At 36.5% G+C, this 72,089-nt stretch overlaps 1 protein-coding gene across 1 annotated transcript; it reads left to right on the forward strand.

The window, feature by feature from the left end:
• Positions 1 to 21,410: 21,410 nt before the first annotated feature.
• On the forward strand, positions 21,411 to 57,940 carry LOC131146566 (pre-rRNA-processing protein esf1). Its single transcript, XM_058096234.1, has 7 exons — positions 21,411 to 22,289; positions 29,859 to 29,933; positions 30,938 to 31,158; positions 36,781 to 36,943; positions 38,258 to 38,386; positions 56,233 to 56,939; positions 57,232 to 57,940. The coding sequence occupies exons 1-7, from the start codon at positions 21,678 to 21,680 to the stop codon at positions 57,581 to 57,583; spliced, it is 2,259 nt and encodes a 752-aa protein (XP_057952217.1). The 5' UTR covers positions 21,411 to 21,677; the 3' UTR covers positions 57,584 to 57,940.
• The last annotated feature ends 14,149 nt before the right edge of the window (positions 57,941 to 72,089 follow it).

The raw sequence follows: 72,089 nt of genomic DNA on the forward strand, positions 1-72,089 counted from the left end.
GACATTCAATTTGCAATCAACAAAAAAAAAATGAATTTTTAAAACAGAAGATACTTGATTGGGCACAGAATAAAAAAATGGGAAGTTTTCTTTTGACATGAAATTTTTTGACAAATGAAGGGGGCGTTGAAAATGTTACTAGGGTTTCATCATCAGGAAAAAAAAACAATTCAAAACCAAATCAAAAAGTCTTTTTTTTTTTGGTAAGGTGACATTTTGAAAAATAAAAAAGTTTGCCCTTTGTGTTTTGAACTCATGGTGCAAGTACCTACTCTCATTCACCCATACAGGCTTATTAAGGGAGAGTACTCACCCTATGCCTAGGGAGGGAAAAGAGGAAGACACCATATAGTGGAATTCTATCCATCATAAGTCAGGGTGAACAACACGTTGGTTAAACATGGAGGGGCCTAAAATCCAAAATGAGCTCCAAAATGTGCATTCAAAGTCAATTAAATTGCAATAAATGATTCTAATAATATGTGATCAAGCATAAATCAAATATAAAAGTTAATCAAATAATTAGCACAAGTCAAACGAATTCTCTCATTCCCTAAAAAGTAAAACTCCCCAATTAATTTCAAACTTTCCTTTCCCTTTTTTTTTTTTGACCAATTTCAATTTGTACCCTTTTTTTTGGATTTTTTAAAGGTTACTAAAATTCTAATGTGGGTGCACCAATGTATGCTCCCTTCCTTCTCTCTCACTTTCAACATGCAATCATCATCTCTCTTTTTTTTGTTAACTCTACATATGCTCTCACTCTTCTCTCTTTAACTCAATTTTTTTTTCACGTATGCTCTCTCAAAAACTAGCTCTCTCTCTCTCTCTCTCTCTCTCTCTCTCTGCATAGCTTCCCCAATTTTTTCAAACATATCTCGCCGCCCCCCCCCCCCCCAAAAAAAACATTTTGTGTCTATATCTCCTCATTCTGTAGCCTCCTAGTTATAGGCAAAGGTTATAGGTAAAAACCATATTTCTTGAAGTATTTCTGGGAGCAAAATGGAATTACCTTCTTGCCCCTAAGTTATTTGGATACTCAAAAGGGTTAAAATAACCTTGAAATCCTAACTATGATAAAACCTTAAAACGCCAATTGAAGCTTCCAGATGTTCCCAAGTGCAATTGAACATGAATATAAACAACAACAAAAAAAGCATTGGAGTCCGTTCTAGCCTGCTAAGTTAAGGAAAAGGCAATCCTGTTCAAAATGGGCATTGACAATAGCCAGAATTTTGTACCCGAAAAATATAAGTTTTGGGTTTACTATTTATTGGTTGTCCTAGAAAAGTTTGTGAGTTTTGCATTTTACAAAAGAAACATTCTTTTCCTAAATCCTATTCTTGAGAGCCAAGAAACTATTAGAGTTGATTCATTCAAGTTTGTATTTTATAGAGGATCCTTTAAATGTTATTTGTAGGTATTTTGTTACTTATATTGATGATTACATTCAACAAGTATATATAAATCTATAGCATGTGATGCATTTATAAGATTTAAATTTTATGTGGAGACAAAAATCGGAACTCAAATAAAATTTGAGAATCCATAGGGGCAAAAAGTATTTTATTTGTGATGATTTTGTGATAAAAAAAAATGATATACAACACCAATTGATAGCTAATACACTCCATTTAAAAATGGAATGGCAAAAGGAAGAAAAAGATAATAATGGATATGGTCAAATATATCATGCACTCAAAAAAAGTTGCCTAAGAGTCCTTTTGGATCAAGGATTTTATGTGGGAAAAGAAAAAGAAAGGAAAATAAGAAGGAAACACATTTTCCTTTATATTTTCATTCTCTATTAAACACTATAAAAAAATAAAAGTTTGTTTTAATATGACTAAAAATTAGAAAAAATAAAATATTAATGATGTGTAAGATAAATTTTTTGTTTATAGATTTAGTATATTTTTTATTTTCTTTCTCAGTTTGCTAGATAATTAAATATGAAATTGAGGATTTCATGATATTTTCCTTTCCTTTCCATAATATTTTTTGAGTTCCAAACTGGACCTAAAGGTTTTCGAGTGAAGTTGTTACTTGTGTTATTTATGTTTTAAACAATTATCCTACTAGATGCAATTATGGAAGGTCATTGCAAGAAGCCTATATTAGTTGAAAGCCAAAAATTGGACATCTTAGTGTGTTTAGAGGAATTGCTTATGCCATGTGCCTAATGCAATTCAAATGCTACAAAAAGAAAAAAAAAATGTGATCTTTACCAACAATTGCAAGATTTTTGAGCGAAAGTTGTTGCTTGTGTTATTTATGTTTTAAACAATTCTCCTACTAGATGCAATTATGGGAAGTCATTGCAAGAAGCCTGGATCGGTTGAAAGCCAAATATTGGACATCTTAGGGTGTTTAGAGGAATTTTTTATGCCATGTGCCTAATGTGATTCAAATGCTACAAAAAAAAAATGGTCTTTACTAATACTCCCATTGCTGGTATAGGACCTAAAAACTATAGGTGTAGCCTTCTTCAATAATTTAGGGAACCGCAACTAAATCCCCTGCTATGAACTATTGGTAATCCCCCTTACTTGTAGTTAGCAAAACCACTGTAGCAGGTACCCTTTTAGGGCATGTTTCCTAAAAAAGTGCCTATAACTGCTAGTGGAAAAAGGCCAAATTACAAATAATGAAACGCTAATAAAGGATACACTAGTAAAATTATAGCTTAACCACTTTTAGCCACAATCAACAACTATATATAAAAACTAACCTAGGTAACATTTAGAATTAATCACGTATTAATTAATTGTGCCTATGGTCCTATTATGAAATTAGTATTGTACCATCAACTTAAATTAGTAGTCTTCATTCGTTTAAAAAATAATAGACTATCACTTGCAACCTTAAGATAAATAGTGCAAATAGTTATTGAATATTTGGTAATTTTCTTGCCGAAATAATCACATCAAGAAGTCAAGTTATTAAAAGGAGGAGGATTACAAGGTTCATCATCGGGTTCTTCACTCATCTTCTCCTTACCCTTTCCTTGGTCTAACTTATCCCCAGCCCTATTATTTACCTCCCTACCACTCTGAAGAATGGTCACAACCTAGGCTTGCTCATGATACGACGAAGGTCCAGCAACCGACTCACATTCTTCCCCATATTGACCCTTAGGATTCACTAAAGGCTGACTTGGCAACTTACCCTCATCTCTCCTACTCAAAGATGTAACTAGTTGACCCATGGTGGCTTCTAGCTTAGCAATAAACTGAGATTGGGAGTGGAGTAGTTGCTAATCAGCTTGGCAATCAGCCTCAATGCCCTTAAGGGCTTTCAACACCATCTTTTGAAAAGATTTATCGTGTTGGGGCTGAGGAGGAGATGGTGGTTGAAATGTTGATTGTCTAGGGGCAGACATAGGAGGATTTTGAGAGTTTTGGTATGGGCAAGGAGGTGGAGCAATGGGTGATTGTTGAGGTCTTTGATCTTGGATACCCAAAGCTTGTAGCCTTCAGGAGAAGTTAGGATGTTTACTCGACCCAGGATTGTACTTCTTAGAGTAGGGATCATTGGTCAGCATGTCATACCAGTTATGGGTGGCCTTAACTTCCTCCTACACAAACTTAGGTGGGGGAGGTGCATGGGGACAATTATAACAAGTGTGCTAAGGATCAGAGCAGATGACACACACCTTTTGCACACGCCATAGGCTGAGGTTGTTGTCCTAGGAACAAGAACTGATATGATTTCTTTACAATGGTGTGTAGTGTGGGCGCAAGGTCATGGCCCGTGGCTAACTCATAGACTCCCTTAGGATGAGAAGAGGAAGGTTGGCACAGTCTACGAGCAGCAACAGTATGCTGCTGAGAATTCTCGACGAGGTTCTCAAAGAGAGCCTAAGCCTCATTCTTGTGCTTCGTGAGGAAAGTACCTCCAAAAGATGCATCTACCATGACTCTATCATGCTCAGCTAATCCTTCATAAAAGGTCTGAACTAATTGCCATCGAGGGACTTGGTGGTGTGGACATGTACGCAAGAGGTCCCTAAAGCGTTCCCATGTCTAGAAAAATTATTCCCTATTTAATTGGGAGAAACTGGTGATTGCCTTCCTCAGCTGGTTAGTATTCCCAATGGGGAAGTACTTTTTCAAGAACTCATGTTGCATGGTGGCCTAGTTGGTCACCGAGTTCGGCTCTAAGGAATTTAGCCAATATTTGTCTTTATCCTTCAAAAAGAATGGGAAGAGCCTCAAATGGTGGGCATCATCACCAAAGTGAGGTATACGGATGGTTAAAAAAATTTCAAGAAACTCATCTAGATATTTGTATGGATTTTCAGTCGAATTCCCAAAGAAATTAGGAAGCATTGAGATGATAGAAGTCTTAATTTCAAATTGTGCTGCCTCGACTTTCGAAAATTGGATGCAAGACTGTAAGGTGTATGCATTGGGTGTGAAGTAATCTCTAGGGGGCCGAAGAGGTTGCTTCTCTGCCATAGGTTGACGGGAGCTTGGGGTTCCAGGTTATGAAAAGTGGGAACTGGTTCAAAAGACTCAGCTAACTCAGGATTAGAGGTAGACTTCCTAATTGACCTACGTGATCTCTCAATCTCAGGGTCTATAGGCACTAACTCAAGATCCAAAGAGCGTAAACCCAACATATACACATGCAACACACAATCAAGACTTCAGAGTATAAAAAAAAATGAAAAACAAAATAAAACAAAGAAAAACAAAGCACGTAGTACTCTAAACTAGAAATTGGCTTACTACCGTAATAGAGTCCCTGGCAATGGCGCCAAAATTTGGTAGGCTCACCAAGGCTTGGGTCCTTAACTACCAAAAAAAATATTTATAACCTAACTAATCCCAAGTTTAGTAGAACAATGAATAAGTCCGGTGTCGATCCTCGGGGACTCAAGTGTAGTTGTTTACCAATCTAGCCTAATTTACTGCTCTTTGTGTAAAAGGAAAAAAGATTAGATTGCTGGTTTTTCTATTAACTATGAAAGCAGGTAAATTTAATTAACACTACTCATACAAAGCAGGTCTCAAATCATGAATCAAGCTTAGGCTGTCATGCGTGATAACTATGTCCAGTCAGCTATCCGTACTAGGCTAAACGGTTAAGTGAACCATTCGAGTGGCATAGGGTAGCGAAGGTGCACCAGTTGTCTGAAGCACGATCAGGAACCAAGGTATACCTTATCCAGCAATCACGAGAACACCCATACATGAATCATAGCCTATTACGTATAAGTGACTAAATCCCTAATTATGTTATCCTTTACCCTAAGGTCTCATCACAATCAAAGAGGTAAAAGTGCATGGAAATTAAAGATAGGAAATTTAAAGTGCAGATATTTAAATGTGTTAGCCATGTTGGCTACACTATCATGGTTTATTTGTTTTGATGATATTAACCTACTCATCGTTCCTAGTGCATTTCATCTTTGCAGATTATGTTTAGTACAGGTTCAAAGGATGAATACTTGAAGTATTGGTCAAAAGGCAAATATCGGACTGAGTTGAAGATCAAAGTAGGAAAGATCAAAAGGTCGCAAACTCGGATGGACCCAAGCACAACCAAAGGGAGCTTAATGTTGGATTTTATGTAATGGGTGTGTGTTTGAGGTAGTTTATGTTGTAACTCTTGCGTTTTGTTTCTTGCATGATTTTTAAGCAAGAGTTGAGTAATTTGCACACGCTAAAGTCAACAAACTCTATATTCATGTTTTTTAAAGTTAACTCAAAGAGTTTATCAAAAGAATCATAAACTCAAATATGTTTTCTAAAGGGACAAGTCTTCAAACATCTTGGTATTTTGAACATATTCATACTGAGTCCCGATTTTATCAAAACGAGTCTTATGTCCTAAGGGTGCAAAGAAAGTAAAGTATATTTTCAATAAAGGACATACTAAGCATAGAAGATATCGAAACGAGTTTTCAAATATGTTTTCATAAAATAAGATATCTTATATTCATGGGGAAACTCACTTGGACAAGTTTTAATCTTCATTAGACTTAATATATTTCATATACTCTTGTCCAAGAATGTTTTAAGTCATTAAAACTCCTTTTGACAAGGAAAAACAAAGCAACCGTCACTAACGTAGTGTAGCCTTCAATCCTGAACACCTTTCGGTATTTGGGGCATAAATTTTTCTATAAAAGTCCAAAAAGGACAATCTTGGTGTCCCTGGAAATGTAAGACAAAATTCCACAACTTTCATGTTGATTACTTTTTCTGATTCAAGGAACTCGTTGATGAACACAAGGGATTTGTCAAAGAGTGGTAGTGTGTGACTAGTCGACAAGAGCAGGGAACTTGTCGACGAGTCCAACAGCAAAACCGCTCTAATGGGCAGAAAATGGCTAGTTTACCAAATAAAATAATTTTTATTCCCCCCAACGGCTAGTTAACGGCTCTCAAGGCTCTTGGGCTATAAATATAAGCTATTAGACTTGTATTAACATGATTTTGAAGGTCTTTTATCATTCTTAGTGAAAAACATCATTTTATACAAAACCTAACACATTGTATATTAGTTCTTCATTACATGTGCTCATTCTCTCTTGCTCACTTATTGTATTTAATTCAATTCTTTAGAGAATATGTGAGGTTTGAGTTGTAAATCATATTTGCTCATTGTAAGGAGCATTCTTTGTGATCTTCCATCTTCTTATGAAAGGTTTTTTGTGAACCAAGTTGTAAGGTTCTTTGTGAACCGAATCGGTAAAGGCTCTTTGTGAGTGGTAGGGATTTGTTCTCAAGTTTGTAAGGCTTGCTTCGATGGGGAAGGAACGATTATAGTGGATTGGGGAATCCTTGGCTTGGTGCTAAGGCGTGGATGTAGGCTAGGTGCCAAACCATGTTAAATCCCGGTGTTAAGCTTCTCTCTCCCTACTCTTTATTGTTTATCTTGTGCATGATTTAAATTCCATATATTGTGATATAATTTCTTAAATCTTGCCAAGTACCTTGTTTTGTAGAGAGAATTTTTAAATACGCGAAATGAGCCATTCACCCCCCTCTGACTCTCTATTGCGTATCCGCTGTAGGGCACACGTACATACTCTCGAGCTATGACGATTAACAAAATGAAAGCAAAGTAAAAGAACATGTATTGAAAAATGGCTTCAATTATAGCTCGAAGGTTTGTCACTAGAAATTAAGAATACAATCAAGAACCAGTTATCTACGTGGCAGCACTCAGAACTCAGAGGTTGTCATAAGCCTTTGAAGAATCCAAGCACAAACCAGTACATGTTATTGAAAGGAAAGCAGTAAATCTACTCTAAGTGACACCCAAAGACTCTCTAGGTTTGTCATTAACCAAAGAGGGGCCAAAGGATAACCCTAAGCACATAGACGAAGCTAGCTTTTATACCCAAAATGGTTTACAAGGATTCAAATTCAAATCAGGAAAGTTTTGTAGAAAATCTCACAAAGCAGCTCACTGGGCTTGCCTCTGTCGACCAGGTCTCCTCCTAGTTGAGTTCCTGGTCAAGACTCTCGGGATCTCTAGCTCAGTCAATCTTAGGTTCATGACCTAGTCGCACCTTAGGGTCTCCTGGTCGAGCTACTAGTTGAACCTTGCATCATCTCACTTTTAGTCTGAACCTTGGAGTCTTCTTTCTGTGACCTGGTCGCCCCCTGTGCTTGCTAGTCACACCACATGGTCGAACCAAGTCTTGTTTGCTTTGATGAATTAAGGCTTTGGGGGTTTGGTTAAGCATCTGATTGAGCCTTTTGCTTCCCAATTACTCCCTTGGTTTCTTGTATTTCTTAACTCCTTGGTTTTAACCTGGTTTTCCTGAAACGTGGACAAACCTTGCATAACTCCGAATTATGATAAGAAAAGGCCAATACAAGATAAACGAGGACAAAGCATATGTAAACGAGGGCTTAAAATAGTGCATTTTAGGGACAAATCAATCCTATTAAAATTGATATATATTGTTAGACAACAACCTAATAACTTAAGCTTTTAGTTAAATGGTAATCTAACATGGTATCAGAGCTAGCTACCAGAAGGTCCTAGGTTCTAGTCTTGTTGTCCATGTTTATTGTGTGTGTTTAAAAAATATTATTGTGTTCCTTATCATGAAAATTATTTATTGTGTGTTTATCTCACCACATGTTGTTGGGCTACACGTGTAGGCAGTGTTAAAGCTTGATATACATTGTCACCCCACAACCTAATGACTTAAGCTTTTAGGTAAAGTGGTAATCTAACAGGTAATCTAACACATCCTATGGGTAAAATCATATTGTCCATAATTATAGGGACTTGGCCCGCAAGTCAATTGTAATAACTGATTTCTTAATAATGAATAATCGGGCATATCCTAGCTTAAAGGCATTAGGGGATGTGACCTTAATGCATCATTTAATGGTGAAAATCCTAAATCCACATAGGCGGGGGAAGTGAAAGGTTATAAACACTAGTGCAAAGTTGTCCTGGAGTTGAAGATCTTGATGCAAGAGATGTTGCTAGCTTATAGATAACATCAATAATGGAAGAATTGGTGGAAGTACTCTCAGGAATTAAGAGAAGGAAAAGTGCATGCATGTTACAACACTTCTTCCAAAGCAACAAAGGCAAACTTGTAGAATTATAAGAGAGTATGTGGACATTTTTGCATAGATTGTTGAGAATATGCCAAGGATTGATCTTTCAATGATTGAGTACTAGTATAGGTTGACCTATAGTACTAGCCAATAAGACAGAAGGAGAAATTTGACCTAGAAAGGATCCAAGCTTTTGATAAGGAGGTAACTTGATTATTATAGGTGGGTTTTATTAGAAAAGTCCATTACTTGGAATGGTTGAGTAATATAGTATTGATAGAGAAAGCAAATAGGAATCACGATCATGTACTAACTTCATTGAATTTACTAAGCTATACCCAATGGACAACTTCCATTTACCTCATATTGATCTAGATTCTGCCACTGGATCGGAGCTTTTGAGTTCCACAAATGCTTATTACAGATATAATCAAATTCATATGCACTAAGCGAATGAGGAGACACTCCATCTATTATAGAGAAAGTTGTATATTGCTATAATATGATGCTCTTTGGCCTTAAGAATGTAGGGGCAACTAATTAGTAGTTGGTTAACAAAATGTTTAAGGACCTTCTAGGAAAATTATGGAAGCATGTATGGATGACATGCTAGTAAAAATATTACAAGCAGTTGACCACGTGGGAGACTTAAGAAGCATGTTAAAGGTTCTATATAAACATGAAGTTGAATCCAACCAAGTGTGCATATTAGTTGGTAAGTTCCTAGGATATATGTTACAAATATAGATATAAAAGCTAATCCATATAAGATATAAGCTCTAATGAAAGTAAGATCTCCACAAACTCAGCAAAAGGCCAAGTTCTCATAGGGAGAGTGACATCATTAAGTATATTTATATGGTGTGCTAGCGATAAGTGTTTACCATTCTTTAAAATTCCTCAAAGAGTAGGGGATTACTAAGATCCTATTCTAAATCTCATCAGATTGTTATTTTGACTAATTAATATTTGAGGCAAGTATTACATAAGCCTAAGGTATTGGGAAGATTAATCAAATGGTCAGTCAAATTAGGGGAATTCAACATAAACTATATGCCTTGCCCAACAATCAAGGATCAGGTGCTCTCAGGCTTTGTGGTTGAGCAAACATTATCCGAAGAGGTTTTAAGGTAGGATAGCTTGTGGACACTCTATGTAGATGGTTCATCAAACACCGCCCATAAGAGGGGCTGGTTTGATCCTTATAGGATTTATATGAGATGAAGGCATAATATGCCTTAAGTTGGAATTACCCTTCACTAATAATGATGTGGAGCATGAAGCTTTCCTGCAATACTTTTGACTTGCTAGCAACATATGGGCTAAGAAGCTAGAGGCCATGAGTGATTCGCCACTAGTGGTTGGTTAGGTGCAAGGGGATTAGGGTATAGGAAGTGAAGATGGCAAAATACTTGCAAAATTCTAAAAGCATGTCTGAGGTTTTTGTGATTTTTGTGTTAGCCATATACCAAGGAACAATAATGCTGAAACCAATGCCTTATCTAATTGTGCCTTTTTGTTTCAAAGCTTGATTAGGCAAATGCTATATATTTAGAGGGGGTGGGTTGACCTTCCTTTGAAGAGGTATTATCAATAGTACAAGTGCGAACATAAAACTAGATGGATCCATTGAGTAATTATTTGTTATAAGAGAAAATTATGACTAGTAAGAATGAAGTGATGAAGTTGAAAATAAAGGCAACACGGTATGAAGGATGATAATATTAAAGGTCCTCGACTCTTTTTTATTTAAGATGTCTAGTTATGGAAGAATTAGAATAAACATTGAAGGAAATTCATAAAAAATAATAATGATTGATCACCTTGGAGGTGTTGGACCAAGCTAAAGGTCCTGGGAGGCCTATCTCTCTGAAAGAAAAAAAAAAAGAATTTGATTTCTATCCATATACCCGATTAAGAAAAATTTGCACCTAGGTTTTTAGGTGAAATACCACACCTCACCCTTATAAGGTGCTTGCTTAAGCCCTAAAGATTCATTGGTGGTCACATCATAGGAGGGTGCAAAACATACAAGTGTTAGTCAATAATTTAGGTGAGTTGGCTCAGGGATAAATTGTAAAATAGAGTGTGTTCACAAATAAGGAATATAGTTGAAAGCGTAGACCTACCTTAAAGAAATTCTTGTAAAGGCATCTCACCTTCTCGAGGATTGTGGTATGCTCCTTAGTGGTTAGCGAACGAAGGTTGATTGAAGAAGGGACAAAATATGTGGTGCATAAGTGGACCAAGTTCTCTAAGTTGAGATAACATGCCTCATTTGCTGCACTTGTAAGGAGGGAGGTGTATATGCTATAGGGTTAATAGTGTTAAACAGAGAAATGTGTGGTGGGGAATATGAAAAATATCTCTAAACCAACACAAAAGTAGATCAGGTAGTGGTGTTAAAAGAAAATGTATATGAGTAGTTCGAAGAACTATTCAATATTTAAAAAAACATACCAAGGGGTGTTCAAATATTTGAAGAACAATAAAAAAAAAATAACATTTGAAAGATTTCCAAAAGACGTTCAAGTGACATTGAAAGAACATCAAAGGAAGTTTAAGAAACATTCACGCTGTGTTTAGGAGCATGAATTTTAGATGTTGGATTTAGATTTAGGTGAATTTGAACAAATTTCAATACAATTTTATATTACATTTTATCCAGATACAATTCTAAATCCAAGATGTATACAAACATAGGGTCAAGGGATATTCAAAAGACTATTAAAGAAAAATCAACAATATTCAAATGGGAAAACTGTATAAAGGAAAAGGAAAAAAGATGCATCTGGGGAAAAGGCCAGCGAGTTAACAACCTTTTTTTAGAGTAGAATAGAAGAAGTGAGGCCAAAAGGGCTCTCCTATAGTGAAGGAGAAGTCTTGGGAATTTTTTGGAAGATTTTGTGGTTCCTTATGATTTTGGGGAATATAAGGAAAAGGTTTCCAATAATCTTAAGACTTGACAGGGCATATCTCGTGGCAATGGTTCTTAGAACATGCAAGCCCTTTGGTTGTTAAAAAAAAAAACTTGATATTTGAGCTTTGCTCCAAATTGGTAGCTAAGTTTTTCTTAAGATTAACAATTAAGATGCGCTAAGAATAAACAATTCATCTTTGCTTATAATTAACAACCAAACTTTGCCCAAAATTGACAACCAAGATCTGCTAAGAATAAACAACTCTGCTTAGAATTGATAGTCGAGCTCTACTTAGAAATAATATTTGAGCTATACTCAATATTGAATGCTGAGATAAACTTGGCTTGGGTTGAATGAAGAGATATACTGAGCTCGACCTGGTTTGCTCAGCCTACTTGACTTAGTGGTTTGTTTAACTTGCTTAACTTGGCCTACCTCGCTTAGTCAACCAAGGTTTGTTAGGCTCGATGAAGAGGCAAGGTTTGTTCAAATTGGGCAAAGAGCATGGATCTAGTGCAACATCGAAGAAAATATATTTGGCTTCTTAGTATAAATACTCTTAAGTGTGGAAATGACTTCCAAGGCTCGAGAGTGGGGGGGATATGACAGGGATAAAAATAAGGAATATATATTTTCTATTCTCAACTTAAGCATCATAATAATTCTTGAAGTATATGTTGGATCCTCCCAAGTTTCTTCATTTTTTATAGGTGATTGAGACTATGAATCGATCCTATGAATTTTGGTGGCAACCTAAAGCAAAAAAAAAAAAAAAAAACAACAACAACAATAACAATAAACACACATGCATATAGAAATACATGTTTGGAAAATACTAAATGAAAACTATGAAATGCAAATAACCTATGTAATAAAAAAATAAATATGCTAAATTACTTGATGGAAAACTAATGAACCAATTATAGAATAAAATTGCTCGAATCCAAGTATAGTCTAGACAATGGAGATTGAATCTTTTCTTTTAAAACCAACAATGAAGAAATGACATGCATGGTGCAATTTGGGGCCATTATGGTGGGGATAGTAATAAAGACTAATTCTCAATTAAGGGAGTGATCGAGATGTGTGGAATGATTCATGTGTTGTAAAGGAATGAGGATTGGTTTTCAAGTAGGCATGATAAAAAATGCACAACTGGGGAAATGGGTTGATATTGAACTCTAGAAGGAAAGATTTCGAGAGATGTGAGTAAGGGGATGAGAGAAGGAGATAGATCGGATACACGCTACTTCATTGAGGAAATGAATAGATTGCAAAAGAAGAGAATGAGAGTATCTAATAGGGCTACAGATTATATATTAAATAGATTGAAAAATAAGGAACAAATTGTCATGTGTACATAGCCAACAGTTGATCAAGTTTGACCGGGTCCTGTAACCTATAACCTGAGATGGGTCCTGGGTCTTGGATTTGACGAACATCCAACCGGCGGACGGAAGTCGTGATCGCATCCGAATTTCAAGGGAGAGGCATCATCGGGGAAGGTCGTCGACCCATGGTGTTGGTGTCACACCAGGGGGTTCGAAGGGCTTGTCGGTGGCTGGCAATAATAATAATAATAATAATAATAATAATAATAATAATAATAATAATAATAATAATAATAATAATAACAACAACAATAACAAATGACATATTTATTTTTAGCACATTGAAATAATACATCAACCAAAATTTTAATATAAAGATTAGAAATTTAGAGACTTCTCATCAATCTCGTGATGATTTACTATAGATAATATATGGATTAAAGCTCTTGACTTGGATAGAATTATTGAATTTATATTTGAATTAACACTATGTTTGAGAGTATGAATTTTAGAATTTTGATTTAAATTTAAGAAAATTTTGATAAATTTTAATATATTTTTATATTACATTTTATTTAAATTTAATATAACTTCAAATTTAACGTCACTCCAGGTAATGGTTAAAGAAAAATTACTAAATTTATCATTTTTTAAAACTAAAAAATGTTATAAAATAATACAGGAATACATAAACGTGGATAATCAGAAAGTAATGAACACAAGCAAAATAAAATAAAAAATAATAATAAATAAAAATGAGTCCGAATTTACGTGATTCGGTTTATACCTACTCCACAGATGGATGAGATCTAAAATCCACTATTTTAAGAGGATTACAAAATATACTTGACTTTTGTACAAATATCTCACTTTCCTTTTTCTCTCGTGCTTCTTTATTCTCTATTTTTTTGCACGCTCAATATTCTGCACTCTGAATTTTGCACTATGCACTCTTCGTTTTTTTTCTCATTATCTCAACCAGGTGATCCCCTTTATATAGCCGTGGGAGGAGCAAGTGGGTTTGTCTGATAATAATAATGGATTCACATGCATGGGAAACATGAGGGAGATGGGGCAGGTATGTTGAAGACATGGATGGTGATATCCACCATTCATTTCACAACACTCCCCCTTGGATGTCACCCATATATGAACTTATCTAACTAAGATCTTTAAGATGTCTCATTCCGATAAGATGAACCAATCTCTTGAATGTTGTAGTTGGCAACACCTTGGGGAATAAATCTGCTAGATTATCACTTGATTGGATCTGTTGTACATCTATATCGCCATTCTTCTGGAGTTCATGTGTATAGAAAAATTTTGAAGAGATATGTTTTGTCCTGTCACCCTTTTGTGTATCCTCCTCTCAGTTGAGCTATACATGCGATGTTGTCTTCATACAAAACTGTTGGAATATCCTTGATTGACTGAAGGCTACAATTTTCTTGGATATAAGAAATCATTGATCTAAGCCACACGCATTCTCTACTAGCTTCTTGAATAGCTAGTATTTCAGAATAATTGGAGGATGTTGCTATAATCGTCTGCTTCATTGATTTCCAAGATATAACAGTTTTTTCCATAAAGAAATACGTATTCAGTTTAAGATTTAGCATTATGAGGATCGAATAAATATCCAGCATCTGCATATTCTACTAGTTGAGATTTGGAAATAAACGAGTAAAATAGACCCAAATCATATGTACCTCTTAAATAACGTAGAATGTATTTAATTCCATTCCAATGTCACCGAGTAGGAGCAGAGCTATATCTTGCTAGTAGATTCACAACAAATGCAATGTCAGGTCTAGTACAATTTACTAGATACATCAAAGAACCGATAGCACTTAAATATGGTACTTCAGGACCAAGTAATTCCTCCCCCTCATCACGAGGTCGAAATGGATCTTTCTTAACATCAAGTGATCGCACCATCATTGAAGATCCTAGAGGATGAACATTATCCATATAGAATTGTTTCAATACCTTTTTAATATATTTAGATTGATGAACAAAAATTCCTCCATTTAAATGTTCAATCTGTAGGCCAAGATAATATTTTGTCTTTCCAAGATCTTTCATCTCGAATTCTACCATTAAATAATTAGCAGCTTTAGTGAGCTCTTTAGGAGTCCCAACTAAATTCAAATCATCAACATAAACAGTAATTATAGAAAATCTGGATTCTGATTTTTAATAAAAACGCATGGACAAATTGGATTGTCTATGAATCCTTCTTTCACTAAGTACTCACTTAATCGATTGTACCACATGCACCCAGATTGCTTTAATCCATATAAGGAACGTTGGAGTTTGACTACATATAAATTACTAGGTTTTGCTTCAGGCAACTCAAAACCTGCAGGAATTTTCATATAAATTTCACTATCCAACAATCCATATAGGTATGTTGTTACTACGTCCATAAAACGCATGCTTAGTCGTTCAGCGACTGCTAGTCCAATTAGGAATCTAAAAGTGATTCCATCCATTACAAGAGAATATGTCTCTTCATAATTAATTCCGAGTTTTTGCGAGAAACCTTGTGCCACAAGCCTTGCTTTATATTGAGTAATTTCATTATTTTCATTTCGCTTGCGCACAAATACCCATTTGTATCCAACGGGTTGGACATCTTCTGGTGTATGGACTACAAGTCCAAAAACTTTTCTTTTTGATAGAGAGTTTATTTTTGATGTGATAGCCTCTTTCCATTTTGGCCAATCAATTCTATATCGACATTCATCCACAGATTTTGGTTCAGGATCCTCATTACTTCTGGTAATGTCAGTAGCTACTGCATATACAAATGTATTATTGACAACAACTTCATTTCTATCCCAAATTTCTCTTATGTAAAGTATTGAGATCTCATTATTATTTTCAGGTACCTGTCATTTTTCAAGGGATGTGTCTTCAAGAGTTTTCTATTCAGGAGATTCCTTTTCAGGAGGAGATTTCTCTTCAGGAGATTCTATAATAGGGATTTCATTTTTAGGAGAAATAGGTTTATGAATGTCGATTGGATTACTTACCTCTGTAATCTCTTCTGGAGCGTTTATAGATTTCAATTTTCTCCTTTTGGAAGTCTTATCTTTTGCACTAATAGGTCTTCCACGTTTAACTTGTGGCTTAGATTTATTAGCTGGCTGTTGTCCTTCAGGGACACAAATACATGTTGGAGTATTTGAAGCAGGTATATGGGATTTTAGTATTGCCTTGGTATCTGCAAAAGAATCAGGTAACTGATTTGCAATCTCTTGCAAATGTATAATCTTTTGAACTTCAAGTTCACATTGATTTGTACAAGAATCTAAATGAGATAAACTCATGGCATTCCATATGATTTCATGTTGTGCTTCAGACACTAATTTTGCTCCCCCTAATGTAGGGAATACCGTTTCATCAAAATGACAATCTTGAAACTGCGCTTTAAACAAATCACCTGTTAAAGGTTCAAGATATCTAATAATAAAAGGAGAATCAAAACCAACATAGATACCAAGTTTACGTTGAGGACCCATTTTAGTTCTTTGAGGAGGGGCAGTAGGAACATATACTATACAACCAAAAGTTCTTAAATAAGAAATATCAGGTTGTTGCCCAGAGACTAATTGTATGGGTGAAAGATTATTATAAGCAGTTGGTCTTATACGAACTAAACACGCAGCATGAAGAATAGCATGTCCCAAACAGATATAAGCAATTTGGTTCTCATAATCATAGGACTAGTAATAAGTTGAAGTCTCTTAATAAAAGATTCAGCTAAACCATTTAGTGTATGGGTATGAGCAACAAGATGTTCAATATCTATTCCAAGTAATATGCAATAATTATCAAAAGTTTGGGATGTAAACTCTCCAACATCATCCATATGAATTGATTTAATTGGATAATCGGGAAAATGAGCTTGTAATCTAATCAGTTGAGAAAGAAGTCTAGCAAAAGCAACATTTCGAGTAGAAAGCAGAGAAACATGTGACCATGTAGTATATGCATCAATTAAAACCATAAAGTATCTAAATGGTCTAGATGGTGGATGTATTGGTCCGCAAATATCACCATAAATTCTTTGTAAGAAATTGAGTGACTCAAAATTTACTTTTGAAACAAATGGTTTGATAATTAATTTCCTTTGAGAGCAGGCAGTACACATGAAATCTCTAGAAAAAAGAATCTTCTGGTTCTTTAGTGGATGACCATATGAGTTTTTAATGATTCTTCACATCATTACATCTCCAGGATGTCCAAGACGATCATAGCAAAGTGTAAATAACTTTGGGTCATTGCACTTCTAGTGCAAGACATTATATGATTTAAATGCTTTAATCTTTGTATAATATAGTCCAGAAGATAAGGTTGCCAACTTTTCTAAAATTTATTTTTTCCCAAAAATAATGGAAGTAATGTAAAGAACTTCTTTACTGCCTTCATTTGTGGTTTCAATATGATACCCATTGAGTCTTAAATCTTCAAAACTTAATAGATTTCTTTTGGATCTGCTAGAGTATAAAGTGTAACGACTCGAAAAATAATGGTATTTAAATAATAAAGAGGGAGAAAAATGGAAACAGAAATAGAAGGAGACAGCAGACTTCATCGACGACGTTACACTTTGGGTGTAATAACCCAAGAAATTAATTCATGGACTCGTCGATGAACACAGGGGATTTGTCGACGAGGATACAAAAGGGTCTCGTGGATGAGAACATGTTTCGTCGATGAGAAGATACCGAGAGGTTGTTTTCTAAGTTCTGAATTTCATCGACGAGAAGGTGGTATTCATCAACGAACATCCTTCGTGACCTCGTCGACGAATTGACGTGGCTCGTCGACGAAGGCCACAGTATAAATAGTGTGAAACGCAGTTTTTTCCGCAGAAAACTCACCAGGAACTCTCTTTCTTCTCTCTCCTACGGCTCCACCTCCATCTCTCTTCGATTTCGACCCCGTCATTCGCTGGATCGATGATTTGAGGCCACCATGATGCTCCTGGGGAAGTTCTCCCTAAGTCTGCTGGAGTGGATCGTAGGTGGGGCGAAGTTGGATTTCATCCCAGATTCAGGGTAAGCCCTTTTTGTTGAAAGTTGGGTTTCCAGCAGTTGTAGGAAATGCAGTAGACGTAAAAATAGTAATATTTTATTCTAGAATATATGGTTTTCAGGGTGTTGAGTGGGAAGCCCTACGGGTGTAGGACTTGTTACAGTAGGAGGTTTTAGCCAAAATCAGGTAAGGGAAATATGTTATGCCAGGCAAACCCGCTTTAATTCAGTATAAATTATACATTTTTCAGAAAATTATTATTCATATTATTTATGCAGTTTCATGGCCTGATAATTTTAATGTTTAATTGTGTGACATGAGTTTATTATTCCCAGTACACGGTAATTTTCAAAATATCATGATTTTTAGTATACGCACAGAAACTCGTATTTTATAGTATTTTTCAGAATATTATGATATAGCCATCTCAAAAACCATAACATTCAGTTTATACAGTTAAACAAAAAATTCAGGTATTCAGTTATGCAGACATATCAGCTATCCAGTTATTACAGTTTATTCAGCTCAGTATTTATTATGTTATGGTTATTTCAACTATTACAAAATCATGGTAAAAACTATATTTTAAAGATATCAGTTATGTATATAGTATCAGACCCTGATGGACTATATTCAGCAGCAGAGCACGGTACCATAGTTATATTCAGTTCGGAGTGCAACCCCTATTCAGATAATAGGTGGTATTCAAAAGTCGGTCGTACCTATGTTGTGGACAGGCTCCTCATCAGATATGGGTTGAGGGGGCACGATCTGACTGTCGAAGTTCAGTTGACTTACCTTGGTCGACCAGCTAGGTTAGGTCCTGTCTTTCGGCCGCACAACCCTATCATGAGGGGTTAATTCGTGACTTCAGTTATCGATCTAAGGAATTTTCTCAGTTATTATATATATATGAGTAGATATATAGAAAATAGACATACTTATAGTTATTAGCAGTAATATGAATAAGATATTCAGAAAACTCAGTTTATGTTAAGCAACATAGGTATGATGTATTTTGCAGTAGGTATACAGGTTTTGTTTAGTTACGTTATTTATGGCATTTTTCTAAATCAGATTTTGCAAGCATGTAGCTCATTTGCCACACACTAGCAATAACATGTTTCTTCTTACTGAGCATTGCCTCATCCCATTTAACTTATATTTTTCAGGTGATCCAGCGAGGCGAGCAGACCAGGCTCGCCGTTAGAGGGGTTTCAATGCTGCCTATTGATAGGGTGAGTATTTTTAGGAAAGGTTTTCTTTGCGTAGTTCTAGTTTGACATGAGAGATTGTGGAGATACAACCTTATATGTATATTCAGGGCAGTATTTTAGCACTCTAGTATTGTACATATTTATATGTAGTGGCGGTTATGTGATCTTAGCTTCCTGCTACTTAGGTGAATGATTAGTTTTATATATGAAGGTATCAGAGCAGTGGAATTTCACAGTATTATTAAAAAAAATCTCAATTAATTTAGTAGGACGTTACATAAAGTTTCATCAATTTGTAATAAAGTACCATTGGGTAACTTTATATTAGCTCTTCCGAAGCTTTCAATCAAAGTTGTAGACCCAAATATTGTATTAACATTTATTGATGATATTTTCAAATAATAGAAATATTTTCTATCTCGGAGAATTGTATGTGTTGTAGCACTATCAGCCAAACAAACTTCTTCCATAGACATCTTAGGCTCGTTCAAAGCTTTAAGATAATTTTCACTACAACAAATATTTTAAAAACTCATTACTATAATAATAGCAACAATTTATCAAAATACAATATTACTTACTATATATATGTCCTAAAATATTACATCATTATTTTCATCTAGATTTACAAGGAAATCAACAACATCAAGATACACAGAGTTGGAGTGTTCAGTATCAAGGTCCATTGGAACAATATTATCGGCAAAATTTATTTCAATTTCTTTACTCTTTTCCTTTTCTTTTATGGATGCTTGGTATAAATCTACCAAGTGTTTGGGTGTACGACAGGTACGCGGCCAATGACCTTTTCCTCCGCATCTGTAACATTTAGTTTCATAGTGTTTGGGTCGCTGATTATGATCATTTGCCCTCTTTTGGGTGTCATCCCTCTTCTGGGGGTTTGTTACCTCACGTCGATGCCAGTAATTATTTTGACCACAACCGTGACCATACCCACGACCATTCTTGCAGCCTCGCCCTCGACCACAAGATGTGTTTACATTCACTTCAGGGAATGGGGTCGAACCAGTTGGACGGGTTTGGTGATTTCTCATCAATAACTCGTTATTTTGCTCAGTGACAAGAATACATGATATAAGTTCGGAAAATTTAGTAAATTTCATTTCCCTATATTGTTGCTGCAGGAGCACATTAGTGGGATGGAAAGTAGTAAAAGTTTTTTCTAACATGTCTTCATTAGTAATATTTTCTCCACATAACTTTAGCTTCGAGCTAATTTTATGTAGAGTTGAATTATATTCGCTAACAGTTTTAAAATCTTGCAACCTTAGGTGCAATCATTCATATCGAACTTTTGGTAAAATCACTGTTTTTTTATGGTCAAACCTATCCTTTAAATTTCTCCATAGGACGAGTGAGTCTTTAACAGTGAGGTATTCCGTTTTTAATTCTTCTTCTAAATGATGTTGGATAAAGATCATGACTTTAGCGCAATCTTGCTGGGATGCGGTATTTCCATCTAATAATCCATGAGAGATAGTTGTTGCCTTTGATGTTAAGGGGAACAAATTCAACTTTGCTGATGCTCGACATCTGAATAAATTAACAATAATAAAGCGATTTAGAAAAGCGAAACATACTAACTTAAATAATACATAAATAGTAATATAATTTTTTTTTCAGGAGATTAAAAATATACCATCTTTAAGAGGTAAACAATTACTATCTCTTTTGAAGATTAAATATATTGTTTTTTCAGGAGACTTATCTCTTTGGGAGATTAAATATATAGCCTCTTCAGGAGGACTATTTTACCATCTCTTTTGGAGCTTGGTAATACATATATAGACATTAAATATATAGTCTCTTCAGGAGGACTATTTTACCATCTCTTTTAGAGATTGGTAATACATATATAGACAATATAAAAATAAAACCAGCCATTGTCCATTAAGGCGGAATATATATATATATATATAAATATATCAGTTGGATAGAGTATCGTGCTGATAATGTGTTATAAAATAATACAAGAATAGATAAACGTGGATAATCAACAAGTAATAAACACAAAAAAAATAAAATAAAAATAGATAATAAATAAAAGTGAGACCGAAATTATGTGGTTCGGTTTATACCTATTCTACAGACAGATGAGATCTGAAATCCACTATTTAAAGAGGAATTACAAAATATACCTAACTTTTATAAAAATATTTTATCTTCTTACCATATAAAATATCTCACTTTCTCTTTTCTCTTATGTTCTTTTCTCCTCTATTTTTTTGCCTGCTCAATATTCTATACTTTGAATTTTGCACTTTGTATTCTTTGTTTTTCTTCTCATTATTTCAATCAGGTGATTCCTTTATATAGCTGGGAGGAGTAAGTGAGTTTCTCCGATAATAATAATGGATTCATAGGAAAACATGAGGGGGATGGGGCAGTATATTGAAGACATGGATGGCCACATTTAAGAAAAAGAACACGAATACTCAAAAATCAAGAGCATGACTGAAACCTAGTGCACTGCAATAGTGCATCTGGTTTGGGTAAGCGCCGGCGCCGCTCTTTGGTTACACTGATTCTTCCTCAGTTCGTCTCACCTCCTCCCTCCCTGACTCTGTTTCAGAGTTTCTCGCTGAAGACGGTAATCCATACATGGGGTTTCAAAGCATCAGTCATGTCCTCAAGAAAAAGAAGAAGAGCAATGCCAATAAAAAGTTGAAGATAGATGAAGCCTCGGCGGAGGGCACCAGCGGTAATGGCAATTCCGGCGGTGGGGTCATCACAGATTCGAGATTCTCTTCTGCGCACTCAGACCCTCGATTCCAGAGGGTTCCGAAGCACAAGTCGAAGGTCGCGATTGATCCTCGATTCAATCGCATGTTCTCCGATCAGCGCTTCTCTTCCTCGTCAGCTCCTCTTGATAAGAGAGGCAGGCCTAAGAAATTCAGCTCCGGAAACCCTCTTCGTCATTACTACAAACTCCAAGAAGAACAACAACGAGAACACGAAGAACAAGAAAAAGAAGACGAAGAGGAGGAAGGGCAGAACAAAGTAATTAGCAGTGATGAAGATGGAGGGGGAGACAAAGAGAGTAGCAAATCGCAGTTGGAGTTGAATAATGTCAGAGGCGAGTCATCAGAATCTGTCTTGAGTGTCGATTCAGAACCCTCGGCATCAGAAGGAGATGCTGAGAGCGGTGGTGAGACTGATACTGATTCAGATGAAGAATATGAGGTTGATGTGGGAGAGGAGTCTTCAGTGCAGGTAAAATTTCAGAGTTCGGGTTTCTTGCTGATTTTGTTTATTTTTTTTAGCAAATGAAATTTCATGAATAGGAAAAGAATTTTCGAGGGGGGGGGGGGGGGGGAGAATAAGAAATCTTCCAAGATAATCTGGAACAAATCAGAAGAAAAAACTAAAACAAAAAACAATCCAACCAGTTCTACCAATCCCTATTTAAATCCTGAAGGCTAGCTTCCCTGAAAATTCCAAACCCAACACTCTGCCATAGATGGAACTGAATAAGGTGGAGAAGACCAAAGGGGAGTCTGAGCAGACTGAGGGGCTCGGACGAAACCGAATAAGGTGGAGAAGACTGAGGAGACAGGATGACTCTTCACCGAGGGGCTCAGATGGGACAGCTCTTCGCAGGGGAGCTCGGACAGAAGCTTCCGAGCAGATTGAGGGGCTCGGACGGGATGGCTATTCGGCAGGGAGCTCGGACAGAAGGTTCGGAGCAGATTGAGGGGCTTAGGCGGGACAACTCTTTGTAGGTCAAGCTCTTCACAAGCTGGGTGCGTGGGTTGGAGCTCAGTGGGCCAGTTCTCCTTGTCGCGTGGAGACTGGGCCGAAGCAGAATATGCCGGGACCATGACCACGGGGAAGTGGGCGGGGCACTGAGCCAAAGCCCATTTGAGTCTTGTTACTAGTTAGTTTGTTTACTATTGTTTTTGTTACAAGTTGTTGGGTATTAAGGGGGTGGCCAACGGGAATAGGGGGTCAGCTAGACATTTTGGAATCTCTTCTGTTAATTTGGAGAGTGGCTCTCTCGAACCAGCCAACCTATTCTTATTTCAATTTCTTTTGTATGCATTGCCTTAGTGGAATTCAGTTCATCTCACTTTCCAGCAAGTAATTCATTCCATTACCCATTATCAATCTGTTGTATCCATTCCAATTACATTGAGTTTAGTACAATTTCAAGGGGAATCATTACAATTGGTATCAGAGTCAACTCTTGCGACCATGGAAGAGGGAACTCGCATGAACCAAATGCTGGTGTCCATTGCTGCCCTGAAAAAAGCATAAGAAGAACATCAGAGAGTTCAAGCCGATGCACAACAAGTTCAAGTAGATCAGCAGAAGGTACTTATCAATCTTACTCAACAGTTGGGAGCACTTTCAGAGGGTGTGAAACTTTTTGGCAAGCAGAAGCTCGATCAAGTAGGCCCAGGGGAAACATCAAACAATGAGTTTAAGCATCACCACTATGAGAGCTACCATGGGGAGCAACACAATGCAGATAGAGCAGGTATTCAAACTAAAACTATACGAGTTGATTTCCCTAAATTTAATGGGGCAGATCTGGCAGGTTGGCTCTATAGGGTCAATTATTTCTTCCTATTTCACGAAATCCCACCCCATCAAAGTGTTCTGTTGGCATCCTTCCATATGGAGGATAAGGCCTTAATTTGGTTTCAAGACTTGGAGAGATTTGGTCTAGTAACAAGTTGGGAGGCACTGCACACCCGATTTGGGGTCAATCCGTATGATGACCCATTGGAACAATTATCCAACCTAAAACAAACTTCTACTATAACCTTGTTAAAGGAGCAGTTTGAAGAACTGTCCAATAGAGTCAGGAACTTAGATGAGAACCATCGGCTTAGTTTGTTCGTGGGGGGATTGAAGGAAGAGATAAGGTGGGCAGTGAAACTCCTAAGCCCAATCAATGTGCATATGGCTTATGGCAAGGCCCGGGTACAAGAGGAGAATCTTCTAGCAACTAAGAGGTATATCCTACCCAAGCATTCTACCCCTTCGTATCATCATCATGTGACCAAAGCAGCAGCCAAACCCAACACCCAGGTCCACAAATATACACTTGAACAGATAAGAGAAAAGAAAAGCAAGGGGTTTTGTTTCAATAGTGATGCCAAATGGCACCTCAGGCATAAATGTGGGCTGCCAAGCTTTTTCTGTTAGAAGGAAGCGAGCTAAACTATTTCAAAGAAAAGGAGGAGCCACTCGGGGTGGTATAGCATGATTGCCCAGAGGGAGAAGGGTTTGAGAAGCAACAGGAGAGGGAGAGGATAGGGTGGAAATCACCCTACATGCACTAACGGGGTCTCCCCACTCCAAAACAATGAGAGTGGTCGGTTCTTTCAGAGGACAACTTTTTGTGATACTGGTTGACTCCGGCAGCACTCATAATTTCATTGATCCGGCTCTGGTTAAGAGACTTAAGCTGACCACGAATAGTGAAGAGAAGATGAAAGTGGCTAATGGAGAGGAAATATGGTGTGAAGGAAGGTGTCCAACAGTGAGTTTTGCCGTGTAAGAGACTATATTTGAAGCTGATATGTACTCTCTGATTTTGGGGGGCTGTGATATTGTACTCGGAATTTAGTGGCTTAGCATGCTTGGTGAAATCATGTGGGACTTTGTTAAACCCACTATGAAATTCCATCACCAGGGCAAGGTTGTTTGCTTGCAAGGACTCACTTCCCAAGGATTGGTGGAAGAGGAATCGGTGGGAAAGTTATCCCAATTGGAGAGGAAGGGAATTCTCTTACTACCATTGGAAGAAATAGAAGAAAGGGCAGCGTACAACACTCTCCTTCTCCAAACATCCTTGTTGGATGAGTTTCAAAAGGTATTTGCAAAGCCTAAAGAATTACCGCCCATTAGGTCATGCAACCACGGAATAACTCTTAAGGAGGGGGCCTCTCCAATCAATGTAAGACCCTACAGATACCCTTATTTTTAAAAAGAGGAAATAGAAAGGATTGTCCCGGAGTTATTGGAGCTAGTAACTATAAGACCAAGCCATAGTCCTTAATCCTCTCTCGTTTTGTTGGTAAGGAAAGCAGATGGCACGTGGAGGATGTGTGTCAACTATCGAGCCCTAAACCAGGTCACCATAAAGGACAAATTCCCAATGCCTGTGATTGAGGAGTTGTTAGATGAACTACATGGGGCTAAGATCTTTTCAAAACTAGATCTGACGTCCGGGTACCATCAAATTAGGGTAAAGGTGGAGGACATACCTAAGACAGCTTTCCGGACACACGAAGGACACTATGAGTTCCTCGTGATGCCCTTGGGTTGACAAATGCACCATCGACCTTCCAAGGCTTGATGAATGAGGTATTCCGACCCCATCTTAGAAAATTCATTATGGTTTTCTTTGACGACATTATGATGTACAACAAATCTATGGAAGAACACCTCAAACACCTAAGAATGACCCTACAAATTCTACTCGATCAACAACTGTTTGCCAAAATAAGTAAATGCAAATTTGGCTATCGAGAGGTGGAGTATCTAGGGCATTTGGTATTGGGTAAGGGGGTCAGGGCATACCCCACCAAGTTACAAGCTATTATTGATTGGCCTTTACCTAAGACTCTCAAAGCTCTAAGAGGGTTCCTAGGTCTCATAGGGTATTATAGAAGATTTATTAAGGGGTATGGAGCCATAGCCGCATCCCTGACCAGTTTACTTAAGAAGAATGGGTTCCACTGGAATGAGGAGGCTGAGAAGGCTTTTAGGGAACTAAAGGAGGCAGTGTCTACTCCCCCTGTTCTAGCCCTACCAAACTTCACGAAGAAATTCACTATTGAATGTGATGCATCAGGTAAGGGGATTGGGGCAGTTCTTATGCAACAAGGGCAACTAATAGCATACTTTAGTCAAGCATTGAAGGACATAACCCTTCTCATGTCAACCTATGAGAAAGAATTGGTAGCTTTAGTAACAACAGTTAAGAAGTGGAAACCCTATATTTTAGGGCAGTCATTCATTATCAAAACAGATCAACAGAGTTTAAAATTCATGTTGGAACAAAGAATGGGCACTCTAGTGCAACAGAAGTGGATCACCAAACTACTGGGATATGATTTTATAGTACAGTACAAAAGGGGACAAGAGAATCGAGTCGCAGATGCTCTGTCCATAAAAGATTCAAAAAGTGACACTCTCAACCCAGCAGACGATCATGCAGCAAACAACGATGCAAGTATAATGGTTATTTCCTTCCCTACTGTTGGGTGGATCGAAGATTTAAAAGCCTCGTATGCAGATGATAGTGACATACAAAATATCATGCAACAAATTCAATCGGGCACACCATCAGAAGGGTCCACTCCGAGGGATGGGTTATTATTTTACAAAGGCAAGCTGTTTATAGGCAGAAACGAATAGATCAAGCAACAAGTATTACAAATAGTTCATGGCAATGTAGTAGCGGGGCATGAGGGATATGAAAAAACAATATAGAGAGTCAGAAGAGATTTCTATTGGTGTGGCATGAAGAAATAAGTTAAGTAGTTCATCAAGGAATGCCCCATTTGTTAGCAGATGAAAGAGGAAAATACTTACCCCGCGGGCTTACTACAGCTACTTCCCATCCCAGGAAAGGTGTGGATAGATCTAAGCATGGATTTCATGGAAGGTTTACCCCATTCACATGGGAAAAACGTCATTTTAGTGGTGGTGGACCGTCTCTCCAAATATGCTCATTTCCTACCCCTAAGTCATCCATTCACGGCAAGTCAAGTAGCACAGAGTTTCATGCAGAACATTTTCAAATTACATGGCATGCCAAGATCGATTGTCTCGGACAGGGGACCACATTTTTAAGTAAATTTTGGCAAGAACTCTTTAATCTACAAGGAGTCTAATTGAAATTCAGTACGACTTACCATTCGCAGACTGACGGTCAAACAGAGGTGGTGAACAAGTGCTTAGAAGGATACCTTAGGCGTTTTGTGGGGGACACGCTGAAAAATTGGGTGAAGCACTTACCATTAGCCGAATATTGGTACAATACATCTTACCACACCTCGGCGAAAACTACCCCGTTTCAAATTGTGTATGGTGTACCACCACCACATCTCCTGAGCTATATTCCAAGGACCACCAGGGTGGCGATGGTAGATGAACACCTCAGAGATTGGGAGGTAGCAATGGATCTCCTTAAGCATAACCTACAACAAGCACAAGATCGAATGAAAAAGTATGCTGACCTAAATAGAAAGGAGCGAAGATTTTTAGTGGGCGACTGGGTTTACCTACTACTCCAACCTTACCGACAAACAACCGTGGCAGTCCGGTGGAGCCTAAAGCTGTCACCAAGATTCTACAAACCCTTTCGGGTGTTACAAAAAATCGAAGAAGTAGCGTATCGATTCGATCTTTCGGAGGAAGCTTAGATTCATTCGGTTTTTCATGTATCTCAACTCAAGCCACACCTTGGAGCGTCAGTTCGAGCGAACCCACGACTCCCCCCCATAGATTTCCAAGGAATCCTTAGCCTAGAACCTGAAGAGATTTAAGAGAGGCGTATGAAGAAAAGGGGGAACCTTTCGGCAACAGAGATATTGGTTTGGTGGGAGGGGCAAGAGAAGGAAGTGGCGATGTGGGAGTGGTATCACACAATGAAGGAGAAATTCCTGCACCTTGTGGGCAAGGTGCTTTGAAGGGGAAGGTATTGCTATAGATGGAACCGAATAAGGTGGAGAAGACTAGAGGGGAGTCCGAGCAAACTGAGGGGCTCAGACGAAACCGAATAAGGTGGAGAAGACTGAGGAGCTCGGACGGGATGACTCGTCGCAGGGGAGCTTGAACAGAAGGTTCCAAGCAGATTGAGGGGCTCGGACAGGATGACTCTTCACCGAGGGGCTCGGATGGGACAGCTATTCGCAGGGGAGCTCGGATAGAAGGTTCCGAGCATATTGAGGGGCTCAGGCGGGATGGCTCTTCGTAGGCCGAGCTCTTCGTAGGCCGGGTGCCTGGGTTGGAGCTCAGTGGGCCAGAACTCCTTGTCGCGTGGAGACTTGGGCCGAAGCAGAGCGGGCCGGGACCATGACCATGAGGAAGTGGGCGAGGCACTGGGCCAAAGCCCATTTGAGTCTTGTTACCAGTTAGTTTCTTTACTGTTGTTTTTGTTACAGGTTGTTGGGTATTAAGGGGGTGGCCAGCGGGAATAGGGTGTCAGCTAGACATTTTGGAATCTCTTTTGTTAATTTAGAGAGTGGCTGTCTCGAACCAGCCAACCTGTTCTTCCTTATTTCAATTTCTTTTGTATGCATTGCCCTAGTGGAATTCAGTTCATCCCATTTTCCTGCAAGTAATTCATTCCATTACCCATTATCAATCTGTTGTATCCATTCCAATTACATTAAGTTTAGTACAATTACGAGGGGGATCATTACACACACCCTAAAGAAGTCAAAAACTGAATCTTTTCCCACACCAAATACGATATTCAACTTCTTCCCAAAAAAAAATCCGTTTGTTATGTGCCATCCATAAAACCCACAATACTGCATCCTTGCTACCCTTCCATAGAGTTGTTCTATCCTCCTCCTTCCAAAGCCTGCAAGAGAAGTGATTAACAAGTCTTCCACTGAACAGGGGCATACCCAACTCTCTTCCATAAAACTGAACAATTTTCCAATTCCTCTATGCAAAATCAGAATGCAAAAAGAGATGAGAGGCTCTTTCAGGATTCCTGTAATGGAGCATGCAAACATCTGGATAGAGAGCCTTCACAGGTCTCCTAATTTTTAGCAAGTTGTTGGTTTTAATTTTGTTAAACCATTCCCATTGACCACAAAGTAAGAGATAACTCTGTTTGTCTCAGAGCACAATCTAAAAAGATTAGGAAAAGAAGTGGAAAAAAAAATCATTCTCGAGCCGTGAGTCTTTTCAAAAATGAATCCGGGAACCCCTCCCCACTACAAACTTAATGTGAGGGGTGAAAATAGAGTAAATCTGGGAAATAGACCTCCATCCATTCTCATCCAACCCAAACTTACTGCAAATAACACTATGCCATAGGGAATTATCTTCTAAGGGGAAGGACAACAACCATTCAGCTAAACAAGCGGTGTTTTTCGACACCAATTTACCAAGACCCAACCCGCTCTCCTTTTTAGAATTACAAACCTCTGCCCACCTTACTAAATGGTCCCTACAACCACCTAGACTGGACCACAAAAAATCTCTCAAGCTTGCTAGCAACCCCCATTGGAATTCTAAAAACAGATATAAAATACAACAGAATGCTAGAGAGACTAGCCTAGATAAGTTAATTCCACACTGAAAAGAGAAAAGGGCACCCTTCCAAACCATCTAGTCTTTTGGTAATCCTCTCCATTACTAGTTTCCAAATATCCACCTCTCTAGGATTCCCATCGAATGGAACCGCTAAATAAGTTAGGGGCAAGTCCAATAAGGGGCTTGTTGCTGATTTTGATGCCACCCAATTTCTTATTAACGAAGAACTGAAAATTTTAAACGCATTTAATAAGAACCGTACTTTTTTTGTTTGGCTGCTGAGGAATCAAGAACAAAAGGGGTGAATTCAAAATTTTTTACTTTATACCTCTTTCCTTTTTGAACAACTTGGGGATATGGTTGTATTACGTTCGGTTTGAATGAGCTTTTTTTTTTGGTCTTAACATTTAAATTGTAAAAGTCCGATTAAAATTTCTAGTTTTGTTTTTATTTACCTCTTACTTTCTTGGCTATCAAACATTGCTCAATTTTATTTCAATTAACACGGTTACTTACATTTGCCGATCTTTGGGTTGCTATGTAGAACAGGAGGAAAATATACCTGAGATTGAAAAAGAAACCCACAGGCTGGCTGTTGTTAATATGGATTGGAATCATGTTAAGGTATGTCATCAAAGCTTAGATTTTAATTTTACTTGTTTTTCCAGCTATTTGTGGTGAAAAAGATTGAAGTGGGTTTGTAATGATGCTGAAATATGTTGTCTTCTGAATTGTTGGATGTCAAATTATTCAAATTTTCAATAAAAAAATAAGTGAAGAAGTTTGATTTTTAAATTAGCTGTGACATAAAAATTTTTGGACAAAACACATTGACTTCTCCTAAAGTATGGTGAAAAGATGAGATGTGGATCTTCCTTGAGGTTTAATAAATTTGACAAACTTGCCTTGAGGTTTGGTGAAAAGCACAGATATTTGGTTTCAAAACTCTCATTTGACAAAAAAGATGCAGACTTCCCCTACTATTTGGTGAAAAGACAAGTCCAAGAAGGTATATAAGTGTCCCAAGAATCAAATGTTAGGAGAGTTTCATGGGATTTTTGAAAAACTTCATATTTTTGCCAAATCTTAGGGGCAGTCCGTGAAATTTTTGGAAAGGCGAGATCTGTAGGTTTTTGCCAAACCTCAGGGAGGTCAATGCCTTTCACTGAAAAGTTTGTATTGCTTTCTTATAAGAAAATTATTTTGTTTTATGAAAAGTTAATGTCTTCATGCTTCATTGTTGGCTGTGCTTCTTATCAAAAGCAGGTTTATGTAGTATCACCTGATTTTGTTTGAAGTTAGGTAGTTTAATTTAGAGATTGAACAAGTATTCTATTGATGTTAGACGCTCAAGTGTTTGTTCTAAAACATATAGCTCCTTAAACCTAATGGAGAGCATTTGAATTAGAAATTAGAAAGCAATATCATTGCCATTGGGAGCAAGGGTCTTGCATTCAACACTTGTGACAAAGAAATAATATTCAGTTGAAGATTATAAGCATTACACAAGTGGATGGTTTGTTGAATTTTGTAGTTATGGAAGTATTGAAGTTACCCTTGTATTTGTTAATATTATTTTCTATTTGCAATGCTATGTTGTTGACTGGAAATTTTGCTGCATTTTTTAGGCTGTTGATCTTTATGTATTACTGAGCTCATTTCTTCCTAAAGATGGGCAAATTTTGTCTGTGGCTGTCTATCCATCTGAGTTTGGGCTTAAGCATATGGAAGAGGAGGAGGTGCATGGTCCCATTGTATTATTTGACGATGAGACTCAACAAAATGACAGCGATGATGAAGATGAGATTGACGATGAGAAGCTGCGTGCTTATGAGAAAAGTAGGCTAAGGTGATTAATGACGGTGTTGTTTATTCATTTCTTTTAGTTTTAAATCAGTTTTTAATTGGCTATAATGATTTTTGTACTCTTTGCCTCTCTCATTCCCTCTCTCTCTCTCTCTCTCTCTCGGGCACATGTGCTCACATAGACACCCCTATCTTAGACACACAAAGATGGTGTTAGAACTTTTTTAGGATGAGGACACATTAACCCATGTTAGACTCAAACCTGAAGGTCCTAGGTTTGAGCATGGAAACAGCCTCTCCAATTGTTGAGGTAAAGCTGCGTATGTTATGCCTTCTCTAGACACCCAATATGCCATGGGAGCCTTGTGCAATGGGCGTCACATTATATATTTTTAAGGATCCATTGAATTCTGATTTGAACTTGTGTTCCACTATTTGTAATCCTTTTTGAATCAAATCTTGCCCCTATTCCTTTTAGATTTGTCAATATGTGTGGTTGTCACATGCATCCTTCTTTCCGGAGATAATATTAGAGATTGGTGGAGGGAGTGCTATGTTCAAGGGTGAGAAGGTTTTAAAGTGACCAACAAATTGAAGCTTGTTAAAAATAAGTCGAAGGAATGGAATAAAAAGGTGTTTGGGAATATTTGTGAACAAAAAAGCAATATTATATATATATATATATATATATATATTTTGAGATAGTTGGGTTGGATAGGCTGGTGGAGTATGGTTCGCTGGGAAGGAGAATAGATTTAGGAGGATTCATCTTTGTAACAAGTTCAAGGTGCCCTTGAAAAGAGAAGAGAGGAGTTGACATGAAAAATCAAGGGTCAAATGGGTGGGGGGGATTTTAACTCTGATTTGTTTCATAGGGTGGCTAATGTATTAAGGAGCCTGGCATAGATTTGAGGAGAGTAGTGAGGGATCACAAATAGATTGGGGACAAGATTATGCATTTCTATTAGTTATACTGAGAGGTTGAAGTGGAGAGTGTAGATTGGACTTCCATTGGGTTAGATATGGCTAATTGATTAAAGAAGCCTTTTGGCACATGGGAATTTAGGATGGTTGTGTTTGATATGGATAGGGAAAAAGCACTGGGTCCAAATGGTTTTACTATGGCCATTTGTCAGGATAGTTGCGAGGTGTTGCAAGAAAATATCTTAAGTTATTTTTGGGGAGTTCGATCACGGTCATGTGTCGGGAAGAGTGTGTGCCCAACTTTATTGCACTTATTCCTAACAGGTTGAGGAGGGCGAAGGGTTTCATGCCGATTAGTTTGGTGACCACTGTTTACAAGGTTTTAAGTTTTAAATAAGGTATTCTTGTCAAGGAGATCAAAGGAGGTGTTGGGGGATTTTTCGAAGATTGACGATATGCTTTTGCTAATGATAGACAGATGTTAGATGCAAATGCGGTGGTTGAGGATGTGAGAGGGAGGGGTAAGAAGGGTGTGATTTTTAAATTGGATTTTTAAATGTCCTATGATATGGTAAATTGGACTTTATTGATATTGTGATGTGTAAGAAGGGCTTTGGGGCAGTGTGGATAGATTGGATAAGAGGGTGCTTTAGCTGTACTATGATGTCAGTGATTGTTAATGATCAACCTAGGGACTGGTCTAGGGTTTCTTGGAGGTTAAGGCAAGGGGATTCAGTGTCTTTTTTTTTTGGTTTACTTGGGTGGTTGATGGGTTGAGTAGGTTGATTTTGCATGCTCAGGATCTCGTGGTGATTAGGTTTCTTTCAATTCAAAGGGAGGAGGTGGAGGAGTCTTATCTTCAGTTTGCACGATTCTATCTTCTTTCTAGAGAATGGTGTTGGGAAATTCAGCAAGGTCCTTATTTTGTCAAAATTTTCAGAAGATTTTGAGGTTAAAGATAAACTTGTCCAAAAGTGGGGTGGTGGGCATTAGTTTGAGTATGGGCAAGTTAGAGGGTTTTAGGTCTCTAGCTGTATGTGACTCTCTGGCTTGGCCTTTATTGTATTTAGGTCTCTCTTTAGGGGGTGAGCCTTTGTCGATTGTTTTCTGGGATCCAATGTTTGAGAGAGTAGGGAGGAGACTATGGTTACATTTGATTTGTTGACGGCCTATTCCTAGGAATAGATTATGTATAGTAGATTTGTTAAAGTTATAATTAGTTATATAAAAGAAATGTTGTTACCATGAAGGAAATAACAATGTGAAACTTTTTTTAAATCCATAATAAGGAGTAGAAAAGAAATGGTTATTCCCAAATTTCACCATATGAATTTCTATTTCTTTCCCATTGCATACATGTTGGATGATACAGTGAGGAATACACAAAGAATAGCCGTCACCTCTATCCTCATTTTTTTTTTTCCACTAAATTCCATCTTTTTCCAAGGAATAGCTATTTCGCAATCAAACGTATCCTAAATGGTTGGAGGAAGTATCATCCTCTTTTTTTTGGTGGGAGAGGGTGGTGGTGGAGGATTACTCTCTTACTGCTGCCCGTTATAATGTTCCCATTTAGTTATTTTTTTTTTTTTTTAAGAATTCATGTGAAGGTGGCTGGGACTTTGGGGAGAATTTTTGAGAGATTTCCTTCGGTCGAGTTTTGGGGAGGTAAAGAGGGATCACCTTGTTAGTTGGGATGTGGTTAGGATACCCAAATTTTTTTTTTTTTGGGGGGGGGGGGGGGTGGGGTTTGGGGGAGAGGGTTTGAGGCTTGGTAATGTGGAATCTAAAAAAATATCCTTAATTGGAAAATGCATATGGAGGTTCCTCTTAGAGGCCAATTCCTTATGGACTAGGTTAAAAAAAGTACGTATGGAATCATTGGAATGGGTGGGATACAAAAGGAAGTTGCAATGTTACCCCAACGAATCCTTGGTAGTTTGCTTCCCTAGTTCGCATGTCTATTCATTCCTCTTAGTTGCTTCAAAGTGGGTAATGGTATCTTTTTCTGAGAGAACATTTGGGTGGGGGAGACTCCATTGGAGCTGTTGGTGACTTGGCCATTTGGAGTTTCTATTGTTCATATTGATTTCAGCTTTTTCCTTTTCCGCCATGGTGGGAGTTGCTTTCTTCATCGCAATTCATTTCTCCAAGTATCTCTATGAAAGAGAGGTTGATGAGCTTGCTTACTTGGGATGCTTATCTCTGGATTGGGGATTTGTTAGGGTCTTTCTCTTCAAAGTGTTTCTTGACTCATCTTCTAAAACCTTCAACTCCTAGCCCTTTTCATTTGAATAAAGATGTTTGGCAAGCAAAGGTTCCTTTTAAGATTCAGGCTTTTTATTTGGACTCTAGTTAAAAAGGAGACCTTATGTGGCACTTAATCCAGATGTTTGTATGCTGTACTGTAAGTCAAATGAGACTAATGCTCATCTTTTTCTTTATTGCTGGATGGCGAGGTGTCTTTGGAATGCTTTGTTCTCTTATTGTGATGACGTGTGGATGGACTCACAAAATTTCAATGAAAGAGAAGTTGATGAACTTGCTTACTTGGTATGCTAGATTCTTTTTGTTCCCACCATGGGGGAGGGGGGGATGCTCATCTTTGGATCGGGGATTTTTTGTTGGGGTATCTCTTCAAAGTCTTTATTGACTCATCATCTAAAACCTTTAACTCCTAGCACTTTCATTTGAATAAAGCTGTTTGGTAAGCAAAGGTTCTTTTTAAGATTTGGGCTTTTATCTGGACTCTAGTTCTCAACAAGATCCATATGAATGACTTGCTACAAATAAGGAGACCTTACAAGGCACTCAACCCAGGTGTTTGTATGCTTGTACTGCAAGTTAGGTGAGACTAGTGCCCATCTTTTTGTTTATTGCTGGGTGGCGAGGTAGCTTTGGAATGCTTTGTTCTTTTATTGCAGTGAGGCGTGGGGGTGGTCCCGCAAAATGTGTATGAATTTTTGTTAGTGAGATTTCAACACTTTGAGAAAAGTAGAAGTGGGAGGGCTTTATAGACTTTTGTCGTTGTTTTAAATCCTGGACTAGACTGGAATTGGCACTTTACCAGTCTGGGTGATACCAAGAAACTGGACTTGAGCAGAACCAGAATAAACCCAGCTGAAATTGATCAGCTCAGCCTAACTTGGATGGACTCAGGGCAAGCTAGTTGACCCAAAAAATAATGCGTCAAATGCAGCAGATGAGATTTGAACCCAGTCCTAGCCTTGGCCCCCAATCGGTCAGCTCGGCCTAAATGCTTCTTCTGTTAAGTTCTTCTGACATATAAAATATGTGTGCATTCTCATCTGCCTACATGCATACTTGAATATTTTTAATAACAGTAAGTTTCAACAATGCTATATTAATAGGAAAACAGTTTAGATTTGTTTAGGATCCATTTAGTTTGTGGAAAACATTTTTCGTTTTCCATTTTTTAGTCTTTCAAAGATATTATCAAATTTTTAGCTTATTTTTAGTTTTCCAAGAGTCATATAAAAAAGGTAGAAAATAAATAGTTTGTTTAAATGCGCAATTCAATTTTCCATTTTTTATTTCTAGGTTTCAAAATAATTACAAAAGGGCGACGTCTTTCAATTTTTCAAAACTTATATAAGATAATATTTGGGATCATGGATTTTGGGGCTTGAATTTGGATTTGTGTAGATTTAGAAGAAACTCTATATATAATCCACAGAATATAAAGACCAAGATCTGAATTTCATGCTCCCATATGCAAAGTAAGAGTTAGAAATCTAGAAAATAATAAAAATGATGTTCTCCAACTTTTTGTATAGATTTGGAAAATTGGAAAACAAGTGACTTTTTTTAATTATTTTAAAAATTATAAATGGAAAATAAAACTATTTCCACAAGCAGATAGTGCAAAAACTGTTTACTGTTAGTGTATTTCATACAAATATTGTAAAAATAAAAAATTAACTAAATTTTTTACAATTCTTTTGGAAAACTAAAATGGAAAATGAAAACTGTTTTACCACAACTAAATGAGCCTTGAGTTTTGTTATTTATTATTTTTAGTTTAATTGACAATTTTTGTTTATAAATGGTAAATATATATGTTTGTGTGTTGGTTCGACTGCTGGTTTGACCCATTGGTTGGACCAGTCAGACCAACCCAGTAGCTTCACTGGGTTGGTCACTGGTCAGGGTTTTAAAACCATGACTTATACAGTGTACGCCATTTTTCAGACTCTTTGGCTGGGTGGAATTCGAGAATTTTCAAGGATTAGAATATTTCACTGGCTTTTTCCCAAAGCAAAACCGGTGAAATATTCGAAAAAAGTTACTTTTCTTGCATCTTTTCAGGCACATCCTGCTAGGGTTTTTCGGAGGTTTTTTCTGTCTGATCTTCAATAGGGATTGGAAGCCAGTGCTCTTGTGGTTTGGTTATTTTCTGTTTCTTCTGAGAATGCCTCATTGTCCATCCTTGTACTTTTTTAGTCCTTAATGAAATTTTTATTATCTAGAAAAGAAATTAAAATGTTGCCAGTTTCTCACTGAGTTTTTCCTGTTTACAACCCTACTCCTAATCTTAGTAAGTTCAATAGATGTGAAAGGTGTGTTTTGACACATTCAGGTATGCTACCTTTTTTTGCTTGGATTCATAAGGAATGGTCATGTGAGCATCTGTAGTGTTTATGTACTTCTCTTTAACTTGACAAACTTCTGACTCTCATAATGCTTGCTGCATTGTGTTTGCTTTTATGTTCTTATGTAGGTACTATTATGCTGTAGTGGATTGTGACTCAAGTGCTACAGCAGATTATCTTTATAAAGTTTGTGATGGGCTTGAGTTTGAAAGATCATCTAATGCGTTGGACTTGAGGTTTATTCCTGATTCAATGGAATTTAAACATCCTCCTCGTGATGTTGCCACAGAGGTACTTTCTGCAACCCCCTTTGATTGATCATAAGATCTTATATAACATGCTCGGAATAGGGTCTTATATGCGTGATTACTCTTTTCAGCTAGAATAGGCCATGCCATGATCAAAATTATAATTGAGATAGGCAAGGCAGACTAACTAAACTCAGGAGATAAATTGAAGATACTCTGCTGCTCTTTGCTACAAGTGTGAGGATCTCTTCTTTCTATGCTAGGGAGCACACCCTGTTACAAGTAACACTAGAACTTTGACTTCAGCAAGCAAAAGGAGTGCCCAATGGCCAATCCTTAGTAACCGTATTACATGTTCTGAAGGTCATTATCCAATGCTAGTTCCATATCCTGGTCTTGGGAGGAATTTTTGTAAAAGATTTAAATCTAAGTCACTTTTGTATAAAGTGACCATACTCAAGACTCAATCTGGGCTTTTGCAATTGACAGCCAGACCGATGAATTTTTTTGGGTGAAAGTTGTATATTTTTGGAACACATTCTCAACAATTCCCTTAGGAGGGGAGCATAGGCGCAACGGTAAAATTTTCGCCATGTGGCCTGGAGGTCAGGTCACGGATTTGAGGCTGGAAACAACCTCTTGCAAAAATGCAAGGTAAGGCTGCGTATTATAGACCCATCGTGGTCTGTCCCTTCCCTGGACCCTACATATGTGAGAGCTTTGTGCACCGGGGTGCCCTAAAATTCTCAACAATTCCGCCCAACTCACTCAGACACACAAGAACACATTCTAGAGTCCAGAAAATGAAGTGGGCTATCTCCATACAATTTTTTAGGCAGGACGCAGACTTTGCTCAAGTTTTGAATTCCAAAATTGACCAAGAAATGGGGAGTTTCTCCTTGGTCATTATGCAATAAACAGTGGGTGTTTGTCTTTAGAATTTCTCTTTTTCTTTTCATTTATTTTCATTTTGAAAAGTTTCAAATAGTTTTATACTTCACAAGCATTTGCATCTTGTTTCTCCGCTCCTAAATTCCGTATTACTCCTAATCCTCAAGCACGTTTATGATTATCTGTGGTTTGACCATCATTTCCTTTAGCTATTGCACTTGTTTTAGGGCATTAGCTGTTTGAAATGCTTATATTATACTTTTGAGGTCAAATTTAGACAATTTAATACCCTTCAATTACTGATGGCTTGTAGCACTTATGTTAATTATCTAGAAATTTTTTGTTTTTGTTTTTGTTTTTTTTTTCTTCTTTTCATTCCAATGCCCATAACTAGATCTAGTTTATGCATGTTTTGGGCTAATTTTATCTTAGGCATACAAAATTCATGTGTTAATATTTTGCTCAGGCACCTGCAAGCTATGAATGTTTAGACTTCCATACTGGAGCAATGCAGCACAGTAAAATTCATATGTCTTGGGATGAAGATGATCCACAACGTATAAAGACCTTGAAACAAAATTATAATGCCGATCAGGTTAGTAAAAGTGTATTTGTAATTCTACTCATCTTGTCATGAATTGTTAATGTTGTCTTTTAAAATCTCAGGATCATATAATGTAGAGTTAATTTCAATAATAATAAGAAATGGGGCTACTGAGCTTATGTCCTCTTGTGTATTCCCTATTGTACCCTCTATCTTGGCAATGACAAACTAAAATGTGTCGCAAACTAAGTGTATTTGTAATTCTACTCATCTTGTCATGAATTGTTAATGTTATCTTTTAAAATCTCAGGATCATATAATGTATGGTTAATTTCGATAATAATAAGAAATGGGGCTACTGAGTGTGTGTCCGCTTGTGTATACCCTATTGTACCCTCTATCTTGGCAATGACAAACTAAAATGTGTCGCACACTTATTAATGGTTGAGATTGTTCACTTCAACAAGTTGTATAGTTTTCTCATGTTTTTTGCCTCCATTTTTCCTCTCTCTCTATTCAATTATTGTTTAGAAGATAATACTTCAGCTGAAATTACATAAGGGCCCATTTAGTTGTGGAAAACAATTTCCATTTCCATTTAGTTTTCCTTAAAATTGCAACCAAAAAAAAACAAAAAGTTAGCTAATTTTTCATTTTTACAACATTTGAAATAAATGAACTACAATAAAAAGTTTTTGACACCATTTTCTTGTGGAAGTAATTTTATTTTCCATTTCTTATTTTCCAAATAACTACAAAAATGCCACCTTGTTATCCAATTTTCCAAATATATATAGAAAAGTTGGAAAACATATTCTTATTATTTTTCTAAATTTCTAACTCTTACATTGTGTATGGGAGCATTGAATTCAGACTTTGGGACTTTTACTTGTCTGGATTATGCATCGAGTATCTCTCAAATCCACACAAACCCAAATTCAAGTCTCAAAATCCATGATCCCAAACACTATCTCATAAAATTTTTGGAAAACTGAAAAACAAGTAGTCTTTTTTACAATTATTTTGAAATCTAAATATAAAAAATGAAAAATTGTTCTGCACATTTAAACAAAACCATTATTTTCTACCTTTTAATATAAATCTTGAAAAACTAAAAAATAAGCTAAAATTTTGTAATTCTTTGGAAAACTAAAGATGGAAAATGGAAAATGTTTTCTACATCTAAATGCGCCAATATTTTCTGGTTTTCTGATGCATTATAGACAAAAAAGTTGGTATATAAGGGTTAGCTGTTGAACCTCTATATATTGGAGAGGGCTTAAGTTACTGTTGGGACAGTAACCTTTCCGTTCCATGCAAAATAGGAAAAAGATGAGGTCTGGTGTAGATCATATTCTTTCAAGTTAAGAGTTGTTTTGTTAGAAAGACGCTTCCACTGCCACATGAATATTGATGTACTGAATTTGATAAGATTTATGACCATTTTGACTTTCAACAAGAGAACATGCGATAAGTCATTGTATTGCTTGTGTATTTACGAATACATAAACTAGGATAACCATGATGGGCCTACAGACGATTTTTTTTCCTGAATGTTAATATGTGTATAACATGCCAATACATTTATGCAGACCAATTCTTTTATTTGTATATATGCTGAGTCTGGATGCATGCACATGGTCTCATTGTATTTGCAACTGCATTTTGAAAGCATTATGCCATTATTATGATGTTTGATGATTATAGTAGTGACAACTCCTTTGAACCAGGGCATGGATACAAACATAGACACAAGTAGGGGTGTACAAGATTTAACCAAAAGATCAAAAACTGGACCGACATTGACCCATTTGACAGTTTGGTTCAGTGTTTAGGTTTCAGTTTGCATTTTATAAAACTGATTTTTGGATTTGGTTTTAGTTTCGCTTGAGAACCAAAAAAATAAAAAAAATAAAAAATAAACTGCAAAACCAATTAATATGAAAATAGTTATTAGTAACAATATATACATATGCAAATATATATTATCTGGTAATTTTCTCATTACTGTGTGTGTATAATCAAGCTCTGGTTGCCTGGTTGATCATATAGAATATGAAGAGTTTGAAACGGAAGGCAGGGCTTTTATAGAGAAGCAGAGCCCCCCATCCCCAGGTTCCTTCTTTGGATGTGGGGCAAGTGATTGAAGAGTGAGAGCATTGAGAGTGGAGCGAAGAGTAGTTGGTTGCTGGGTGTTGGGAACGAATTTTGTCCCACATCGGGGTGGAGGAAGAAGGGAAGACCCTCCCCCCTCCTGTTAAAATGCATCTCACACAGGTCGTTGAGCATACTTCCACAACATTCAATGATTTTGCGGTCTGGATAGTTGCTGGGCCATGCTAAAGCCCATTGCTTTTGGCATTTGCCTTAACAAGCTATGGAGCCCCTTGCCTTCGGGTGTTAGCCTTAACAGGCTATCATGCCCATTCCTTTTTGGCATTTGATTTTAACCACTGAGGCCTTCCTTCAGTCACGCTTAGATTATTTAAAATTTTGTATTAATAACCGAAAAAAATCAAACCGAACTGCAAAAGATCGGTCTACAATTCAACTTAACGGTCGATGTGTGGTACAGTTTTGGCTTGAGCAATTTGAAAACCGATTAGTTCAGTTCCGTTATTGGTTTTGCCCAAAAACTGAACTGAAAGGTCCAGTTACACTCCTAGACGCAAGTGTCCAATATGATACATGTCTGACTCATTGACACGGAAAATCTTAAAAATTCATGCACAAGGACATGGGGATTAAAACTTCAAAAGTGATGCCACTTATGTTTCTCATACAAGTTTTGCAGAAAACCTTAAAAGGGATAATGTTAAACAGGGGTTAGCAGGGAGAGGGACACTATTCAATTGGAGTGTAGCTAAATAATCACATTGGAAAGGAAATTAAAGGTTATTAGATGATAGGTGAAGGGAATGGATGTGGAGATAAAATAAGTCTAGTAATATCATCTTTTAATTAAGAAGAGTGAAGAATGCTTAATAATCTTCAATAGTAAATAAAAATCGAATAATTTTTTTCTTAATTGGGGAGGGTAGATCATTTGTTATATTAGGACTGGAAAATTATTGTAGGTGAAAGTTTTAGCTGCATAATAGAGTCTTAGTGTTAATATATGCATTAAAAAATAGAAGAGAAAGGGTAACATAGATCAATGTAAGAGAATTGAGTGATTTTTTTTTTATAGAAAAATAAATTCATTAGATAAAGAAAGAATGTACAATCAGGAGAGAAGATGTATCTAAAGAAATCTGAGAATCCCCAGAAAAACAAAACAAAAATGGAAAACACAAAAAATGCAGCAACCCTTAGAAGGGGCCGCCGAACATCTGTTGAACACATCCCCTTAAAATTTCTATTGCCCACACACCACAACGAAGTGATAAAAAGCACTTTCTTCACACCAACCAATATGGAATCTTCTTCCCTGAAAAAATACGCAGATTATGTTCCTTCAACAAGCCCCATAGCACTGCAAATAAAGCACAATTTCGTAAAGCAATACCTTCCTTCCTCCTTCCTAACCCCACAAAAGATATTGCCAAGAACTCCTCCGCTGTTCTTGGAGAAACCCAGCTTTCTCCAAAATAATTAAATAACTTATTCCCAAACACTCCATGCAAAATTGCAATGCAAGAAAAGATGAGAAACAGATTCTGAACAATCAAAACAAAGCATGCATATATCAGGGGATCGAACCTTTAAAGATCTCCTCATCTACAGCAAATCATTAGTTTTGATTCTATTAAGCACAACCAACCAAAGAAACACTTTGATTTTATGGGGAATTTTGACCTTCCAGATTACTTTGTAGAGTGGAAAGGAATGATTGGTGCCAACCAAGGAATCAAAGAAAGATGTAAACGAAAAAACACTCGAGGAATCCAACAACCAAGATCGACTATCATCCTCGGAAGACATCCTCCAGTTATTCAACATAACCAACGAAGAAGATAATTCAGTAGTTTCCCTATCATTCAAGGCTCTCCTAAAATGAAAATTCCAAGACAGTAGAGGATTGCCCGAATCTATAATAAAAGTAGAAATGGAATCATTTTGCCCTGAGCTCAAATGAAATAAGCGAGGAAAAGAGGTGGCCAAAGCAACATTCCCCAATGATATATCTTACCAAAAACGAATGTTGCAACCCTTACCCATTACAAATTTGGTGCAGAGAATAAAGAGAGGATAAACATGGGAATAGCTTTCCATGAGCTTTCCAAAGAACATCTAGAGCCTAAATTTGTATCTCACTCATTCCCATCTAGTCCAAATTTACATTTGATAACTTTATGCCATATGGAGGAAAACTCTAATGGGAAGTGCCAAAGCCATTTAGCCAAAAGGGTCATATTCTTGAACACCAAATTTCCAAGACCCAGACCACCCTCTTTCTTAGTAGAATAGCTAGTTTTACTAAAGAGATTGAAAAACAGGTTTTAGGTGAATCTATAGGAAGATGTTTGCTTAGTAAAATGAGTTGGTGGTGGGATCAAGACATCCAAAAAGGCATTAAGACAAAAACAAAATGGTTTAAGAAATGACAAAAATGTAGAAACATAGAAACATTGAAAAGTATAATGAGGCAAGAAAACATGCAAAAAGGTTGTTAATGAAGCTAAACATATAGCATATAGTAATTTGTACACTATACTAGATACAAAGGAAGGACATATTTAAACTTGCTAGAGATAGAGAAAGAAAGAGCAAAGACTCAGGTAATATCAAATATATAAAAAAATGAGGATGATAATGTTTTAGTTAAAGAAGAAGATTTACTAGAAAGCAAACATACTCTAATAATATACTCACTGAAAACCAAGTAGAAGGCTTAAATTCGAAAAATGAGGAAAAGGTTTGAAAACTTGAGATGATTCAGTGAATCTCGTAGGAGACATCTAGTGGTTAAAACTTAGACCATCCATGTTGGAGGTCTTAGGTTCGAATTTTGGGAGGAGGGGGGGAGAGGTAAACTCCCAGTGTGTAGTCAAGGCCCACTTTGGGCCTCTAGTTGACACAAAAAAAAAAAGTCCAATGAATTTAAGTTTGCATTAAAGAAGATGAAAATAAAAAAGGTATAGGACCAGATGATTCCAATTGAAGTTAGGAAATGCCTAGGTTATAATAGAATTCTATGTTTAACTAATTTACTTAACACATTATAAGAAGTAAGAAAACACTAGATGAATGGAGGAAAAATAATACTTACAAAAATAAAGGAGATATTTGAAGCTGTAATAATTATCATAGATATAAACATATCTAAGAAACACGAATTTCTGAAAATTAAAATTCATTAACAAGAGAGTGAAGAATTTACAAGGGGGGCTGGAAGATAAGACTCCTCCTTAGAAAGCCAAAGAAAAAAAAAAATTTTAAAAAAAAAGAACAAATGAAATTACAATGATGCGCCCTCTAGTTTCTATGAAGATCTAACAAAAATAGTCTCCAAAAAAACCAAAGGAATGATGCCAAAATGACGCAAGGAAAACCACTTTATCCCAAAGGAAAACATGCAATGTAACTTTGAGAAAGGGTAAGTAAACAATACTAAACAAGAATTTGAGAAAATTAAAATTCATTAACAAGAGAGCGAAGAATTTAGCCGCGGGGGCGCCAGGGGGTGGGGGGTGGAAGATAGGACTCCTTAAAAATTCAAAAAAAAAAAAAAGACAAATGAAATTACAATGATGCTCCCCTTTAGTTTCTACGAAGATCTAAAAAAATTAGTCTCCTAAAAATCCAAAAGAATGAGGCCAAAATGATGCAAGGAAAACCACTTTATCCCGAAGGAAACAAGGTGGGGTTGCCTTGCCATTAGAAATCCTTGCATTTCTTTCTGTTCAAAGAGTCCAAAGGAGGGTAAAGAATAAAGATAGCACATATCCACATAACCATCCCTTCCTTACTTCTTCCGAAGCCTCTGTAATGCACTTTTAAGAAGTCTTCAACTATTCTTGGGACAACCACATCCTCTCCAAATATTGAAAATAATACAGCTAAAGCCGCCTAGCCATCCAATAATGAAGTAACAAGTGGCTGATGGTTTCATTTGACTCATGGCTCATGAGACATATCTTTGGACTCATAGCTTTGTGAGGCCTCCTCGTCTGCAACAAATCATTGGTATTAAGCTAGTAAAGGACCAAAATTATCAATTATCATGTAAGCTTTTATTTTGAAGGGAACCTTTGCCTTCCAAATGAAATTATTCAAAAGGAAAGTGCAAGGACTCAAGATCTCATAAGTTAAGAGAAAAACAATTTAGTGGAAAAGAACCAAAGGAATCCCCTGCATAAATCCTCGAGTCAAATCATCAACCTCTCTCTCATTGGGATTCCTAAAAAGCTGAAAATCCTAATAGAGAGCTCCCTTTCCAATGTGTAGAAATCAATAATCTGGTAATTATGAAACATATACAATCTAATAATACGGGGGGGAAAACTCCAATGAGACCTCACCCACCCAAGTATCTTCCCAAAACAAATGCTATTTCCATTACCAACCTGGAAATGAGTAAAGAGGGTAGAATAAGCAGGCTATTTGTGAGAAATGAATTTCCAAGGGCTTGCGTTGGAAGCACAACCACTTCCCCATTAGTATCCCATGCATTCTACCGTAGGCCATATTTACTTCTATTTGCCATGTGCCAAAGGGAGTAAACCTCCAAGGGAAACTTACAAAGCCATTTTCCAACTAACCAGATGTTTGTAGACAACACATTCTCAAGTCCCAAACCCACCTTTAGACTTAGGCCTTCTAAACCTATATTGTCTATTGTCTCTTACCCTCCCCAACTCCTTACCATAAAAAAATCCCTCATAATCCTCTCCAAGGTCCTTGCCACCTAATTGGAATTTTGAAAAGAGAAAGATAATATATAGGTATTTTTGAAAGAGCAACACTAATAAAAGTAATGAGACCTTTTAATGACAAGCAAGCCCTCTTCTACCCCCAACTCCCCACCCCACCCTCAAATTGACACTCTCTCCACCACATGATCACAAAGCGGAGTATATTGTGGATTACCACCAAAGGGAATACCCAAATAAGTCTGAAGCCACTCCAAAATGTTGCAATGTGCTAGGTCAGTCAAGCCATCTAACTTTGTCAAACCTAAATTAATGTGTGTCACCCCCTTTTGACATGTTAATTTTAAGGCCCAAAAATATTCTTGAAGATTTTTAATTGTGTAAGAGTCTTTCGAAAACTCAAGATGCTATTCTCAAGAAAAAGAAGGGTATCATTAACAAATTGGGGATGGGACAATATGATCTCCTCCCTTTCTACCTTGAGACCCCATATGACATTAAGACATTGGGAATGATTGATCATCCTACTTGGCATGTCCACAACTAAGGTAAAGAAAAATGAGCAAAGACAATACCCTTGCCTTAAGCCTTGGGAGGCATGAAAACTCTCCATGGTTGGCCATTCATAATGTCAGACATTATCACCATGAAAGGGACCCTTTTCTCCACTTCCTACAATCGAAACCCTTCAAGGCCAACACATGATCCTAGAAACTCCAACTAATCATGTCATAGGCTTTTTCAAAATTTAATTTAAATAAAACGCCCCTTCCTCCCCTTCTCCTCACATCCTCCACCACCTCATTACTCATTAGCCACCTGTGAAGCATTTAGGATTTGTCTATCTTTAATAAAGGCGGATTGTTCTAGAATATATGTTATCCGTAACACCTTCGAAAGCCTCTTAGATAAGACTTTGGCGGGGTTTCATCAATAGGACTCCAATTTATACCTTCAATCATTAGCCTATTCATGCACTCCTCGACGTACAACCTCTTATAGAGTTCTGTTATGACTTCCATAATTTGTGTTGAATCCCACACCATGCTTCCCTCCCCTGTTTCCAATTCCTTGATCTAAAATTCTTTCTCCTCTTCTGATGGCCACTTATCAAATAGGTTCGTATGAGTGTTACAATCCCCTTCTTTTACCCACTTCATCCTTGATTCTTGTTTCCAACTCATACTCTCTCTAAAGTGGATATCTCCAAATCATTGCTGAGTTGGCCCCTTCTAGCCTTATCCTCTTGGCTAGCCAAGCCACACTCCTCCCAACTATCCAAACGCTCAATCTCACATTTAGGACTGGGTTTTTTTTCCCTCTCAAATCACCGAAAACTTCCGTATTCTAGAGTTTCAATCTACTTTTCACATCCTTCAACAAGTATGAAGGCCGCCCACCCCTATACGTTGCTTTCTCTGCACCAAGACTTAATGCACTCCCTGAAAGAAGGCTGCATCAACCACATATTCTTAAAGCGGAATGGAATAGGGTCCTTGCTAATGGGGTTGCTATCTAAAATATTGCAATGATCTAAAATTGGTCTAACTAGAATCTCCCGGGCAATATTTGGGAAGATATCCTCCTATTCATTGGCGAACAAAAAGCGGTGATGTAAGACAAGAAGCCTAACCTTGGGCAAACACTTGTTGGAGACTCATTCAAAAGAATTTTGTTGGGTTTAGTTAATGGTTCATTATGTGTTTATTTTAATTAGTATAGTATTATTTATGTGTATTTGGGGGCTTGTTTGTAATATTTGTATATTTAGGGTTATGTTTTTAATTTCGTTTAGGGGTAAATGTTTAATTTCATGTTTTAAAGGCTTTCTTATAAATAGTGTGTGAAAGCCATGTAGAAGTTGGTGGTTGAATTTGAATTTGAAGTGAACGTGAGATTTCCCCCTTGTATCTCCTCCTTGCATTACTTGGTATCAAAGCCCAGCCACGATCTTCATCATTCCATTTTCAATCCCCCATTTTCCTTCCAAATCCTCTTTCTTCTTCCACCTCCCTCTTTTCTTCTCCTTTTCTCCTACTGTCTACTCTGTTCTATCAACAACCTCTCTATAATTCTGCTTTGCTAGTTCTATTTTTCTTGTCTTTTAACTTTGTAGTGCTCCTCCCCTTCTTCTATTATCTGTGTTGTTGGGCAACGCCTTCTTTCCTTCTCTTCCTTCTTCTTGTCTTCTCCTCTCTTTGATATATCATATTTCATTCTCTCCATTTATCACTCTCCCTCTCCGTTAATCTCTCATCACAACACCATCCACGTAAAGCATCTCATATTCCCTGATATGAAAATTTTCTAAACATTTTAGAGAATTACAGCCGTGCCCCTTGATTTTGAACATCACTTTCTAGACACCATCCTAGTGCCATCCCATTAAAAATAAAACCCCTTGAAACCCGTCTTCCTGAAATTTCCTCACCATCTGACCACGTGTGTGGCCCCACGTGCCACCACTAGGTTACCCAGCCGCCGATCCCTTCAAAATTCAACATTCCCAAAGTTATTTTGACACATCACCACCACCACTAGACTCACCAAACCTTGACCTGCCAACAACCAAAATTTATTTGCAGGAGATGAGAGTTTATGAGAGGATACATGGAGGATATGACTAGGGAGATAAAAATGAGTTCGAGAATATGATCTTAAACTTCATCACGTCATATGATTTTATTACGATGAATACTTGCTTTAAGAAGAGAGAAGAATGCTTAATAACCTTCAAAAGTGATCAAAATAAAAGTCAAATAGATTTTTTCTTAACTAGGAGGATAGATTGTTTATCATGTAAGGATCGTAATGTTATCCTAAGTGAAAGCTCAAGTACACACATTTATCATGTAAGGATTGTAATGTTATCCTAAGTGAAAACATAAGTGCACACAACATAGAGTTTTAGTATTAGATATATGTATTAAAAAATGAAAGAGAAAGGATAAAATAAATCAGTGCACAACTAGGTGGTGGAACCTTAAAGTTGGTGGTCGGATCAAGATGTCCAAAAAGCTGTGAAGATGAAAAGAATTTGGTATAAAACATGGAAAAAATGTAGAAACATGGAAAACTTTGAAAGGTATAAAGAGACGAGAAAAGATGCAAAAAAGGCCATTAGTGATGCTAAACATAAATCATTTAGTAATTTATATGCTAGATTATATATAAAATAAGGGGAAAGAGACTTATTTAAACTTGCTAGATCTAGAGAAAGAAAAAGTAAGGACTTAGGTAATGTAAAATGTATAAAAATTGCGGATAATATTGTCTTGGTTAAGGAAGAAGACATAAAAGAAAGATAACGATGTTATTTTGGTTAGCTATTTAATGAAAACCAAGTAGAAGGCTTAAACTTAGAATTGACAAATGAGGAAAAGGTTAAAAATATGAGATTTATTCGCAAAATTAGAGTTAACAAAGTTAAGTTTGCATTAAAAAGATGAAAAATGAAAAAACTATAGGACCGAATAACATCTCAATTGAAGTTTGGAAATGCCTAGGTGATAACAAATTTATATGGTTATAATTACGTACCCTTTGCCTATCCTTGCAAAGCGGGGAGCCTTATGGTCCCTAGACGCTTTTTTTTTTAAAAAAAAATTATAAAAACTAAGAAAATGTCAGGCGAATGGAGGAAAAGCACTGTAATACCTATATACAAAAATAAAGGAGATAGTCAAAATTGTAATAACTATGGTAGAATTAAACTTATGAGTTATACAATAAAATTGTGGGAAATGGTAGTTGAACAAAAAGTAAGGTTAGAAACAAAGGACTTAGAAAATCAAATGGTTAGAAACAAAGGACTTAGAAAATCAATTTGGTTTTATGCTTGGGAGATCTAATGCAGCAGCTATGTCTTTTAAGAAGATTAATGCAAAAAGTGGAATTAAACTTATGAGTCATACAATGAAATTGTGGAAATGGTAGTTGAACAAAGATTAAGGTTAGAAACAAAGGTTTCAGAAAATTAATTTGGTTTTATGATTGGGCGATCTACTACAAAAGCTATATATCTTTCAAGAAGATGAATGCAAAAGCTTTGGGAAAAGAAGATGCTTGCATATGGTGTTTATTGACTTAGAGAAAATGTATGATAGCGTACCTAGGGAAGTTCTATGGTGCGTTTTAAAAAGAAAAGGGTGTTTGTAGTAGATATATTGATGTCAATTAAGGATGTGCACAATGGAGTAATGAGTAGCGCTCAGACTACAGGTGGAGAGACTGGGGAATTACCAATCACAATAGGTGTACATGAAGGATCTTCTTTGAGCTCTTATCCAAAATGAGGTTTCGTTGTCTATGTTGTTTTTAGATGATATTATCTTGGTTGATGAAACTAGAGGTGGAGTAGAATCTAAGTTAGAATTATGGAGAGAAGTTTTGGAATAAAGAGGTTAGGATAAGTAGAAATAAGACAAAATACAAAATGTAATTTTTGTCATAGTAGGAGGAATATTGGAGACAGTTAAATTTGATGTTGAAGAAATCAACACCACTAGTAGATTTTGATACTTTGAATCTATTATGCAAGCTGAAGGAGAAATTGAAGAATATGTAATGCAAAGTTATAGCAGGTTGGGTAAAATGGAAAAATGCTTCGAGTGTGTTGTTTGATTGTAAAATACACCCTTAAAATTAAAAGTGAAGTTCTACGAGACAGCTGTAAAGGTAGCTATTCTATATGGATTGGAATGTTGGGCGACTAAGAAACAACATATCCAAAATGTAAAAGTTACTCAGATGAGAATGTTAGGATGAATGAGTGGTATAATATTAAAAAAAAAATTAAGGAATGCACATATTCGCAGTGAGTTATGTGTAGCTCTTGTAGAAAATAAAATAAGGGAGGGAGGCTCAAGTGGTTTGGGCACCTGCAACATAGGCCAAATAGTGTGCTATCGAGGAAGAGTGAATTAGTTATTGTGAGGGGCAATAGAGGGGGTAGGGGTAGACCTAAAATAACTTGGAACGAGATAGTGAGTGAGGATTTAATAACCCTAAATCCATCAAAGGAAATTGCCTATGATTGCATAAATTAGCATAAAAGGATTCATGTACTTGACCCCACCTAGTAGGACTTAAGGCTTGGTTTGTTGTTATTGTACCACGACCACTAGACCCACCAAACCTTGATCTGTCAATAGCTAGAATTTCATTGCAGGAGATGCCTCGCTGGCTGCGCATGTGCCCCACGTGCTAGTGTCTGTGAGTGTGAATTTGCCAAAATCTTCTCCTCATTCTAGGTTCGTGAGAATTGCTCCAGCCACGATATTTTGGGTTTTCTTCATAATTTTTTACTTGCAATGAGATATTTTGGTTGTGGACATGATATTTTGCAAGCAAGCGTGATAATTTGATTTGAAAGGGCTAGAAAGTGAAGAATTAGTGTCCCATCGGCACTTTGGAGCATGGATTTGTCAGTGCCCACAATAAAAATAAGTTTTCCATTGTTGTGTTTGTGAATTTGTTACTTTTTGCATGGGCTTGAGACCACATGTCAATTGAAGATATTTATTAAACATTGGGAATCAAATTTGTGGTTTCCAAGAATAGATCGAGGATTGTTAGGAAATCGTGTTTAGGGCTTTTGGTGAATGGCTTACTAGAAAAGTGAATGGGTTTGTCATACACTAGACATAATATCAAGCCATTCCATACATTTCTTAAGTGTGGAGAAAATGAATGCAAATTTATCATTGATGGAAGATGTCCCATGAATGTATTTTCTAGAAATGGAGTCACTTGTATGCAACTTCATCCAGAACCTTGCCTAGATCCTTATGAGATATCTTGGGTTGATTACTCTATTTTACATGTGTGAACGATGTTTGGTTCCTATCCTCATGGGTTACTATTTTGATAATGTTTGGTGTGATATCATACCCATGATATTGGCCATGTACTTCTTGATTCTCCTTGGTTGGATGATTTGGGTGTGACTCAAGGACAGGAGAACACATGTCTTCCACCATAATGGATAGAAAATCATTTTGAAGCCTGCTCTACCAACTAACCAAGAAAAAGAATCTGCCAGAATAACTCAATTTGAAGACAATACAAGCAAGGAAATGCATGTGTTTGAAGACATCCGAAGTCTTCAATTATTGTCATTGTTGAGTTTGTCATTCCCGATGTGCTCATTGATGGCAATTCTCAATCCAAGTCTATGGTTCTATCAATGGAATGTGGTTTCTTGCATCATTCAAGCACCAGATTTTGGAGTCCAAGTTTGCTTAATTTTGATCCTCCAATACTTCAAAATTTGAGGCCAAATTTTTTCTAACTAGGGGAGATTTGATGTAAGATAAGAAGTTGCCAAGCCAGCCATGGCAGACCCGTCTTGTATTCAAAAGAATTAGGCCAAGGATTTTTGGGTTTAGTTAATATTTTATTTTGTGTTTGCTTTAATTAGTATAGTATTATGTATATTTGGGGGCTTGTCTATAATATTTGTGTAATTAGGGGTATGTTTGTAATTTCATCTAATTTTAGGGGTAAATGTGTAATTTCATGTATTAGAATCTTTCTTATAGTTGGTTGCTGAATTTGAATTTGAAGTGAACATGAGATTTCCCCCTTGTATATCCTCTCTCTCTCTTCTCCTTCCTCTTCTATTTCTTCTAATTTCTCCCATGTGGCTGCAAATCATTGATGTTGCTTGCATCAAGTGATCAATATTAGCAATCTTGTCTCCTGAAGCTACCTAGCTGAAGTGGCCATTTTTCAGTGATAAATCCTTAAGCTTGCATTCCCCGATAATGGAATAAAAAATTTCTCATGTTACTTGTCACCCTAGGACTCCCATCCTCTCCTTAGTAAGCCAAATGGTATTGAAATTCCTATGCACCACCCAATGCAGATTGCGAAGGCCAAAAGACTAGCCAGCTCCTAAACAAAAAAAAAAAAATCTACAAATGAGTGTGAGCCCATAAACAGATGAAAACCCCCATTCCCCGAAACCCTTAACTTCTAACAACACAGAAATAGAAAAATCACCCACATTACACTTCTTAAACAATGCCACCTTAGTATCTGAGACAATGATTTGCCTTCCCAAAGCACATGTAGAGGGAAAGAACACCCTATCTCTAAGCTTAGATCCCAAATAATTCTCACCGGGAAGGCATCTATTGATTCCTTCTTAGACTGTTGGATGAACAAAATATTTGGAAAAACCCTTCTAATAACTCTTCCACTACCCCCGCTTCCTACTCCTTTCTAAACCCCAGACGTTCAAAGCAAGTATCTTCATTGATAGCTTCTATCACCACCCATACTCTTTTCCCCCTTGTTATAGTTGACTAAAGAGGCAAGCCTACTCAGCTATCTACTCAACTTAGAAGATCTTTTTTTTTTTTCCCTCCCTCCTGAGCCCACACCAATCCTAACCACTTTCCCTCATGGTTCACAAGACTTAGACCTAACTCGTCAAGCAGGTTTTGGGCTTCATGACCTCTTATCTCCTAGGTGGTCCACTATTCGCAAGTCACCTGTTTTAGTTCATCTCTTTTGGCACATGAGTGTATTAGATGTAGACATAGAATGCTTTGGGATGGAAAGAATGCCTACCTGGCTTGCTGCAGTAGTCATTGAAGTTCAACGAGGTTCAATCCCAGTGTTGCAAATTGGGCTATGTGGTTTAGGAACAGGATATGAACTTGGAATTTCTGAAGAAGTGATAGGGGAAGAGATGTTCTGGCTACGTTCCTCCAAAAACAAAGCTTCACCAGAACCTTGTGTACCCTTGAGGACTTGTTTACCCTGATTGTCTCAACTAGGATCCTCTGTTTTCTGCTTCTTCCCTGTCTCATTGGGAATCACTGAGAGAAACTGATGACAAGGGACTGTTGTGATCATAAGTAACTCTTATTATTGGCAAGTGCTCAGTCAGCAAATCCTTGTTTTCAAGGCCATAAGAGGAAAGGGAAGCAAACTCATCTTCAGTAGGATCTGTATACTTATAATCACTGTCACCAACTTCGACCATATGTTTTCTTTTGTCCCCTAAATCAGTTTTCTCCACTCCCATCTTTGTTTTAAACCCCTGGTACGCCTCTGAGAATCTTTGTATGGCTAGATGCTGGAATTCTTTCTCAGTTTCAGCACATGGCCCATCTGTCTTATTTCCTTCTATTTTCCTCATATCCTCAGAGATAACTTGGGCCCAGGAAAGTCCCGCCCTTGCTGAAGAAAACACAGCCTTCATATTATTCTGCCTTTGGTCTTGATTTACCTGGATTTTGGAGTGATTTCTTGCAGGCCCATTTTGCCCCCTTTCACTTTTGTTAACAACCAAATTTTTCTTGTGCTGAGACTGAGGAATGGCCTCTCATTTTTGTGAACAAGCATTGGGCCCAAAGTCATGGGCTTTATTGGTCTAGTTGTGCTCCATTTCCCTAGTGTACCCTGCAGGGATATTTAAATTCGGATGTAATTTTGAAAGGTTGCCCAGATTGTGAGAGATCTTCCTTCCTTTTCTATACTTATAATGACGCTGGTCAAACTTTCCTTTTATCAGAGGCTCTTCCGAGATCTTCCTCACCAGAATTCCTCCATTTTCAGCAACAGCGCTTGCAATCTTGTGAAGATCGAAGGTCTGGGCTCCATCAGAAGCTGTTGTTGCTGCTCGTTTGTAGAACAAATATTATATGACCCACAATCACAGCACCTTAAGATGTGGTTTGAGTTTGAATCTTTCCGAGCTATTTGTTCTCCTCTAACATGTCACAGAATTTCTTCCACAGTTTTACTGCATTGCGTTATTCTCTTGTGGTACACAAACCATTTGAATCACTCCATTTTGTTGGGAGTTTCCTCAGGGATATAAAACGACCCAAAGCATTTGCTCTCAATCAGAGCATGATGAAATGGTTCAGAGCCTTTAAAAGATTTTCACCCTTGGACTTGCTGTTTTTGAGTTGAGAAAGTTCATAAGCTCCTGCAACATCCCTAATCTCACCTGTTCTGATAGGGAAATAGGGAAGTCGCTACGTTTTTCTGTCTCAGTGATGACTAGGACCCCCTCCTTTTACTCAATGGCGAATCCTCCCTTTCTTTCTTTTTTTCAAGAACTTGAAACTCCCCATGAGGACTGCTAAAGAGGTGAAAACAAGAGTAATGAGGCCTGAGAACTTAGTCGAAGTGGGGCAATGATGAACGCAACAAGGAAGATGAAGGCCTATAATGGGTAATGAGGCTTGGTTTTGTTGAGCCTAACTGGTTTAGAAAAGTTAGGTTTGTAAATCAGGCTGGATCAAAGATTTGGAGTGATGAGTACAATTGATGGAAGTGAAAGGCTTAGGGATCGAATGGAAGATTTCAAGTGGTGGGTAGAATTGATGAGGGTGAAGGGTGAAGGGAGAAGTTTAACAGGCTTGATTGCAAGTAGGAAAATGGGTTGGGTTGAGATGGGAGACAGGCTTCGAAGGGGAGGAGCCAAGCTGTTCGTTGCACAGACAGGGCATCGTCAATTTGGTTTTATGCCCCAGAGATACATATCTATCAAGAATTCAGAACATTAATGAGAAGTTTAGGGAATGAGAAGTTAATGAGATACATATCTATCAAAAATTCAGAACATATGCAAATGCATATGACTTTTACTGATATGGAGAAAGGCTATGATAGGATACCTAGGGAAGTTGTATGGTGCATTCTATTAAAATGGTAGAATGTAATAGGTTTATCAATGTCCTTATGGACATGTACGGTAGAGTAAAGCTGTTTTAGGACTGCATGTGGTCTCAAGGAAATTTTTAATCATGATAGATGCACAAGGGTCTGTTTTGAGCCTTATCTTTTTCCATTTGTGAGAGATGAACATATTTTTACTTATGTTAGCATATATATTTTGAATCTAAATATGGTCCTTTAAGAAAATGGCATTGAAGTATCATTGAATTGTATCAAATGCTCATTTATTCTGATTTCTGCATGAAAAGTACATTGATTGTTCAAATGACAATAAATAACAAATGGTAAAATTTATGTTTGGTTGACACTACCTAAAAGCTTAACTCCTAGATTGTGTGCCAACAATGTATGTCAAGCTTTAATATTCCTTCTCATGTACAGCCAGGTTGCACATGAAGATAAACAAACGACAAATAACACCCATTATAAGGAATAGGATAATTTCTAACTGCCACACAATAAATGCGAGCAATAAGATTACAACCTAGGACCTTGTGGCAACCATGGCATCTAACAGTCTGTTAGATAACCACTTTACCTAAAAGCCTAAGCTGTTAGGTCGTGGGCTGACAATGTATATCAAGCTTTAACAAGTTACATCTATGAGTTCTCTCGTTCAAAAACTTGGTGAACTAGGGAAACAATGAGACGAAGAGAGAGACTCTTAATCTCTCAAGTATTTGATCTATGCAAGTTTTTTATTTATTTTTATTTTATTTAATTATTTAATTAATTAATTATTTATTTATTTATTTTATTTATTTTTTATTTTTTTTTGTTACGCCGGGTGTCCCAGGATGATTGGGTGCCACCCCCCTCCTTCGGACTAGTCCCACGCCTGCACGCATGGTGCCCTCTACACATGCAAGAGTAAATCGCAGATATGCACTCGGAATGGCAGGGTTCGAACCCCCGTTCCACCGTCAAGCGGCCCTCAGTCATCCATCCTTACCACCCGAGCTAGTGCCCGGGGGTTCTATGCAAGCTCTTTAACTTATAGGGCAATGTGGTCAATCTGAATAACAAGTTCACTTAATTTAAAAAAATATATTTTTTATTCAAAATATAAGAAATCTCATATTACGGCTTGCTTCTATCATTTTTATTTTATTTTTTCTTTTAATAATGCAAATCATATCCTGTTAAGTGTCAAAACACTTTTGAGTTGCTCTGTCTAGATCTAACAAAAAACAAAAAGTCAGCCTGCCTTAGAAGTTTCTGTTATGTGTTGAAGGTCACTTTTTTGGAGTGACATAAATAATAATGGCAAAGACTGAAATAGCCTGAAAAGATCAATGTAGTGTGTGCATACTCTTTATATTCTTACATCTGTGCATATTCATTTCCTTATGTGCTTACATCAATTCTGTGTTGTTATAGCTGGCTGAATTGGAGTTTAAGGAGTATCTGGCTTCTGATGAGAGTGAAACAGATGCTGATGAGAACGACATTGTCATGGGAGATCAATCTGATAAAAAACATAAGAAACGAGACATGTACCGTGCTTTAATCAAGTCCAATGATAATTCAGATGATGATGGTGAGAATGACGGCCAGGAGATGGAGATTACTTTCAATACTGGCTTAGAGGATATAAGCAAGCTCATTCTAGAAAAAAGGGATAAAAAATCAGAAACAGTTTGGGAAGCCTATCTCAGGAAGAGAAGTGAGAAAAAGAAGGCTAGGAAAAATATGTCCAAGTATTCATCAGATGATGATGAGAGCAGCGATACTGATCGAGAAGCAATGGAGCAGCCTGATGACTTTTTCGTTGAAGAGCCTGCAGTTAATGGACGTGAGGAGGTAGCTCAAGGTAAAAGGAAGAGGAAAGAGGAGCAGTCCCAAGAAGCAGATAAAGAAGCAGAAGCAAGCAGAGCAGAGCTGGAGTTATTACTTGCTGATGACAAGGGCACTGATACTGGTCCGAAGGGATATAATTTGAAACGTAAAAAGAGTCAAGGAAAGAAGGGAAAGGAAGGTCTAGATGAGGACAAAATACCAAATGTTGACTATGATGATCCACGGTTTTCGACACTATTCACTTCACCTCTATATGCCCTGGATCCCACAGACCCACAGTATAAAAGGTATGTCCCAAGTGTTGCACAGTATCCTTAATTGTTGAAAAAGTAAATATTTACTGTTTCAAATTTGGAGTTAAAAAGGATGAAAGGTGTTATGATCAATCTACATAAATTGTGCCTAAGCATATCCAAATTCAATTAGCGAATCATGATTGGATAGCCATTCATGATTTTACGAAGTTTACATTTCAACTTACAATTTTTTCTACCCTTTGTACTGCCAATGTTTTTCTGTTCAAATTTTTTGCCTTTGGCTTCCATCGGCACGCTTTAAAATGAGATTTGTATATTGCAGGAGTGCGGCTTATGCCCGAGCACAAAAGCAGCAGAAGGGTAAGCAGGAAGAATTGGTGGAAAAGGAGCTGAATAAGCCCCCCACTGAAGATCGGTTACCACCTGGCACCCATAAAACCGAAGAAGAGCATTTGAAATCAGATTTTTTATCGTCCAAGAAAGAGAAGCATGAATTGTCTTCCTTGATTAAATCAATTAAGATGAAGTCCCAGCAAGTTAAGTTGCCATCAATTAAGAAATTGAAGAAAGACGAAAACTTGCAATCTGAAGGTACAAGGCACAAGGAAGAGACGCATGAGCTCAAAGCCTTGGTCCAATCAATCAAGAGAAAAGCTAGAAATTTACAAAAGTAAACCAGGGAAAGTACCGAATCTTTCTTTTCCATTGGAAAGAAAATAGTGTGGCAGCAGCATCTGTGCGACTGGGTCGTGCCAACACTTCTGAGAGAATTCATTGCATATATGGCTCTGAAGTTTCAAGAGTTCCCTTTTCATTTTTCTTCGATTCCTTTAATTAGAATAGGTAAATTCAATATAAGTAGAAACAAGAAAATTTTAATGCGATTAATTTAAGGCTTTTAGCTTTCCATGCCATAGAGTTTTGCAGGGACATTGGAGAAGTTTTTGTTGTCATCTTGGTAGAATGCATCTTTTGTTTTCCGGGAAACTAAAAGATTTCCTCTGTTCCAGTATTACAGCCTAAATTATTTCTTTCAGGTGTTTTCAAATAGCACGTAAAAAAAGTTATATTTTTCAGTAGAATCAAATTCAGAAATTGCTTCAAGAGTTCTAAATGAAGGCACTGTCAATTGATGGAAAGGAGTTTACAGTTGAATGAGCAGACTAGATGATTCTAATCAAGATTAGGTGGAAGTGTCATGAGTGAAAGACCAATGTTATATGTGATTGCCTCCATCCAGTTACTGAGAGAAATATGGAATTTGTTTGTTGAATTTAAGTACTCTTCTTGCTTGAAAAGGTATTAATAGTTACTGTTAGTCTTTGGAAGATAAAATTTTCAGATTATTGCTTTCAAACATTTGTGATTTTGTTGCATAAACATTGATCCATGGTTGGGCTAGATTTAAATTTTTAATGTAGTCTTGCCAACCCAGAAGCATGCTTCCATCGAACATTGTCAGGTGGAAGATATATTATGACATGTATATCAAATCAAGAACATTGTTGGATTCTAAGATTACATATACACTATGGTCATTATCTCTACTTCATAATCAACCCTCATACTATTATTTATTAGTTTTGTTTGCACTTCATATTGCTAAAAAATTTTCAACAGTTATTAGAAATACTTAATAATAACATTTTCAAAAAACATGGATACAGAGGCAATTTAATAAATTAATTTCATTCCTCCCGCATCACTTTTCTTTTGGGTGACCCAATTTAGTACCAATGGAAAGAGACTTTTCTTCTTTTTTTAAATTGCTAAAGTGTTCTTGTAACTCCTCACATTCTTTATTAAGTCAAAGAACATGATACAAAGACGAGAAAACACTATTCGATGTGGAGCAATTTTGGAATTGAGAATATTTCACCATCGTCAGTCAACTTTGGTACTAAGGTTGTAGTAGTACATTGCATGTCTCCATTTGAGCATCAACCTAAATGATGATGTCCATTTTCTCTCCAACAGTTAAGGGCGAAGTCAGTTGATTCTTGTGATAGACCATGGTTTACCCATCCTGCATATTGTGTGATTTTAAATAAGTAATTCTTTTGCACTTGCAAGCATGCAACATTGCAACCACCATCTATATTCAGAATTCATTGCACTCCCTTCAACTCCGAGCGATTGGTTTGAGTGCAAAACATGAGAGTTATGGTTTGTCCAACCATGATAAATTTGCAGCGTGACTATCAACTGATCCTTAGAGTTAAAAGCATCACCTTATGCAATTTTGATGACTTATCCCGAAAAGTATGCTCATTTAATGTCTTGCATTATCTTTTAAGGTCATATGCTACAAGGCAATATGAAAAAAAAAAAAAAAGAACATTTGGTGCAACATCTCTCCACCATCTCTTCTTTTGAACTATGGTGATGGGACAAGTGGGAAGAAACCATATCTACACTAAGTACGTACATAGTCTAATATACCATCTATGCCATTTTATTCTTCTACACATTCCTCCTTGTCATCCTCTTCTTCCTTTTCTCACACCATTGGCGATGTGCATTGCCTTGATGTACGTCTCTTCTTTGCTAATTCAATACATGTGAACTACATGAAAGTCGATGCTATAATATCATCCGTCTTTGCTGATATGACTCGTGTTTGCCTATATTTTGCAATTCCGCACTCCATGGTCAAAAAATGGTGCATAGATGTCATGTTGATGTCATTTAAATCCATTACAAGCGTTGTTAGCATTATTGCACCATACTCAATACTATATAACGACATACCAATATCACCCATATCATCTCCATCTTTGAGTTGGACCCATGTAATAACTCTTTGTATAATGTTGCACATATTTTAATATATGTCTTTATTTTGAGGCATGTGTCATAAATGAGGAAGCAAGAACTTTGGGGTCCAATGCAGCAAAGTATCCAAGTCCACTTTTAATACCACTCCCCAAAATACAAATAAAAATCTACACATTGATTGTCGATTCTCCCCTAAAAGCATATATCTTGACATCACAATTTAACAATTTCCTAATTCCCCACTCTAAAAAATAAAAGATCTAAATTTTTTATAGTTCAAAATTTTCAAATTTTTTTAAAAAAATATTTTCACCAATTTTACAAAAAATTTGAGCACATTTTTTAAAAAATTATAAAAATTTAACAAATTCAACAAATGTGTGTATGTCTTCCACAATGATCCACAGTGTGATCATCAAATACTAATTTTACTAAATCATACCAAAATCCCTTAAAAAAAACTTAAAATATAAACGAAAAAAAAAATGAAAGCCCTAACTATAGAAGTTGCTGGGGTTCTCCCATAATAACTACTAAAGTTTCTCCAAATTTTTAGCCATTAACACTTCAAATCACACGATGTAAAGCCAAAACAGCTCTATTTAGTCCGTGAACTGAATATTTTGGAATAAAAAAGAAAAAAAAAAAAATCAAAGTTGAGAGGGGGAATAGATGAGGAAAAAATACCTCAATCTTATTCTTATATGGTTGGGATCTAAGTAACAAATAAACAAAAAACTGCTGAAAGAGATTTAATTTTCATTTGTAACAAAGAAATCAAGGTCTAATAGTAGTGGGTGGCTGTCGAAGGAGGGGAAGAGAAGAGGAAAGAAAAGGAGGACGGGGTGGGAGAGGAGAGGGCCAATTTCTTTTGGAGTATAAATCAAGTTCTATAATCAAGTAGTTGAAACTTGATTTCCTCCTGAAATTAGTCACCATGAATGTTTAAAATTTGAACAAGAATGCAAGCTACTAGATTCCCAGCTACATTAGTCCGCATAGGGCATTGTTCAAAAAAATATTTATTAAGATATATTAATTTTAGGAAAAATTCACTGCAAGAAAGGTTTGGAAGATCTGATTGCTCGTCAGAGTGCCAAGTGATTTCCAATGCCTTGAATGCCAATTGGATTTCCATAAAAGGACTTCTAGTGCAATGACACTCTTCTTCAACTCAAATTATAGCCCAATTAAAGATATCTATGTACACCCATGTGCAATTGAAAATTGCTCTTACTATCAGGCTAAAACTCCCAAGTTTCTTATTCTAGTGTTCCATAAGCATCCATAAGTGAATATTTTCATTTTTTTGGACATAAAAATAGCTAGGAATACCTAGTACCTGCATTTTAAATCGGTCTCCAATACACCAATACCTTATCAGTGTAGAGTTCAAAAACTAAAGCACAGTAACAAGACAAGAATGCAACATGCACACACAGAGTACACAAAGACATAAAAAACCTATCTGGGCATAACAAATTCATATTGCAACTATCAATTAACTAGTTCTTTGAGTTGAAAAGAATCGCCATATACAATTCTAATGATTCATTCCAATAGGAGTGCTAAATGAGTGCCTTATATTGTCTAGTAAGGTCATTGGCTACAAGGTCAATATGAGAAGTATTGACACAACATTATGTCACCATCTCTCTTCTCGAACTAAATGATGTTGGCCTAAAGGCAACCCAATAGAGGGGGGATCAGTGAACTGAGTTTAATGAAAATCAAATATTTGATACAAAATTTAAAGCAACTAAACCAATCAAGAAATTCACACAAATATAAGAGCAAATTAAATAGAGAAGGGAAGAGAAATGTGCAAACTCTTTTATAGTGGTTTGCCTATCCCCACCTACATCCACTCTCAAAACCAATTATTTTGGGATTCTACTATATCTCCTTACTTTAATAGTGGCGAGGATACCAAATACACCCTTTGTTTTATAGTGACAAGGCACAACTCTTGCTTTCTATAGAGACCAAGGAAACCAAAAACAGACAAAGCTTATAAAAAAATTCGTCACAAGGAAGATTTTACAACATGAAGCTCACACAAGAAACTTTCAATGAATAGTCAAAATAAAGCTCAGGAGTTTCTCTCAAAGATTGGCAACATAAAGAGAGATCGAGAGACAACGAAAGAACAAACACTTGGATATTTTGTATGAATAGCTTCTCTAAAATTATTGAGACTTAGGAGGGCATATATAGAGTTTGGATTAAAACTAACTATTTTCTATTTGTTCAAGCCCTTTTGGATACAAACCAATCAATTGCTTATAGGGGCATGTCGATCGCTCACTAGCAGTTGGAGAGTGTTGCAAGAAAAACTTGCCAGACCAGTCGGCCACCTTCAGGGGCTAGTCGTCTACCTTTGGCCTCTGACTAGGGTAGATTGATTGCCCCCTAGGGTCGGGGTTTGGTCTATTTTGTTCTCAATTGTCCAGTTTAAGCTTTTTATGTGGTACGCCTTATATTTTCTTATGATTTAACAAATAATAGTAAAATAAAAATGAAAGAAAAACACTACAAATAAATCAAATTAAGTCTTTGAATTCTTCTCTCAAGTATTCAACTTTTCTCCCACAATGATGGCTTAAGTTTTTTAAAATACAATTTAAACACAAAACCATTAGTACTCAATACTTCATCAAAACCAAGTCAGTGAAACCTTGGTGCTAACACATGATAGGAGAAAAGAAAGGATCCAAATTGTTTAATTCTTCTACAAATTCCTTATTGTCATCTTCACATCAATCAAGATGTTCTTTGTATCGCGGTGCAATAATTTTTGTAACCATATTGCATGTCTTTGGCTTGTTTGTTCTGCCTTGGATGGAACTTTGATTAATATGGATTTAAATTGGAGGTGTCATGAGATGGATTTTGTAAGTCACTATGATATGGTGGATCTAAACAGTTGCCATAGTGGTCTTCTTGGATCATGTATGATCATTAGAATCATGGTTCATTATTCTTACGTGAATTGAAATGCTTTGGAAAAAATTACCTTTTTGGGGCACATTAGGTGAGCTTATTACTTCCCTTCATATATTCTTGGGTACTATGTGAGCACCCTAAGGAGAGCTCAAGGATTATCTTTTAACATCCTCAAGGTATATCTTGGGTTTCTATATGGGATTGGGAGCCTCATGGATGACTCATTGGAGAATGAATTCATGCGTCATTATTGACCTAGAGATTTTGATGTTCACCCTTGTTTGCACTTGGTTATACTATTGGGGGGTGTCATCTCATATCCAGATGGACTATTGAGGGATATTGATCCTTTATATATCTGACTTAAGTAGAGTATGATGTCACTTCCCTAAACTCTGGTTAGTAGGTAGTTAGTGACAAGTGCTCTTATATGAGCATTATACTATGAGGATGAGAGTTACCCTTAGTGCTAGTAAAATGTGAGTTTAATACCCTTATTGTTCAAAACATAGTTCCTCAGTGACAATTTCAGTTAGAACAATGGCTTTTTAGCCATCAAAATTGACCACTTGGTTGGACATTAAAATGCTTCCATCGATCAAGATGTGCTGCTGGATAGGACTTGGCTTAGTCTTATTTCCATATAGGTGTGAATTTGTCACACTTTAAGCAAATTAAGACAAGGGTGGTTCTTTGTGGGCTCAAAAATTTGTAGACCTATGGCATGTGGTATTAGAGTTACTATGGGGATACTATCATATAGGTGGAACCTACACAAGGTGTGGACCACTTCAATAAAGGTGCAAGAGAATGGAGGAGAGAGCATGTCACAACCTCAAATTGGATGTATATTAGGGAGATCTTGGACTTATAAGACTGGTTTAGGCCCCAACTATGTGAGACGTCTTTTGTAGGATAAAATTATAAGGCTAGTGAATCAAAGGACACAATACCTCACTAGGGTTGGGCTGACACAATAATTTGATTAACTCAAATGGTTATCGTTACACTTTGTGTTGGCGTACAAGCTCCTATCAACCAATATAATATGTTGAATTCGAGGCTAGAATATCATTCACCTTGTTTAAAAGATTTTTTTCTTGCCTATTTCTATAACTCCACACTCCACGAGTCGTAAAGTGCTACTTAGATTCATTTTGTCAACCTCGTTTAAATTTTTTACAAGGTTCTTATAATTAGGTCATGATACTCCTAATGCCATACCCATTTCACCTTCATCATCGATTAAAGGGTCATGTTGTAACTCTCTACGCAACATTGGACCTATGTTAGTATCATTATTTTGAGGATGCATCTGTTAGCCCAAGTGGCAACCCAAAAGGGGGATGAATTGGGTTTAATGAAAATTAAATGTTTGATGCAAAATTTAAAGCAAATTAAACAAACCAAGCGAATCACATCATAGAAAAGTAATTAAATCAAAAAGAGAAGGAAAGAGAGATGCGCAAACTCTTTTATAGTGGTTTGACTATTCTTGCCTACATCCACTCTCTTAAGACTAATCGTTTTGAAGTTCCACTAATTTCCCTAACTTTCACACCGACAAAAGACAAGGAAATCAAAATACGTTGCTTTGATGGAGGCAAGAACACTAATTTACAAGGAAGATTACAAATCAAATATCCTCACAAAGAAAGATTTACAACTTAAAGCTCAATAAAAACTCTTAAAAAAATAATCAAATATGAGGTTTAAAAGTTTTGGTTTCTCTCAAAAGTAAGCAAATAAAGCATAAAAAGAGATTAAGAGAGAATTTGAGGTTACGGTATTTGGTAGTTCAATATAGATCATTTCTCTCTCATTCTTAAGGCTTAGGAGAGCATATATCAAGAGATTAGATAAAAACTAGTTATTTTTTTCCCCATAGGAGTTTTTTTGGCTTTCAAACCGATCAACCGCTTACTCGCTGTTTTGACAAGAAGAATACCATTATAGGCAAAACTTGTCAAACTGCTTGACCGACTTTAGGGGTCAATCAACTGCTTATAGCCTCTGCCTAGGCCAGTCGTCTTCCCCTAGCACAAGGCTAAGGTTCAGTTTTCCATTTGTTCCCATTTAGCCAGTTTTGGTCCTTTAGTTCTATGTCTTATTTTTTTTTTTTTTTAATAGTTTTACACTTTAAAGTATATTACAATTAAGAGAAAAACACTACAAATAAATCAACTAAATTCTTTAATATCTTCTATTATTTTCTTCAATATTTCTTCAACTTTGACAACTTTAATCACATAGAACACAACTTAAGCATAAAACCATTAGTACTCAATTATTTGATATCATCAAAACAAGATTGATGAAACTTTGGGGCTAACAACATAATTAGTATAGTTTAACTGTGTATATCTTGAAACAAGAACTCAGGGGTCTAATGCAATGGGAACATCCATGCCCTCTTTTACTAAAAAAAAAATTTGCACATTGGATTTTCCATTCTCCCATAAAAGCTAATATCTTGACGTCATTTCCACAATACATTTTTTTTTTGCATCCATGTGTAGATGTTTGAATGTCTTCTTATATAGTTGTCATAAATTTGATGATTAAAGATTTCCTAACCCCCCAACTCTAAAACATTTAAGCCTAAAAATTATGGTAGTTCAACACTTTAACACTTTTTTTAAAACAAAAACGATGAACATAATTCATAGTAAATCCAACGAATATGAGTTTGTCTCCACAGTAATCCAAAATATAATCATCAATTAATAATTTTTTTAAAATTATACCAAAATCCCTTCAAAAGAGTGAAATATAATGAAAAATGAAAGTCCTAATTGTCGGCTCAAGAGTCGCATCTAGAGGGGGGGTGAATAGACTCTTTTCGCGGATAATATATTTTTCTACAAAATAGCAAGACTTGGCAAGATACATATAATTTAAATCACAACAATTGCAAGTTAAATAACATAGATAAATAAGATAGATGAAAGGGAGAAAAGCTAGACACCGTGATTTAACGTGGTTCGGCACCTAGCCTACATTCACGCCTTGAGACACACTCAAGGATTGCGAAATCCACTATTCAATCTTCTTTCAAGACGGAGAAGCCTTTACAAACGGGGAACCAATCCCTTATGCTCACCAAGAGCCAACACGCGAAGTTCACCAAGAACCTCCTTGATACGGTTCACCAAGAACCCTTTTACAATCACAAAGAATGTAGATTATACAAATAGTGCTCCTTCTTGAGCTTATATTACAATATAAAACCTCACACTACTCTCTTGAATAAATGATACTTCACAAGAATAAGAAGCAAGAAAGTTTTGAGCAAATGATAACCTAGAATGAATGCAACAATCAATTAATCACTAATAATGATTCAAAAGGTTGTATAATAAATGTAAGTTGCTAGTATTTATAGGCAAATGCTTCAATTAGCCGTTGTCTGATTGTTGGGTGTAAAACCCATTTGTTTGGCTCGAGAACTAGCCATTTGAATGCCCGTTGGTTCAGGGGCTCGATGCAAATTGTCGACTAATTGACTCAAATCATTGATGAGTTTCCCCAATTCGTCATCTAATTACCCGGGAATAAAATACATTAAGCTACTAGATTAATTCGTTGACGATATGCTCCAATTCACCGACGAGTTGCCCCAATTCGTCAATAATTTTCCCAATTAGTCGACGATTTACCTGGGCTGAAAAATACATTTAGCTACTAGTTTAATTCGTCAACGAGTAGGGTCAATTAGTCAACTAATTTCCATGTTTTTCATACTTATATGCTTTCTATTGAATTAAACCAATGTAGGACAAGTGTACATGAAAGATATTGAAACGAATGATAATAAAACTTCTCCTTATGAAGTTCCATTTGCTTATAAGATATCTTGTGTGGGATAATGCATTTGAAAACTCATTTTGATATCTTATGTACTAGTATGAACTAATATGCATATGCATTTGCTCAACTCTTGCTAGATATTCTTACTAAGACCATAACCACAAGAGTTACAAGATATCCCTACCTCACACACAACCCATTAAACATCTAAGACTTTATATAACTTCAGTTGGTTGTGCTTGGGTATTTCTTGTGTAAGCTTTGACCATTGCTCCATCAAAGTTCATTTGATCCTTGTGTTTGCTCCAATATCATCCTGTTGTCTTGTACTAAACTTGATGTTCAAAAATTAGTTAACCTAAGGATCACAAATGTGTTGTTATCATCAAAACATACCAGATTGGGATAATGTAACCACTAAGGCTAACACTTACCATATAGGTTTAAAATTTCTTCAAATTTTTTTCAACAGTCTGCAATTCAAAAACCACTAAATGCAAAGCCAATATAGCTCTTTGAAGTCCATAAACTTAATATTTCGAAGTAGAGTGTAAAGAAAAAAAAAGTTAAGGTGGGAGAGAGACGAGGAGAAAACACCTCAAATCTTCTTCTTATATAGCTAAGAAAGCTTTACCAACAACAATGAAGAAATCAAAATCTAGGTAATGGGTAGCCATCAAAAGGAGAAAGAAAAGAAGAGGAAGGAAACGAGAGATGGAATAGAGTTCCCATGTCTACAATTGTATATAGAGGAAGGAGACTACACTTTTACCAAAATAGAAATCAAACCCTATTTAATCCACTATTATACAAGGTGTCACATAACATAAGTTCACAGCACATAACTTGAAACAACGATCACACCAAGTGGCACACTTGGTTAAGCCAATGTCACACACTCAAATTCTTTGGTTAAGTCCTACAAATGTATAACAATTGAAACAACATTCACAAGACAACAATATTTATAGGAGCAACACCTCCCAACCTTTTCTCTTATACAAAGACAATGAATACACACCTAACATGTGTAGGAACATTGTGCACGAATTTACTCATGTCCCATATCATTCACATGTTAAATTAACACACGGTTAACACCCCCAAACTTCTTAGAGTCTCAATTGACAACCCCAACTGTGATGACCCTAGAAATATATAATGTGGTAAAATAATATATGTAGACTTTAATGGATTATTTACTATCATACACTACCCTAGTATAATAATAAAATAAAAAAATGGTCAGTACGGATGTGTTTTCTTTGTTAGGATCCTTGATTCCATGTTTGATGTCTAAGAAAGACTTTGTTTTAACGAGTGCTCAAAGACCATTGTGGTTCAGTCGCTCCCTGGAGGTCGGCTTGGTCAAAATGAAATTTCATAAGATAAACAGAGTAGACACTGTTATACATGTATATAAGTACATATATATAAAATAATATTTTTATTAAAAGCATATTACTATTTCTAATTTTTCACACGCCATTTTAAGTAAATTATAAAATAACAATAGTTTATATAATAATAATAATAATAATAATAATAATAATAATAATAGAAAGAAGGGGATAAAACCCCTTCCCATCATCTTTTTTTATGTCTCCCTGTGACTCTCCCCACTCCCCTTCTTCTTTCACTCTTTTTTTTTTTTTTCCATGCTAACCCCACTCCCCTCCAATCAACCCCCATCCCCATTAAATTGAATGTCTTCTTCCACTCAAATTTTTCGCAACAATTTTGCAACCACCCCCTTACCAAGAAAATTTAATTTCAAATTTGTCCCTCCCCACTGCCTATAAATAGAGAAGCTCTCTCTGCTGAAATCTCACGACAAATTCTCTTTATTGAAATCTCACGACTTCTACATGAAAAATATTTCTAGAAAGAAAAGTGAGTGAAAGGATTAGTGGTAGAAAGAGAATTTTCATACTCAAAATTCTTACTCCTCCACTTTTTCTAAATCTCATTTTAAGAGTTAAAGGTTTGTTGTAATTATTTCACAGTGTAAAGACTCGAACCCGAAAAAATAAGGAAAATTTCAAAAGTAGAACAGCAGACTTCGTTGATAAGGTCCAGGTTCTTGTTGACGAAGGCCCTTATGTGGTTCGTCGCCGAAATTCAGAGTCTCACCAATGAAGAGATCCAAAACGGCCGAAAATATCAGGTTTAGGGTTCGTCGAAGAAACCTTTCTTTCTTCGACAAACAACCTTATGTAGCTCGTCGACGAAGGTGCCACTTCATCAACAAATTTGACCAAGTCAAGGGGGCTATAAATAGAATTTTGTCGCTTCTTCATTGAGAAAACTAAATATCTTTCTCTCTCTCTCTCTCTCTAGGCCATTCCCATATTCTCTCTCTCTTCAGTTTTTTCGTCGTTCGTTGCCTGAATCAACGATCGGAAGTTACCACGAGGATCAGGGAGCGAATATCTACAATCCTAGCGGAATATATTCTTGATCTCAGGAAAAAACTAGGGTTCGGTTTCCGAGCGTCTCGGGTTGTTTTCAGGAAATAGGTAAAGGGATTAAGTTAAGTCAGCTTTTTAATGAAATTGAACGTTTGAAGTGTTTATGGAGTAAGTATATTTATGTTTTCAGTTGAAGTTTCTAAAACCAACCGTTCAAAGGATCCGTTTTCAAACTTAGAATATACGTTATGGTATTTTTAGTATAAACAAACAGTGGGAAGCTCGGTTTTATATTTAAAACTGTATATATTATGTTTTCTTGGTTGCCTACGGACTATATTCAAAGTACAGGAAATTGTGTGGCAAGCGAATGATATGTATGTGCTATTTTATAACCAAAATGATGAATGTTTGGGAAATACTGGAACTGTTTGTGCTAAAGGCAGGAAGATATGTATGATGGCCATGAGGGCAGAGTTTTATATGTATGATGGTCTCGAGGGCCGAGTTTTATATGACGGTTGAGAGCCAAAGGTTTTAAATGACAGGTTTTATATGAAATGAGTATGAAATATGTTTTTACTACTTAAAATGCATGATATGCTTTAGGAACCCTAAGGACCATTATGTTATGAGTACAGTACCGTTGTTAGGAATTATATAAGTGGTCATGTGCGCCCACACTGTACTGCGAGAGTGGTGTGGGTGATTTCAACCAATTAGTCTCGGTAGAGGGTGTACCTTATTTGGAAGCCCGGACTTTCTAGACATGGTAGGTCAATCAACGCACGCAAACAAGTTGCAGATGCCTGCGTAGTTGGAGTTAGACGCGGATGTATGTTGACTTTGTCTGGGTTGATCACCCTAGGCTTAGTCCAGCCTTCGGCCAACACAACGCTGACCACAGGGGTTTATATATGACGATTAGTCCCAAGGAGTGTCTTTTATGCATATCTATATATTTATATAAAATGACGTTATGTGATTAATGAACTATTTATATCAGGAAAATGAAACGAGTATTTCCAATTGTATAAGTAAGTATGATGTAAAGACAACTATTTTCGGTTATATGAAGAATGGATGTTTTTTTGTAAACACTAATGCATGCTTCCCACACACTAATATTAACTTGATTACCCTTATTGAGAAGTGTTTCACCCCAATATATCAATCATCTTTTCAGGAAATAATAGGTATTGTGCTTAGTGGGATTAGGGGGTAAAAGTTAGGTTAGTAGTTTTTGTGGAGATATGTATGAACTCAGGTGTATGTAAATTATGTTGTAAGTCCTTGGACTGGTATAATGGTTGTATGGACCGAACTAGTTGTCCATTTTTTTGGTCGGACTGTAATATGGATGTTTGGGAACTTATATATGAGAGGACTTAGAACTCTGGTAATGTATATTTGGTGAATGTTTCATTACTTTCTATGCATCTATGTTTAATGATTATGGTATCAGGTACACAAACATCACTAAAGTAGCACCCTGGACCCACGAGGGGTTTGGGCTGTTACAAGTGTAAGTAAATTTGATTATGTTAGGTTTTTTATTAAATTTTACTCAAGTTTATCTTTATATATATTTAATTATATCAGTTTTAATTTTATTTTGCTTGCATTTGTTTTTTTGGGTTAAGAAATGTTATAATCCACTCGGGTAATTTTTAGCATTACTTTCTCTTCAAGAAAATATTTTTTTTAACACGAAAATTGTGTGGCATAAGTTTATTTCTATGTTGCATGTTTCATGAAAATATGAGTAAAAATGAGATTTTTACAATATTATTTTAATTGCATAAATTATAATAAGATTTTCTTAAAACCCCTTATGGCAAAGAAAGTTCAAAGTTACAAATGTTTGGTACTGTAACTTAAAGTTTAAACGGATTAGAGTGCACCCACATTATTTATAGAGTGATTTTATATGGGAGTGGATTTCTCCTGAGTGCACACCTGGTCCTGGGTCAGGATTTAATAGTGAAAATCTCACTTAATGATGATGTATATTGATTTAGTCTTATTGGCCAGCCAACTAAGTACAGTTTTCGGACCGCATAACCTTATCATGGGGGTAAACATGACTTACGGTTAACAGGCCTAAAGGAGGTTTTTACAGTATATGTATATATATTTAATTATGTGAACAAAGCTATTGATGATTTGAAGGAAAAGTATATGTTTATGTTAACATGTCCATTTTTGTGCCTAAATGATAATCTGAAGAAAACATATAAGGAAAAATGTATATATATATATATAATTAAGTATTTTAGTTACAGTTTTTAAAATTAACAAGTTCAGTTTAATAGTTGATGTGTATGGTTATAAAAATTTTACCGCTATAATTGATGGTAAAGGTTTTATACAGTGATTTTTAGATTTACTGTTATTTTAAAAGCAGTTTTGAAGTTATAGTTTTAAATGTTATTTTACAAAAATATGATACTATGAAAACTCATTTTAAACACACACTAATAATAATCTTATTTACTTACTGAGCATCGTCTCACCCAATCATATTTTACATTTCAGATAACTTTGAAGGGCATATCGGAAATCTGGCATCGCAAGCATGTGAGCGGGAATCGAAAAAGAAAATTAGATTAGAAATATTAGTATAATGCCAGATGATTATGTTTGTATAATTTTCTTATTTTTGAATATTAATTTTAAATGATTGTAATACAGTTAATTAGCGCTCCGGTTTAATAATAATCGAGTTTTATTTACTTCCGTTGTAAATCTACGGTAGAAAGTAAACAACTTAGACCTCACTGGATTCTGGGTATGACACCAACTACCTAGGTTTTGTTGAATGCAACTAGCATTTGTTAATAAGGTTAAAACAAGTTATGTTTACTAGTAAGTGGCTAAAAACATGTCCAAATGTCAATACACAAATTTAACATCAGCCTAGCCCATCTGCCAACCTTACAAGAACAAACTATCAAGTAACTGTCCTATTTGATCAATGTGTCAACACTACAAGCATTTGACATTCTGCATGTTACCTACAAGTCAACATTTTGTATCAAGTATGGTTTTCCCTTAACAATGACTTACTACACATCCCACGAACACTATATGTCAATGAGGTACATGACATAATCAAACTAATCACCTTACCATATCAATCGAAATTAATCACCATAAGAAACCTTGTCAAGGACCATGCATGACCCCAACCATATCCATCCTGACCATGTCAAATAGGTAACTTAGCATCTAT

This window comes from Malania oleifera, chromosome 13 (assembly GCF_029873635.1).
Source record: "Malania oleifera isolate guangnan ecotype guangnan chromosome 13, ASM2987363v1, whole genome shotgun sequence".
NCBI classification, from domain to species: Eukaryota; Viridiplantae; Streptophyta; class Magnoliopsida; order Santalales; family Ximeniaceae; genus Malania; species Malania oleifera.

Bases quoted from the DNA above. Each gene is read 5' to 3' on its own strand.
- LOC131146566 (XM_058096234.1), top strand. From the start codon at position 21,678: ATGGGGTTTCAAAGCATCAGTCATGTCCTCAAGAAAAAGAAGAAGAGC. The intron at 22,290-29,858 runs GTAAAATTTCAG...TATGTAGAACAG, and splicing joins GAGAGGAGTCTTCAGTGCAG to GAGGAAAATATACCTGAGAT. The intron at 29,934-30,937 runs GTATGTCATCAA...TGCATTTTTTAG, and splicing joins TGGATTGGAATCATGTTAAG to GCTGTTGATCTTTATGTATT.